The sequence below is a fragment of the Micrasema longulum genome, unplaced genomic scaffold (genome assembly GCF_059751315.1).
Source record: "Micrasema longulum isolate JH-2025_06_02 unplaced genomic scaffold, ASM5975131v1 h1tg001356l, whole genome shotgun sequence".
Taxonomy (NCBI): domain Eukaryota; kingdom Metazoa; phylum Arthropoda; class Insecta; order Trichoptera; family Brachycentridae; genus Micrasema; species Micrasema longulum.
Window position 1 is genome coordinate 1 of NW_028278542.1, and position 72,089 is coordinate 72,089.

Here is a 72,089-nt window from a genome sequence, read left to right on the forward strand (position 1 = left end):
AATTTTTGTTTTTACTGTGTATTTCAATGAGTTTCTAAATATGTTTTTTACTGTTTCTTTTACAACATTTTTTTTTAGGTATTCTACTATGTTTTTGACTATATTGTTACTATGTCTACTACCTTTTTTATATGTATTAATTAGTGTTTTTTTATATATTTTTTTACTGTCTTAGAACGAGGTAAATAACTCTTGTTAGACAGTCAAAGCAACTTTGTATAAATGTGTATTTTTTTATTGCGTTAAAGTGAGATGGATGTATGACATGAATGGTTGTTTTACAGGTTTATCAAATATGAGTTTTTTTTTAAATTCATAGCATTGAAAAAAATTCCCCTGTAAATGATAATATTTTTTTAAACATTATTATTATTAAAAATTCTAAATAAAGCGATGCTTTCTTATTTTTGTTTCGTTCCCCCAAAAGAGTCTATTAAATACATAAATACATTCATCTATATGTTGTGTGTTTTTTTGGAATTGGTGACCGTAATTCTCTTTATACGGTATAACGTCAAATAAATCATATAAATACGATAGCCGAATTCCATTTTAATTATTCATTAAAATAAAAAATGCGTTGTTACTTAAATATCTATCTAAATATCTATGTGCTTAAATAGAAATAGGATTTTATAATACGACAATTGAAAACGAGCCAATTTTTAATTGAATCTATGTAAAAAAAAAATAATGGGAAAACTCGATAAAGAACGAGCATGGAATTTAAATTTAGAAAATATAAGTATTTTAATGATTAGGGTAATTCAATTTCATTCTGAGTTAGAAATGATTAATTTGCCAGGTAAATCTATGCGACCCTCAACAGTTTGTGTTCAAAAATTGCAATTGTATGCGTAAGTAGTCTGGAACTATTTTGACGAAATTTATTCTCCCACGCCTGGGATATGTTCCCCTTAAGTGAAATGGGAAGTCGGTGGATGTTATTGTTTTATGAGTATAGGACTACTGATGCTCTAAAGATAAAAAATCTCCATCTTAAAACAGGCTGAGCCATGTTTGATGGAGACTATCATAAACAGAGAACACTCCTTTTTCATTTAACATTAATTAGTTTTATATAGATTCCCTGTCATTAAGTATGTATACTAATTTTTTGCAATAAATTTATAAAATAAGAATAAAATTACAAACATGACGGAAGATAAAACTTCCATCGAAAACGACTTTAAGAAGCTTTTTCGTCTTCTGAATTTGAAAATCTATTCAGTTGCGTTTGTTTCCAGCTGACTCTTTCCTCGCCAGTTTCGGATGCTATTTAAAAATGCAGTTTTTGTTTTCGCTTAATTGAACGGCTCAAGTTTCTAGTGGTTTTAGTACTTTCTGTCAATGATTCGATTTATTTTTAGACATTTTACCTCGTTTCTGTTCAGGTTTGTACCGTCCTGCCGCCCCACTGGCGCTCGAACAAGACGCTGCCCGTGGCCTTCAAGGTGGTGGCCCTGGGGGACGTGGGGGACGGGACGGTGGTGACGGTGCGCGCTGGGAACGACGAGAACTACTGCGCCGAGCTGCGCAACTCCACCGCCGTCATGAAGAACCAGGTCGCCAAGTTCAATGACCTCCGCTTCGTCGGCAGGAGTGGCAGAGGTAATACTTTTTCATTTTTTTAGTATTGGCAAACTACATTGTGAATGTTCCTGCCCATATATTAGTTAATATCCGACTCGTTATCCGTTCGGGTAGCTTCTGCATCACTCGAAAATATGTCTCTCATTAGGAATGTTTCGGAATCATTAGGGCACTGGTTATTAATTAGCACTGTTTAATTTCGTAACGCCTCAAAATCATCTCTAAGTAGCGCCTGGTAACGTCGCTCAACATAAATAGTCTAGTTTTTTTTTACAGTATCTCGGCTACGCCATAAATACCTTATAAAGGAATTTTGTGTGCTTAAGTTATTACTGAGGTGGATAACGCCGCAGATATCTCTATTCAACACGTCTGCTATTTACGAAGCCACTTTAGGTGGATTCCGAAACATTCGGAACGGATAACGCGTCGGGTATTCACGAATATGCGTCCTACCGCAACATCATACTGGTGCTCTATTAAGACACAATCCGTGAATTTTAAAGTATAAGCCCTGTAAAAATGTATAAGCTGAAAGAATGAGTGCTCTGAACCTACCAACTATAATGACATAATTGTTTTGATTGATGTATAATCTATTTTCCGTAATGGTAAAAAATAAATTGGGTTATATCTCCATGGAATTGCTTCGGGCTCTATCAATTGGTTACCCGTCTTATCTTTTAGGAGGGCGATTTAACATTGTGTACTGTGTTACATACTTTTTATAAATTTATTTTAGAGGGGTTTGTTTGAGAAAGATAGGTGTATATATACACACATAAGATTCGATTTTGTTTTTAACCAACCCTAAAGTAAAAATACTATTTCTCATAGAGGCCAAAAGCACCATCTTTATATATATAATTCCTCTGTACGTGTGATGTCACTGAACTCCTCCTAAACGGCTTAAGCCATTTACATGCGGTTTTCATAGAAATATAGATCTTTGCGCTCTGCGTGTCTGTAGATATTAAAATCTTTAATATAATATGTAAAAAAGAAGTAAGGAGGATAAATGTTTTATTCGTCGATCTACCAGGGTTGCATTTGAGGAGAATGCATTTACAAAAAAAATGTAAAGATGTTATTTTTAGTGTATAAAAAAAGGTTGTTTTTGAATGCTTACACAAACAATTTTTTTTTTTGTGGATTACAATCAGATTTTTTCCGTAAATTCTTTATAATTTCTACCCATTTATTTCTTTTTACTGGATTTTTGGTAATACTAAAATAAGATTAAATTTAAAACGTTCTTAAAATTCGTATTCCTACATAAGTACACCCCTCTGTTGGTGAGAAGGCCGGAGTTTGACGTTTGCAAAAATAATGCCATATTTGAAAAAACATTTATTTTATGTTTTGGAATTTAACTATAAACAAGTACCTAGGTACCTAATAAAATTTAATAACAATATTTTGAGTTCGTCCAAATTTTTGTAGACAAGGACTGGATTCAACTCCCTGGGGAGCTGTTTATATTAACATATTACAACAGAGATGAAGATTTGAAATTGAATAACAAATAAGTACCTAGGTACCTACTTTTTAATGAAAAGTATTTTTCCAAGGTAATAAATAGCAAGCAAACCAACGTTTGGGCAGGACAACGTCGGATCCGCTAGTATATTATAAATTTCATTTTAAAATGTCTAAGGTCTTTCAAGTCTTTCTCCTTCTTTTCCACATCCGAAGTCGCATGTAGACATCACCAGACGCTTCCAGAAGATCTTATCATCAACCAGCGCTCTCGTATCCTTCCACGTCAATTCCACAACCCTTATATCCTCAGAATAAAGTCGAAATATCGTCATCAACTCCATCGACGCCATCGACGGCCTTCCAGGACGGCGCGGTGGGAGCCCGCAAGTGTAAAGAAGACGCAACTTAGGCTTAGGATCTCCCGAGGCATGCGCAGCACGTGTCCAAGCCAGTTTTACCACCGCCGCAATATTTAATAAAATAAAAGAGTTATAACTGGAATTTGACAGCTGAAATTATAAATTAATTCAAAACCTGCGTTTGTTATCCCAGTGACATTAAGACATCTAAAAATCGCTGTTTCAAATAATAAAATTAAAACGAGCCTTAAATTTGTGCAAATTCTTTCAGTCAGTTAAACATGAGTCTATAGTATGTGATACTTTAGGTCACTGGCAGTAATAATCATAAGGAAATAGCTTCAAACGGCATAATATAATATGTGATAATTGGGGCCTGAAGAGGTTATATGATAATTTAAAACAAATCATATTTTTTTTTATTTCTAAAGGAGTTGCCTATTTTTTGCCTTGCTTATTATGTACAAGGCTTATATCAACTGCATGAAGTATGTTCCTTCTAATTTCTCTGACTATAGTGTGAGGATCTGGTGGTGAAAACTCATACAGGAGAAGCTGGACTATTGACAGGCATCAACAGATCTACCGTTCCACTTTGAGAGCGTTCGGCATTTTGTGTCCTATTTTTATTTATTTCAACAATCACCTTTACTATTTTTACCATTTATTATATTACCTCATGCGATAAGTCCTTATGACTTATTACTGTTACGATATCTTCTAGGTCCTCATCCAGACTTCAACATCGCGCCTCTAGCTGCATTCGCTCTAAGCTGAAAATGGGACAATGCATCAACAAATGAGGGACATCTTGGGGTGTCTCGTCATCACATGAACAGCTATTGATTTCTGAGAGCTTAAAACGGTGAAAATAGCTCATAAAACATCCGTCGCCTGTAAGGATTTGAGTCAGTTCGTAGCTAACTTGCTGCGTTTTCTTGAAATCAAAAGCATGAAAGATTGTTGGAAAAAATATTTTAGTTAGCTGTCCAGTAGTTTCACTTAAATACCGGTCGTTCCAGAGCTTAAGAGTTCTGCCTCTTATTTTCATTTGGGCAATACTAGTCAATACTCGGCTTAGAAATAAGAATTAAAATGTGGCTAAACCTAAAGGTAAACAGATATAACACAATAAGCGACAGACGGTCAAAAATATTCTGTATGAAAAGACAAAAAAATCCATTGCGCATTTTAATTATTGGAAAAATGTTCCATCATGGAATTTAATACAAATTATTTTGAAATTTCGAAATACTACGCCTCTCCCCTATATAGGATGTTAAAGGATATTTAATTAGTCTACGATGTCAATTCGTAATGAAATCAACACCGGTGGAAAATTGAGACAAGTCCTGTTACAAGCAGTACCTCATTTTCTATGGCTTCAGGTCAGTTTTCATTTAATTTGTGTTGTCCCCAGGTAGAGGTGAGGGAGACTTTAATACACTTACGCATTCTCCATACTAGGGGTCAATACTAAATCGTTTATCGCCAAAACTTGGGACTGCGTAATTTGATAACGGACAAACACGTTATCTAAGGGTTCAATAAATTATTCTTGAACTCAATAAAACATTTTCGTATAATTTTATTTCATTTATTTCTTAAGATAAAAGAAAAAACATAATTGAGATATCAATTAGTTATTTAAATTAGAATTGATAAAATTTATATTTTATGATATATAAAAATATTGGTGAAGGGTATTCTAAGTTAAAAATAAAAAAAACTCTCTCAATACATTAATCACCCAACGTAATAGATCCATATCTGCATTTTCATTATTAAGAAATATCGTGACTAAAGATTTTGAAATGTATTTTTTAAAAATGTATTATTTTTTCAAGAAAGTTAAAAAACTGCACATTCTATTTACATACAATCTTTGAGCACGATAAATATTGATTTATTTCTAATAAATTTTCCTTTAAAACAAATTTTTGACAAACTTGCACATGTGGTTCTTTTGCATTGGGTGATCGGGATATTACTAAATGGTTAATATGAGACTATTAATATTTACATGTGATTATACAAAATATTTAAGTACCATTTTCCCATTGAAATTGAAAATTTTCTTGTAACATATAAGTAAAATATTTTAATGCAAAAGAAAACTATTTAAAAACAACCAATAAGTAAATTAAAGATACTATATACGTTCAGTATATATTATACATGGTATAGTTGACAAAACAAAACGACGATTTTGGAAATTCCACATTATTCCACAAGGTTAATAATTATTTTCAAACAAAAATTCTAGATTAGGACTCAAATGAATAATTTATTTAATATACATTTTCAAATTAAATTGACATTGTTGCGTTTTAACATTAAAAAGGTACTATAAAATTGATATCATGTGATGTTACTTAGAGAAAAAACAACATTTAAATTTCATTAATTTATTCCTGAATAAATATATTAATGATGTCATATTTCCATTAAATAGTTGCATTGCTTTTAGCACTTTTTATATTGCAATGCAAATGTGTGTGACATCTTCGAAAATCAAAAATTATAATTACAAATTACTTGGAACCGTTTGAATTTAGTACTACCGTACTAAATTTGTATAAAATAGAGCGTTAAACCTGTCACACGTAATTTGAGCGTCTTTTAATCGGAAAAAAGCAAATCATTCTTCCCCTCCGGAGGTGACTTCATCATTAAGCTTTTCAGTTGTTATTAAAAATTCACCACACGCCACTTCCACGTTCCAAAAGAGAACCGTGGCCCCTTACCTCCCCGACTAGTTGGGAGCTTATTTTTTTCAGTATTTAGGATGTTGGTACTTGGGAGAAAAACATCCTTAAAACAAAAGTGCCTAATGGGGTGGGGGGAAAAACCCCGCGCAAAGCGTATCTGGAAAAGAAAAAAAGAACGTTTAAGGTTTGCCAAAAAATTGCTTTTTTAAAACATTAAATCAAGTTCCGTTTTTTGCCAGGCATTTTGTTAAAAATTTTGGAAACTGTTATTTTATTAATAAATGCTGCAATTAGTATACCAATGCAGTGCCCAATGCATAATTGGCCATGGATCAGAGAATAATAATGAAAATGAACATCATTTTTAACTACCATCTTTTTCTTTTTATTCATTATATTGTTTTAATACACAAAGTAATGAAAATAAAACGTATAAAGTTTATATTTGAAGCACTAACTTTGTGGTTATTCATTATTACCACTAATTAGTGGTTAAAAACAAAGTTGTTCTATTTATTTTATTAAAATATACCGTCTTTATTTAACAATAACTTACGAGTATATGTGAAATAATTAGTCTTAAAATAAATAAATAAAATACCTAAAAATCAAATAATGTATTAATAAAACGAACAAAACCTGTATAACAATTAAAAAAAAAAAACAAAATAATAATCACTTCATAAAAAAACATTAAACGGTGTATTGTATTATTATTATTATCAACTATGAGACTCAAGTTTATTAAAACAAAGTAGAAAAAAACGAGTTTTTCTAAAATTTTGACAGCCTGTGTAAATTAAAACTAATTTTGAACGTGAACATTATTGTAGTTAATGTCACTTAATCGTATGCAATTCTGAGAAGAAGAACCATATTTTAGGTATTTTGTCGACTTCTTAAGATGAGTATTATTTATACATAATAATTTATAAAACTAAAAACAAAGCGAAGAATAAATTACTTTGCAAAACCGATAGAGTTGTTTTCTTAAGTTTTTTTGCCTTTTGCAATACAAATAATATTATGATTATAAAAAAGAATTACCTTGCAAATGCGAAAGAGATGTTTTCTGAGGCTTCTAACCCTTGCAACGTCTCAAATGATATTTCAATCATTGGCTTTAGGGTAAATAAATATAAATATTAACGCAATCTTTGTGGGTTGCCTCTGCGGAATTTATGTTTCTAGAAACCTACAAATAAATTGATAAATAAATAAAGTTACTAAAAAAAATAATAACATTTTTGAAAATCAAACCGACATCAATTTTCATTTGTTTCTTTGAAAAATTCGAAACAGATAAAAAAGTTCATTGATAAGGGAAAATGAAAGTTTATAATTAATTGGGCTATTTTTTTGTTTATATTGCATATTTATCATTTTTTGATTTTGCCTATGTCTGAACGTCAATATTTATTAATTCTATTTGTTGATTTTTGTGCGAACCTAATAAATCCAGTACCCACGCATTTATATAATCAAAATATTGTTTTTGAAATCAGTTATCGTAAATCTGTTTTGTATTAAATAAACAAGTATTTGTTGCATTGGTGAACGCTAACAAAAAACAGATTTACTCAAATAATCATCCTTAAAAATGGAGTCAAGTTGTGGTGGATTGGGGTTCGAATGTCGCGTTGGTCTATTTAATAACATAAATTATTTTTGTATTTCTGCAATACCCTGATTGGGTTAATGATACTTCATTTTATAAGAGTTTGTCAGTACTTTACACTTCCTCTGTGTAGGTCGTTATACAGTGCACCCCCCACCCTTTATTCCCGTTCCCCCGAGTACCGACCCCCAGGTTATTGCCAGTTAAAACGACGACTTTTCACTTTGTACGCTTCTCATTATTATTCTTATATTTTGATTTATATTTCTATGACTTGTGCGTCGATAAAATTTGAATGAATAATTTATAAAAGTGCTCTGACGAGAAAAAGTCGTTAAATAAAATATTTTATTAATAATAAATCAACAAAAAAGAATAATACAAAAAAAAACAACTGAAAAAAGTAGAGAAAACTTATGTATGAGCAATAAACATGAAAAAAATAAAGCAAACACAGCCAGGAATAAATATTACAACTGTCACTCTGCCAAAACAAAATATTAGTAAATAGGTACCAAGGAAATCTGATATTACAAAATTAATTGAAATACAGTGAAACTGAACCCGACCACCAATTACAGTGTAACTCACCAGCCAGAAATATACCGTTAATGTGCTGTGCATCAGGAATCCTTTTAGGGGATTTTAAAATTTTACCACTTTGATTTCACTTGCGAGTTTCGCCATAATAAATTAAAAGGCTCTTTGTATTTTTGACTTTTGCGTAACACCAGGGGGTTATTCATTTCTTAAGGAAATTGAAAAAAGGAATCCAATCAACCGTTGTTAATGGGTAATAACTAAACCAGTTCAAGGTAATGCATCAAATCTTTTTCATTCAATTTTATCGCAACAATTCAGAGAAATTAAATAAAAAATATTTTCGTTAAAAAACAAATTTCCTACTTGATTAAAATTAGAATAGGCGTATGTGGTATTATTCGCATAATATCCCTATCCTTATTATAGGATGTAGACTACTCTTACGGGGAAATAAAGCAATGGAAGTGGGAGTAGAACATAATTTATAATTTATTCTAAAATTAAATTGATTTTTGTTTAAAAAATCAATTAAAATGGCACACCTTTCGGAAGCTAAGTAAAGTTATTTGCCTGATCCACGATGATTTTGGGTTCACAATAATTGGAATGAGATTTGTAAATGTTTAATTTCTGTATTGGCGCACAATCCACCGTGTAGGGTCGTTCATCTTAACATTTTTCCACTTTACGCCCCCTTTATACCGCTCCCCTGCTATCCGCGACTTCTAGCCCTCCTTCTCCCTCAGGTAATTTTTCTTTTTGTATCAGGTGCACTCCGCTTAATACACCACATCATTAACTTGTGTTCATTTTAAAAATAAATCGGCGTTTACCGAATATAGACAGTAATTGAATAACTAGCATTTTATTTAATATTTTGAAAATAGTTGAGTGTGAAAGGTACGAGCACCGGATTTTATCTACCTTTCAATGCAGTGACGATATGATTCCTTAGCTATGGGATACTGATTCCGATTTTCGACTAAGATTTAGTGTTTATCTTGCCTGTCCAGAATGACAATTTGAGTTTAAAAAAATAAATTACAACATAGGTGGAGAGCGTTTTGAGAAGGTAGTACGGTTGTCCAGGGCTTACAGTCTGGTTTTTGTTAGTTTATGTACCATTCTGCCTATATTTAAATATCTATATTTCTTTAATTCTTCCCTCTGATTTTTGTGAAGTAAACGATCTGAAAACTTCATTGATGTAGGTGAGATTTTTTTTTAAATGAAATATTTGCGTTTTTATGATTTACCCAAATATTCAACTTTGAGGGCCATTTTCAACGAGTTGTAAATAACTCACTATTAGAAAATGGAATCGAGTTGGGGTAGGGTGGGTTTCAAACCACGGACCTTTGGTCCGTGAGTCCAAGACACTAGCCACAGGACCACAACCCGATTTTAGAGGCTTGTCAGCAGGTGGGATAGAGGAGATATGGAAGGAGGTAATGAAAAATTCACCACGCCACCCAGATCAATTGAGAAAAAAATCTATCCTGGATTTTTTTCTTGCAACTGGCGGGAATCGAACCTGCGACGCCAGTTTCACAGCCGGCCGTCCAACCAACAGCGGCACGACGCCTGTCATCTGAATAAATAAGTTCACCTAGAGTACAACACATTTCATCACACAGAAGTGTTTATTTATTACAGTAGTTTACACCATTAGATGAGGAAAGGGAATGATTATGATAATATATTTTTATTAATCATAATCTATACAATGTGATAAATACAAAATAATGAAACATATCTACACACGGTTAAATGGGGGACTTATTGCCGCTAGCATTTATTTAATAATTTATTATTTTATTATTATTCAAAGCATTTGGTTAAACATTTTATTCAATGTTGGGAAATAATTGCACATGACCACTTACCGACTTTTCTTTGTCTACCGGTTTTGAGATGTACTCGCCTCTTAGTCAGGACACCAATTAAACTAAACTATGTTTACATACTAGTTTAATTGGTATCCTGACGAATCGGTAGATATAGAAAAGTCGGTGAGTGGTTAAATGCAATTATTTAGTAACATTTGAAATTATTTTTTTTATTACAAAAGTACATTTATTACGGTATAAAATGATAACGTATAATAAACTCCATGAGCCCAAAAGATTTGTTTTGAGTCGGGTAACAACATAATGGAAAGTGGAAGGACATAGGTGTATTATTTAAAAATACAAAAAAAAGATTACGACAATTTCACGTCACCAGCACTATATATTTACACTATTATTATGATAAATCCTTATTAATATTATAAATGCGAAGTGTATTTGTTTGTTTGTGTTTCCTTCACGTCTCAGCGGAGCGACCGATTGACATAATTTTTTGTATGAAGATAGCCGGAGAAGTGATAAGTAAAATCAAATACTTTATTTTTATCCCGAATTTTAAAACTACAATTATAAACATATGTAATGTAATACTATAGATTATTTGCTTTGAGACTACGTTTGCTTTGAGACACATCTCCTTTATAGCATCGGGAGTGTTTAATATTTTGGGAGAGCGTATTAAGCTCCCAAAGACAAAATCTATTTTTTAAAAAGAGTTTCAGGACTAGATCATCCTTAGGGGGAGGGATTTGAGTGAGAAACTCCTTGATGGTTTTTCAAATATTTGAGTTGGTCTTATTTCAATTGAATTTTTGATTTTCTCATTTATTTTAAATGTTTTTTTATTGTATGTTAATTTTTATATTTGATATGCCATTTGTCCTAACTTAACACAGGACTTTGGTTCCATGGAGTTAGGACTTGTGTCTTGTGAATAAAATAAATGAATAAATATCAGCAATGAGCCTCATAAAAAAAAACGAGGCGGTAAGGTGGGATGTCAAAAAGAAACAATTTGAAATGAGTTCTTTAAATTTCTAAAACTGACTTGCTTTATCTATGGTTACATTCATTTGCTTTACGTTTTGGCTTTGTGGTAGGATTTTGGATAAGTAAACAGAATAACGATGCTACGCCACGATAGTTAGAAGACCAAGTTTCTTTCAATATCGATTAAATGTATTAATCCACCGGGAAAAATCTTATTGATAAACGAAAACTTATTGATAAACGACGCAACTTATTAATTACTTACCTAAATAATTTGTGAGCGATGCCGCGGGTAAAGGCTAGTAATAAATAAATCAAAGCAATATCTCGCAGCAATCTCCCGGTGGTCCTTATCCTAGACAAAATCCAATTTAAAATATTTTTCATGATTTTTGTTGTCATTTCATTTTGTTGCCATGTTTTTTTCCATATGACAATCCATGTCACATTTGCACCACATGTCATTATAATTTAATCCAATAAATTTTGCTTTGAATTTTTTATTGTTAATTATCATGGCTTGACACGGGCATAGCCTAAAAATCCTTAGTAAGTTAATTAATATTTTAACGAGTGTAATTTTGAGTAAATTAATAAATAAATATCCACCATTTTTAGAGAATCTCACGAAGGAAATGTTGCTGAACGTCCCGGCACTTCTGTTAACCTTCCTTGGAGCAATCCACGCCCCTCGTAGTTTTTTTAATTTCTCCCACAAGGAAAGTTCTCTCTCCGTTTTTAATTATCGAACCACTCATTCCTAATTATTGCTATGAGGGAGCCGAGAGAAAAACGGGCAGGATCGTTGGAACTGGGCGCGAATCGCGGAATTGAAAAGTCAGTGTTTTAGGCATTTTCCTGGCATTTTTCTGGCATTTTCCTCCCTTTACGCTCCCCAATTAAGAAAGCTTAGAAATGATTAAATTATTCTTTTAGGGATGCCTTGAAAATAATTTAAAGTATTTTTCTTCCTGGGTTTCTAAACTAAAATGCAACTAATAGGTACTCGCTGTATTTATTTTTTTCAACGCCGTAACGGCTTTTCTAATATTTTTATAAAATTGTTTGCACATTTAAAAAAATAATTTACTAAGCTTTTATTTTAGACATTTATCAGAAGGTAGAAAAGACAGGATATTGAAGGAAGTCATTAAAAATACACCGCAACAACCAGACCAATTCTTTCAACTGGCAGAAATCGAATTCGCGTCGCCAATTTTACAGTTGGTCGTTTAACCAACTGCGCCACGGTGCCTGATAAACAAAATTCATAATTTGGCACAATTCATCAGTACACAGGGAGAAAAAATACGATAGAAACTGAAGTATTGAAATTAAACAATAAAGCAATCGTGATAGTTTACGCACAAGACATGTCAATGTTTACTTAAATAGAATATTAAAATACGCACGCAGATAATAAATGTTCCCAAAAAAAAAATATTTTTTAAGGTAAAAGAGTAGTTGAGGAAGTAGAAAGGGGTAAGAAGTAGATTGGAGTTGGTTTTGTTTGATGGAAAAGTGAAATGGTTTAAGTCAAATGATATGAAAGATTGCACGAAAGAAGACAATCTAATAAAAAAGTCAATAAAAAAGTTAGACTGAAACTAAGCCAACTGCTTACCCATTTCAAACATATATATTTTTAAAATGAATTATATTTTTTTAATCATTCCGATTTCGGTTTCAATTTTCAACTATTTGTAAATAACTCACAATTAGAAAATGATGATCAAGTTGTGGTAGAGTGCAATTCGAACCTCGGACATCAGATTCGTAAGTGCACTATTCGTTAGTTACGGGACCATAATCCAGTTCTTAAGGATAATTCGAAAATGTTAAAAATATTGTAAATATTTAGAACAAAAAACTTATGTCTAGACTGCTAATCAATGAAGACAGAATAACGAATGTTATACAGTGGGTAAAGTAATCATTTTATTCAGTAGATGACAGGTCGAATAAATATAAAGATAGAAGATAAATTTAGATGTAAATGTTTAGATTTCTGTTTTCTTTTCTTAAACAAATATTTATTTATTTCAATATAAATAAAAAAATCACAAAGTTAGTATGCGTTTAAAATATATACGGTCTCAAAGTGTTAATGTTTCGGTAATTTTTTTCGCACCACAACATGCCAAGAAGCCCAAATACAGCGGTGAATTACAAGACAGAATATCCAGGCTTGAGAAAACTCACTTTAAATGTTTGTGTTCTCACCGGGAATCGAACCCGGAACATTCCGTACGTTAGTCAAGGGTCTTGACCACTACGCCACGGAGGCCGCCAACGTTTTATTTCAAATTTAAAAGTGTGACAGAGGTAATCGAAAATTAATTTTCTCACCCAATTAAGAAATGTTTGTCAAAAGTAAATACGGATTTTAAGTATGACAAATAACATTTTTAACTATACTATAAATATATAAAAAAAACATGCACCAATTACATAAATAAAAATCGATTTACTTCCTAATACGAGTACTTACAGTGTGAATTAGAAAATCAAAATGCTCTTTTGGAAACATTTTTATGACAAAAAATTGAGTAATTTATTTTGATATAAAAATAATTCAAAGAATCTACATAATTATGCATACTAAAAAAAATAATACACATAAACAGATCCTTGTTGTTAACCAACATAATTGAGGAGAAAACATTCAAAAAGTTATTTGTCACACAAACATAGAGCTTGAAAAATGAGGTAAAAATTGTTTTTAAGAAATCTATTTGTTTTAATTTAAGGACATCTTAAAAATAAGAAACGCGTTTAGATGAACTGCATGTTTTTTTCCTTATTGATTAAGATGTGAAATACAAAATTTGACATATTTTTTTTTTTCAAATTTGGACAAATCACTTTTTGAATTTTTGCTCCTCAATTATAAACACTGAAGAAATGTAGATACTTCCCTTTTTATGGCTCACAGCTTTTTTTAAATTCGTACGTAGAATATAAAGTAAATCCGCAATAAAATTTACTGGAAGGTAAAAAAAAGGTATTTTTAATAGTTCTCTGTTTTTTAACCAACCATATGGCAAGTATTGTAGCTAAAAGATGAAAAATGAAAGATTTTCTCGAAAAGCGAGGGTTGCGCAAAAAATGTAAAGGTCGTCGTGAGGATAAATCACACCCATCCGTTGTAAATAGCTGTTTATTTTTTGATAGAGTCAGTCCCCTCCCCGCGAGAAGGCAATATTATGCGAATTTTTCCCTTTTCCACCCCCGGCCGTGCCGCCACTTGGTGCTGACGTTTTTGACAAATGTTTTAACGACATGTCGACACGGAGCCTCCCTCTCGCGCCCCCAACCCTGTCGCGGATAAACTCACCCCTACATAGACATGTTGTGAGAATATGTGTTGACGTAAATACATATTTCAAACGGATATTAATAATATGAATAAAACTCAAAAAATAAAAAATGCCGTGATTACTAGATATACCCCAAATAAAAAAATTAAATCCTTTCGATTACTGTTTAAGTTTTCTATCGCATTCTAATCATGATTTTATACTCTAATAAATAGTTTAAAAGTAAAAAAAAAAAAAAAAAAAAATAAAATATATAAAAATACTTTTAAACTGTTATAAAACAAGTAGCAAGTTGATTTTTTTGTTAAATTTACATTACATACTATTCAATAACAAATGTAGAAAAATATTTGAAAATGCACAAACATGCTGAAAAATTGTCGGATTTTTAGTTTTAAAAAATACAATTGATAAAATGAGTAGACTCAAATCAGTATTTGATTTACATATTAAGATTATGAGATAGAGCTCTACAGAATAAACGCTAACTCAATAAATTAAATAAAACAGATGGTTTTTACTAAGTAACATTATTTTATTTCGTACGTTTTTTACATATTTTAACAATAATATTAGACTCTTTACTACACGTATAAATTTCTTAATGTTTTTGAATGTAAAAACATTCGTGTGTAAATAAACTTACCGATATGTGCATCTATTATGTCAAAAACCCAAAAAAAAACGAATTTATTGAGAACATCTCAATCTCCAAAAATAAAAATTCTAAATAGCACGTGTCACTTCAAAATGTGATATCATTATATTTATACAACACCAATGGAACGTAATGCAAATCTTACGCACTGCACCACTGGAACAATTTTTATTTTGATCATTATATTCCTAAAATCGGAGATTTATTGGGCATTCAAACAACATGCAAATTGTTATCTGACCTTTACAACAGTAAAATAAACTCTGAATTTTAATATCCGCCTTGGATGAAAACAGAGAGAGTATAGTCTGGTCTGGGGTACAGAAAGAGATATATGAATAAATAAGTCGTCTCTCCAGAAACCAAAAGCCAAAAGTGCTTCATAAAATATGGACCATATTCCGCCGCTGTTTGCCTCATTTTCTTATTGCTATTTGTTGGAAGGCTGATGAAAAAAATATCAACAGTACAACCAGTCTAATGGAACTAATATTCTGTAAAGAGAGAAATTTTTTTGAGCCATGAAACATTATTTTGAATAAATATTAAATAAATAATAACAAAGTATTTATGATTAATGTTTAAAAAAAAACATTCTAAATACGTTGCCTTCAAAATATTTAGTAAAAATACTGTTTTAGCGAGTTTTCAAACGTTAAAAAGATGGTTTAAAAAAAACTGTTTTTCAAGTAGGTAGGTACTAAATAAATAATGCGCTGCATGTGTGCGTTGGTACAACAAATGCAGCTAATATTGAACATTTATTGTAATACTAGGTGGATCAACATGTTTGGAATAAGGGAAACAACAAAAATTTTTTTTTGCCAAATTCGGTTTTACGTCATCGATTTTAGTCCATCGATTATCTAACTTTTTTATCCCGTCCAAAAAGTAGTCCTTCGGAAGCTTTCTAAAACAGCCCTCAGTTTCAGCTATGAGTTACTCATTTAAGTCAACTCCTTAGCGGTGAGCCATCTCTTCAGGTTTGGAAACAGGTGAACGTCGCTGGGGGCCAGGTTTGGCGAATATGGTGGCTGAGGAACCTGTTCAAACCCGATTTTGTACAATTTTGCTCGCGCAACTAACGATGAATAAGCAGGCGCATGGTCGTGATGATAGAGAATATTTTTCTTCTTCAAATGCGGCCGTTTTTCTGCTATTTCAATTTTCAAACAATCTAATAATGATGAGTTATATGCGCCAGTTATGGATTTATCCTATTTAAAATGGTGAAGGAATAATTCTTCATGTGTATTGTAAAAAACGGAGGACATGACCTTTCTTGTCCATTGTAGCGTTTTTGGACGCTTCGGAGTACTTTCGTTGGACTGTCGCATAGACTCTGGTGTAAAAATGTATCCATGTTGAATTGAAGTCGTAACACGAATTCGTTTTTGGTCCGCTGTTAGCAAACGCGGCATCCATCGCGCGCAGAACTTTTTCATACCCAAAATATCATATATGATATTGAACACATTGCCATACGACATCTTTGTGGTCTCACCCAGCTCCCTCAATTTCAATTTGGTGTCGTTAAACATAATATCACGGATATTTTCCACGTTTTCCGGTGTACTGGTGTCTTTTGGGCGTAGTAGTACTTAGTATATGAAAGAAAGGAAATTTGCCATTCACTTATAATAAGAATGCAAAGAACCCATAAAAAAATTATAGTCAAATGAGTTTATTTATATTCATAATCACATTCAGATAGTTTTGATGACATGTTATTTATTATTTTGGCATTCATTTTGTGGAATAAAATTTAAGATATACAATATACAATATACAGAGAGCGTTTTACTTATTTTATATTGTTGATGACTTTTTGTATTATCTATCCAGAAAATACTAAGAACTGAATTTGCAATTAAGCTACGTCCGACCTCGGAGAAGTTTTACGGTGACAAATTTAGTTAAAACAAAACATACATGAGATTCGACTCAATGGTCATGTAGATATATTTTCAGATCAGAACGTGGGACGTGAAAGGTCGCTAAAAAGCCATGAGTATTTCTACAAATACATGAAAACGTCTCTAAAGGATTATATTGGAAAGGACAAGTGGCTCTTATATTCGAATTCGAAGATTCTAGATGAATAAAAATATGTAATATTCGGTTAGCAGCAGATGAGATGTTGAATTTTTTTTTTGAAGAACTTATGAAATCGTCGACGATTTTGTGAAAAGTAAGGAAAACATAAGTGTAGATTTGACAAATAAAGAACATATTGACAATAAAATTTCGAAAAAACGTGATAATAAGACGAACATTATTCGAAACTTTTTTTTTGTTAAAAACTAAACAAAAACATTTTTATAGATCGTTTTTATATACAATATCACAAAATAATTACTTTTCTCTTGCATACTTCAAAAATAATTTATTTAAACTAATAGAGGTGGCAGTAATCTTTATTTTGCGTGTACCCGTAGATACGTTCAAAATGCATCATTATTTAATGTATTTCAGGTTGTTCAAACACGAAAAAAAAAATATTTACCAATAACGTGTTCTGAACATCTTCTCGCTAAGATATGTATATTAAGAATGTTTATTACCCGGTACGACGATGTTTCAAGCAGTAAAACCTTTATACCGTTCAACGATAAACCGAACTGCCTACCTAATAAACATATACAATACAATATATAAAATAAACTAAGATACATATAACATCTTGATTCTCTACGGTTTTTAGTGGATACCTCCTAAGACCCTTAGGTCGCTATTTATAATAGCGTAGAACAAGAGATCTCCGTTTCATGGTCCCGAGATAAGCATTTCATCTTATTTAAATAAATATGCTATGACCGTGGAATGGCGATGGGGTAGATGGAAGAATGGAGGTAATATGGATGCTGTGTGTAGCCGCGTCTTAACAGAGTAAATTGACTTGGCCGCTCAAAAATAAAATTGTATTTTTTTACGTTTTAAACGGATCGAATCGAACAAAAATTTAAAACGTGTGAGAATGTGTAAATGTATTTTAGTTAGCTTTTAAGACATTTTTCTAAATCTTATTAAATATTGTATTTAACCACTTGCCGACTTTTCTTTGTCTACCAGTTTCGAGACGTACCCGTCAGGATACCAATTACAAACCAACATCTAAAACCCACTATAAAACATCACCATAGTTGTTGCACAGACATATAAAAAAACAACATGCCATACCTTTAGTAGGCAACCTTTACGTGCTTACTAAAAGCATTGCATGTTGGTTTTTAAAAATATTTGTGTGCACCTTCTATGGTAATGCGTTATGTATAGTATAGTGGGTTTTGCTTGTTGGTTTAATTAGTGTCATGGCGAAGAGACGGGTACGTCTCAAAACCGGTAAACATAGAAAATTCAATAAGTGGTAATTTACAAATATTTAATAACATTTAGTAAAATGTTTGACTACTGAGTTAATGCTTTAAAAATTAATACAAATTTGAAGACATGTTTATTTAACGCAATATATTATGTTCTCGGGAATTTCTTCACTGAATTTTTCTTTAAAACATAATTTATGAGTGTTATCTAAATGTCGTGTGTTGGTTGTTATGTTGAAGAAAAGAGAGCGAAATATGACTTTAATAGCATTAGAGTGAGGTAGATTGAATATGATACGAACGAACTAGCGAACGAATGACATGATAATATGTTAAGTAGTTTTGACCGTATTTTATAAGTCTGAATATAATGATTCCAATATTCATTTTGATGAATAATTTATTGATGTTATAAAGTGAAAATTAAATTGCAAAAAAAAAATATCTTGGAAAATACAATGTTCACAATTTGTTTGCGGTTTGCGGTAGATTTGAAAAATTCAGCAGCATAAAATAAAATACCACTAAGTAAAGAAATCTCTTTGCAATTGAGTTTTTGATTGTTTTTATTTATTTATTTTTATTTATTATTATTTTATTTAATATTTAAAAAAATCGGATTTCTACATAAGTACACCCCTCTGTGAGAAGACCGGAGTTTAATGTTTGCAGAAAGAATGCCATATTTGAAAAGATATTTATTTTTAGTTTTGGAATTCAATCACAAACAAGTACCTAGGTACCTACTTATCAATGTAGAGTATTTTTCTACTAATATCAGGCGAGCCAACGTTTGGGCAGGACAACGTCTGTCGGGTCCGCCAGTATGATATAAAATTGTACAATATTTGCAATAACTTTGTACCCAATCCTATTAATTTTTTTAAATTGTTTTGTTTTTGAATGAATGAACCGTAGGTAGGGCCTAAAAAATCTTGACAATATTATTTATCTTTAACTTGAAAATCGTTTAATATGTAGCATTCAAAATTTTAAATTTAACATTTTTCAAATAAAAAATGCATCTGCTTTTGTATTATTCCATAATTCACTTTACGATGGTAATGTTTCTTAGGAATATCTTCAAAGCGACCAAGTTAACGGTCCCGCCGCTTAATGGGGCAACACTTATTTATGAATACTAGAGGGGGCATTTTGCATTTAAACAGGAATCCCACCCACTCCCGCTCTCTTCCCGAACCAACAGTCACCGGGGATATAAGGAAAGACGGAGTGAGTCGGGAGTCGGGAGGCTCATTGTTCTGCCAAATGTTGTGGGCTTTTTGGGCTAGACCAGTGCCCAAAATCTTGACATATTACACTGAAAACTGCCGCATGCACTGACTATGCGATAAGTTTTTTCGTATTCTTTCTCCATAAAAAGAAATTAAGTCCTTCAATAAAGGTTATATGGTGCGCGTCTAAATCATCTTTTTTCTGCTTAAAGATGTAAAGACTACTAGATTACCGAGAGCTTCTTTAAGCATTTTTACATATTGATTTAAATTTTTGTACAAAACGCAAATTGTACATTGGCATGCTTATTGCTAAATGGAAATTTATTCCTACCAACTAATAAAATAAAAGTTTTATTTATATGATTAAAATTACAAAACGTATTCAATAGAAAATAAAATAAAATGCAAATAAAGAAGTAACTGTATTTGCATATAATTTACCTTAAATCAATATTATAGCTCAGTACTAAAAAGGAATTAAATAGAGGTTCTGTAAAAACATCTTTGATAGTGGACGAGAGATGATTCCACAGCCGAGCCGCATGAAAACTATATGAGTTAGAGAAGAAAGAAAAATAGTGGACCGATATTAAGAGGGTGATTTAAGAGTTAGAATGAAGAGATAAAATTCAAATGAGATGAAATGAAATTATTAACATATAAACAAAGAATATTTTACAATACAATGATATTTGTTCATAAAATTATAAACTCTAATAAAAAAACGGAATTTTGGAAAAAAATTGATCGGAACCAGCATGAACACGATCACAATACTAGAGAAAAGAACAAAATTAGACTTCCATTTAGGAAAAAGGCAAAGTCACAAAATTCAATTTTATTTAAAGCAATTAAAAAGTATTACGAAATAGAAAAAAATATTTATGAAGAAAAAAACATATCAAAATTTAAAATAATGGTCAAGACATATGTGATAAACAATTTATAAATTAAATATATTTGCAATGTTATTATTAGAACACACATAACAATATGTATGATATGTGTGCCCTACTTTAAGTTTTAAATAAATAAATAAATAAACCATAAACAAAAAAATTGAAATTTCGAAAACTTGAAAGTTGAAAATTTTCACGGAGAGGTGCGTTAGGACCATGAAGTACAGTGAACTGAAGTCAGAGGGAGTGACAGTTTCTCCGATGTCTAATTTTAGCCATTTTAGTTGCCTACGATAATTATAAATGTGGTCATATTTTCTAAGACCAAAAATATACATAATGTATGTACTCTAAAATCGTTTAAGTTTATCGAGTTGGCACAGCTTAATCAGTCATGGAAACATAAGCGTAATCTAGAATGGGTAGTAGTAATGCTTTTACGAGTGAGCATTTTTCACGTTCGGAAAATACTATTTTTTATTTGTATCCATTGACAAATATTTTCAAAGGAAGTAAATAACGTTTTTGGGAAGAAAATATTACTGAAGTCTAGGTATTTACGAGGCCGATAACTCGTCATTGGTTGGTGATGTCAAACATTGGTCTCTTTCCTAGGGCAATGAGTTTGGCTTTTATCTATTTACTACTGTAATGTTATTTCTTACCTGGTATAATCCTAAGATTCATGCCTTAATAGTAATAAAACGAAGCAAAACTTCATGCCACTGGAAGCTGGATAACATGCTTCCTGGCATTGTATGTATGTTAAATTAAAAAAATTAGTTTGAATCGTAATTTTGAGTTTGTTAATTTCTGATTCGAAATAAGATTTGTAAAACTGTAATAATTTGTAAAATCAGATTATTCAGTTAATTGTTTAAGAGGAGACATGGTCCGATTTTTCTTCATAAAAACGTATTCCCGTATTTTCTCTTTGAGTTGTGGCACTCGAGGAATGCTTTTTTCACACACTATAAACCGTTGGCGTCCATTTGTTTTTTTTTCTTATGGGAACTAGAACCATCTAAAACCCCTTAAAGCACCCAGTTATATATACCGTCTTTGGACATGCGTAAACAAATGTTTTTGAAAAACGCAAAAAGTACCGACACAGAAAATTTAATTGTGATACTTTTGGTTGAGTTTTGGGTTGCGGAAAATAGGAATACGAGACCTGAAATCCGTTAATGTTAGTTGGGCATAATCAGTTCGATGTGCGCAGTTGTCTCTTTTGCACAGTATTGAGGAAGCAACCGCGAGAGTGAGAAAAAAACTATAATCAAATATCTATTCATCAAACTACTCTTCTACCATATTTCCTCCTAAGGAGTAGCACCACAAAAAGATATGCTTAAAAAGTCAAATAACTATTCAGTTTGCGTCAAAAGATCATGCAGGTTTTTTTGTTATTTTTTTCGGCAATCTATTTGTATATTTTTAAAAGTTGATGTTTTTAAAAAACTTTTTTTAGTGCAACTGGAACTAAATAACTCGGTACCTACCGAAAAAGACGTGTTTTTCTTTAGAAGTTTGAATCGTTCTATATGAATCACTATTATTTTAATAGGAACTCTCTCGGTTTTAAAATAGTATCTAAATAAACTTTATTCGATAACTTTTACCGTAAAACGTTTTAGCGATCCAAGTCGTTCCAAAGGATGGATATTATATTCTTTTGGCGCTGTCTGACAGTCGTACCTCTGACATAACCCTAAAAATAGAATGGTTTTATATGAATTCTGCAGGGTGACGTTTTTATTGTATCCTGCCTCGAAGGCTTTGCCTTGCTTATTCAATTACAGAAACCCTTAAACTCGGTACGTGATGGATCGCGGGACATCATTAGGGGGAACAAAACACGAGGTGGATATTTGCACCAAATATCGCGAGATACGTTTTTACGTGCAGGAATGATACTTTCTATAAAAATTAAAGGGTTGAAATTCTTAGTCAAATTGAAAAATGTACCTACCTATTTCGAATTGCGCCGGGACCCCACCACCCTTGTATAGATACAGCAAAACATTAAAACATGTCAACGAATAGGTACCTTGTGAATAAAACATTCCAAAAGTTTGATTCCTTCTTTGAAAAAAGTTTATGCAGTTGTAAAGATAGTTTATATAATGCATTCATAACAACATAGTCTTGTTTTTATTTAAACTTTACTCTACTTCATAGAGCAATGGTTAGTGGTTTAGTTTCCGACTTGTCTAACTTTCACAATTAGGTTCACCATGTTACTCTGAAATGGTATCATTTTATATACGTCATTATTTATTTTATAATTTTTGCCATCTCATGGTCATCGTTTTGTGTACTGTAAAATGAACAAACTATTTATAAAAATTAAATTCAATATCATGTTTATTTTATTTAGCTAACGACTATGCAATGACGACTGGTGAAATGAACGTCGGCACCTATTAAAAAATAAAATAAATAATTGAGAAAATAAAATATTTAAAAGGAAAAACCACCGATTTGTGCTGATGGCTCGTTTTTCATACATATTGTGCAATTATTAATAGACAAGTAGATTAAGTTAGTAATATGTAGAAAAAGCAGGTTTTTGCAAAGGTTTTAAGATAAAAGACCATATCCAATCAATTTGACCACTCATTGAAAAGTCAACTGAATACAACATAACACTACTTTAAGCTTTTATAGATTATCGAAAAGCGTTTGACTCAGTTGAAAAATGTGCTGTTATTAAAACACTCAAAAATACCAAAGTTGATTCTAAATACATAAGATTGATAAAATTTGTTTATGACATCGCTACATGGATGTGAGGATTGATGAGGACACAAAAACTAATAAAACCGAAATAGAGTAAGGTGTCAGACAAGGATATACAATATCGCCAAAGCTCTTTACACTAGTATTGGAGAATGTATTTAAAACCCTATGTTGGAAGAATAAGGGGTAAAAATTGATGTCATGTACTTGAGTCACCTCAAATTTGCAGATGACGTAAATAAAGACATGGGTGAACGAGGCGAAATGATTATGGAACTACGTGAAGCTTCAAAAACGATTGGTTTGGAAATGAATATTGATAAAACAAAAATTAAGGGTTCAACAAGAAAATATTTGATGAATACACATATCTAGTAGTACAAAGTCAAAATTGGTAAAGATAAACAAACAGGCAGCGAAGTAGCCAAAAAGTAAACGGCTAAGTTGGGCTGCTTTCGGCAAGCTAAAGTATATTTTTGAATATAAACAAGTCCCAGTATGCTCCAAAAGACAAGTCTATGAATCGTGTATATTGCCGTTGACAACATACGGACTAGAATCCATGTCTGTGTCACATAACCAGAAATTAAAATGCACGCAGTGATACATTTGAACAGAGATGCTCGGTGTATGTCTAAGAGACAGAATAAGATATTTAGAAATAAGGCGCCGAATCCGAGTCGTAAATATCATGGATCATGCATCAAATTAAAATGGCAGTGGGCAGAACACTTGGTGAGACAAAATGATGTCCGGTGGACACCCAGAATAATAAAGTGGAGATCGTGGGCAAAAAAGAAGTGCTGGAAGGCCACAAAAAATATTAGTCGATAAAATTGCTTCTATGGCCGGTAAAACATGGATGATAAAACCCGCCGATAGGAAGGAATGGAGACGTTTAGAAGTGGTCTGTATCCAGCAGCGGAGAGAACAAGAAATAATAAGAAGAAAGAGATTAGAAAAAATTGTTTAAAAAGTTATTTAAGTTCGAAAAATAGGTAAACAGGGTATACGTGGGCGTGTCTACTGGCATATTGAAATATATCAAAATATTCTAAAAATATTTACGGCAAGAAAAAGAAGCAAGGTTTACTTTTGGGCAAACGGTTATTTTTTTCATATAATATTTAAATACAGATAACCATACCTAATTATAGGCGAAAACGCTAAAAAATTACACAGCTGTAGAGTGTGGGCACAATTATTATTAAAGTCTTACAAGCCCTTTAAACATCAAAAAATGTCCTTACTGCTAAAGACGAAGAAAGTTATAGATCCAATATAAAATAAGAAAAATGTGTATTTTTTGTTTGGTCATTTTTTAAAAATATTCTTAATTTTCATCGATTTCGTCGTGTTCAATTTTCATATAAATGTTTATACCGTGAACTAAATGAATAATTTTATCTTTTGTCGAATGAAACTTGTACTTAAAAATTTGATCTGCCATAAAAATTGGAGCCGGATGAACATCCCGTCGCGTCGCTTGAGGTATTGCTGATGCATCTACCTATGAACAACGTGTTTTTGTGAATCGTATAATAATACCTAACTTACGCGCGCTCGCTAGTTTAGTGCCTCTCCTTATGATATAATTTTTTAACAAACTTACTGATACTGATGATAAGGGATATTCTACATTATTAGCTTAATACTCGACTAAGCTCTGAATCAACAAGTTAAGCTCTCATTTCAACCCCAGAAAATATTTTTTTACATCGCCCGAGGACTAAAAATCAGCTTAAATATCAATGCCGTAAGTTTACTCGAGTTCGGGTATGACGTCACCTTCCCTCCTTGTACAACAAGTGCAGAATTATTCGAAATCTCCGGAGGCCGCCTCCTTGCGGATATAAGGGTGAGGGGATGAATTTTAATAAAGATATATAAAATACGGTTATCGCTGAAGTGAAAGTGAATGTTTAATGCTCTTTTTAACAATGTTATTTGTATACTCGTACAATTGCAACGCTGCCTGGTCTGGTGCCGACTGCATTTAAAATAAAATATTCAATATGGGGTTTCAATATGCTGAATAAGACAGTTATGTAGTCATTTCTCACTGACAGATATATTGATAAAATAGAAGGCACGATATTTTTAGTTTGTTCAAATTTTTGTAGAGGACTGAACTTGACCTGACCGTCTAGGGAGTTATTAAGACTAATGTATTACAACAGAGATATATGTAGAACATTTTACAGATGGGAACGTGTATGTCAAGGTACCAACAAGGCATATGACCTGTTATTGGGTGGTTTAAGTGGCCACTTTACACACTATGTACCATTCACAATTCTGCTTATGTTTGAAGATTCGTATTTCTTAAATTATTTCAACTGTTGATTTTTGTTAAGTAGCAGAGTTGAAACATTTATTGATGTGGGTGTGATTCATCTGACTGAATTATTTTTCCTACATACTAGGTGACGCGCGACGCCTGGAAATGTTTTTTAGTCTTGGTTTGATTATTTTTAATTGTTTTTCTTTTTCATTTTACAGGAAAATCCTTCACATTGACGATAATCCTGTCGACTACACCGCCTCAAGTTGTTACTTACAGTAAGGCTATCAAAGTAACGGTGGATGGACCAAGAGAACCAAGATCCAAGGCGCGGCATCAATCATTTCACCCTTTCCATTTTGGGGCACGGTTTCATGACCCCCTCATGGCTGGACTTCCTTTCAAACTTTCTGGTAAGTTTTCTAGAAAAAATAACATTTAAACTGCAATACAAAACTTTACTATTCATATCAACCAGTCAGCGTTCCGTTTTCATACTAAATGGTGCAAAGGGCACAGGATTGAATCACCAACCGCAGCTTCTTGTCACGGATGATGCAATAGGATAAATGTCAGCGAAGTGCAACTTTACAGCACAGAGGAAAAACTATTTTTATATTTAGATAAATTAATGACACTCTAGTGTTGGTTGATAACATCCAAGACCTACAAAGGCTGCTGAATGCGATAAATAATTCAGAAAAAGAGTCTGAAATGAAAATTAATATTTCCAAAACCAAATACATGATCTTCAGTTGACCGTCTCAATACAGCATTTTCGTGGAAGGATCAAACAATAGAGCGCAGATCTTCAAATATTTTGGCAGTCTCCCCTAGAAAACCAAGACAAAAAAATGAGATGTCATATTGAAAGAGCTCATGCAATCTTTCTCAACATGAGAACACTCTTTTGCAATGATAACCTCAACCTCAAAATTAGGGAGCGTTTGGTGAAATGTTACAATTGAACCGTACAACAAGCTGGATGTCTTTGAAATGTGGGTATACCGACGCATTCTAAAAGTCTCATAAATAGAAAGGGTAACAAATATAGAGGAACCGATCGCGAGTCGATTGGTGTAGTTATGCAGCGTAAAATTGCATACTTAGGACTCATCCTGCTCGTAGAGAAGTATAAACTGCTCAACTTATTATGAAATGCAATATAGAGGGACACCAAAGAATCGATCGACGCCAGATGTCATGGCTTCGTAATATACGGGAGTGGACCGGCACGAGGAGCGTCGGCGTCGGTTAATTGTTCTGGACTGTGGTAGAGAGAGGCCTCCATGGTGATCGCCAACGTCATACTGCGGGGACCTAATAGACTACTTGAGAAAGAATGTGTTAATTCAATTTTATTTTATTTATATCAAAATCGTGTATCACATAATGCCTAAAAGAAGAGAGATAATTGATATGACAGTAAAAAAAGAAAGAAGAAGAGAAATATTGATGTATTGTACATATCTGAACCAAATTTTTAATTTTATATTCAATTTATTGCACGTACCGCGAAGGAATCTTTATAATTTTTGTAACATGATGGTAAGATGATCATTTTTACGCTTTATATGCCAGTCAAGGGATAATGAAATATTCGAACGAAAAAACACATTTAAAAATAAACATCCAATGTCAACTATTTCGGGAATGGAACTCGAGACCTCTTAGAACTTCGAGAAAGTATAAATTTAAAAATATTCAAGTTAAGAACACATAAATTTTTTATTATATATATTCTTTTACCTCAAATCTTATTGATTCAGATTAAAACGGGTTCTCGATCTCAGTTGCAATATTTTATTTTATTTTATTAGGAACCCGAACAGACCATCATAGTACAATATTTACCTAAACGTTGATAAAAAAAGAGAATACATAATAAGGCCAGCCATCTAATTATTATTCATATAAATTTAATCATATAAAACAACGATTTAAACACTTTATATAAATAAAATAATAAGTAATTATAACAATATTCTTGATTCCAAAAAAAAAAATGAAAAGAAATACTGACAAAATAAAGAGGTAGTGAAAAGGGCAATAAGAAATGTGACTAGAAGTTGTAGAGGATGAATGAAGGAAAGTGGAAGCATAAAATAGCTTAAATGAAAAAAGATCTGTTTGTATAAAATAATTGATTTAGATGAATGAAAATCAATTTAAAGCGTTGAGTTGTTGGTGCAAGTTTGTGTTATTGCCATAACTTCTGCTAGGCGCGATATCTGATGGCTGAGATGTCACCGGGGTGAAACTTATTTCCTTCTTCGGGTAGAACAAGGGTTGACACTTCCATTTGCTATGTCCCGCATAGGTGTCACGTGACTCTGACATCCTTTCATATCCCGTTAACATTAAGAATAAATTCTTGGCCGAATCGTTTTGTGCGCTGGTATTTGCGGTTGAATCCCCAACATGTATAAGTAGATGAATTTCAAACATTACCCTAAAATTTAGTATGATTAATTCAAACAAAAATATTAAGCCCTAATAACGATGGACGAGAGACGGAAGCATAAAGGGGACCAGGACTAAAGAAACCCTGTTTTTTTTAAATTTACAGCAAGCTCTATCTTTCCTCAATTTTCATTACTCTTTTTCCCATTAAAGGCCAAGCTACTATTTTTTTTAATAACTAGCTTTACCTGCGGCTTCGCTTGCGTTCTTTGCGGGAGAAATTAGTTAATAACTTTGTTTTGTTCTTTGACAATAAGAATTCCCCTGATAGATTAAAATGTTTTTTCGGGATAAAAAGCAGCCTGTACCAATTTCCGGCTTTTTAACTATCGATATCCAAAAATAAGACACTCCGTTAGTCTTTGGCTACGCGGCGAAACATCATAATTCTGTTTATGTAAAAATCTTTTATCCACTAAGAATTTTTCGGAGGGAGTGAGATTTTTTTCCGAAATCAAAAACTTATCAGATATCCAGATATAGATCAGATATCAGAGATATATAAACTATGTACAATTGGAGAACAAAATTAACGATGGAAATCAAAAATAAAGACAAGGTGCTAAATACAGTTTTAAATTAAAAGAAAATTAATATAATTAACGTAAATTTAAAGCAAAAAGTGAGGTTCTAGACATTTTTTGATTTGTGAATCACTCGTGATAAAAATATCAAAAACATTCCCAAATTTATTAGAAATAATCACCAACCTATTTATTAATATACACGACACGCAGTGCCTTTTACTTTAAAAAGATACACATTAAAAATAATATTAACACTTTGATATAATGTGAAAAACTTCAAAATTAAATTGAGAAGTACTATGTTACATTAGTGCTATATATAACACAGCAGTATTGTTATTAATAACGTAATTGTAACTGACGTTGGTTCGGCAGTTTTCTTTCAGAAATAACATTATTTGTTGTCTTGTACGTCTTTGTGATGCCTTAAACCTTATTAATTGTACAATTTCTGGGCAATCAAATAGAGAGTTGATTATTTTATACACTAACATTAAACTAAACATTTGTCTTCTGTCATACAATGAAGGTAGTTTTAGTATAACAAATGATTGCTGATACTCTGCAATTAGTGTTTTATAAGACAATGCATTATACAACATCAAGTGCTGAAGAAACGATAATAACATCTTGGAGTATTTTTATTTAAGAGTATTGGAAAAGCGTTTACAGAGAGTCTAAGGGCCAGTTGAAAAGTTAAGTTAACGAAGTTAAATAATCGAAGAAAACGAAATTATTACTATTTAACTTTGATCTTTTTTTGGTGCAACTTAGCCTAAAACGAATCCAAAAGTAAGCGTTGTCACGTGACTCAAACGTTTTGTTTTCCCACCAATCAATATATTCAGCAAACAACTCCAGAATCCTGTTAAAACATCTCCGGATCAATCACTCAGGGTGACGTTAACAGGAGATGGTTGTAAACCACACAGGTAACTAACGAACAAGTGCCTACCTCCTCCCTACCTTCCTGTTCTCCGGGTAGCTGGAGGAACCCACCGACACTACTAGGGATGTGCATAATCTACTAAAACATCGATGTCACGTAGTCGATAGTTGTGAGAAGATCCACGGAAACAAGTAGGAAGGATAAATTCAACAAATAACATTTTTACTACCGATACAGCTCTACTGACTATAACGGCAGGTCATAAGCCCTATAATTGCCTATATTTATATATTACCTTCATAAAAAAGAACTTTCATAAAAAAAGTCGAAATTATATAGCTTATATCCACTTTTTATAAACCAGAATTAGGTACAGTCAATTTTAATGCAATGGAATCACACATTATATAAACACTTAAAACAATTAAATAACTTTTATGAAAATGCCTGTATTGTGGTTCCGTGGCCAGTGTTGCAGACTCACGGATCAGAGATCAGAGGTTCGATCCTCACCCTGCCCCAATATAATTTCCATTTTTTAATATCGATTTATTTACTGCTCGTTGAAAATGGCCCAAAAATTGATGTATTTGGGTAAATCATAAAAAACACATTTATTTAAAAATTATTTTTAATTGTGTTCAGAAGCCTTTGTCCTGAATGCAGTTGATATTTTAAAAAATAAATAAGTTGATAAAAGTAAAAAAAATATCTTTTTAAATAATATAAATATTACACATTTAATTTTAGCGGTGTATCGCCTACATCCCCATCTAGTAAGACTGGCATTACAAAGAGCAAACACTGATTTTCCTAACGCGGATTTATTAGAGAACTTGGCTTCTAGTTGCTTCTCGCTGAAGCACATAACTTTACGTATAAATAATTTAATCGAGTGTCTTACTTACTACTCGTGAACAAACTTTTGTAAGCATAATGAATAGGGAAAACCTACTTACGCCTCCTTACATAATATTATATTCGAAAATAAAATAAAAGTTATTCCTGTTAATTTTTTTTTATTATGTTAAATTGTTCTTTGAAAATACTCGTAGGTCCGGTTGTTTAATAATAAAGTTAATATTTTTTGCGGCAAAGGGAAAACGTTTTCAAATATTTTAATCGATTATGTTCTCTCTTGTTAAACAAATAATGACAGCATTTTAAACATTATTTTTGCACTGTAGACTGGCTTTCAAATAATAATGTGGTCTTTTAAAGGAAAACCATGATGTAAAAATATTTTTCATGCTACTTTACTTTGGTTTAAACTATAATTTGCTCACACCAGGACCATTGAGCGACAAAAATACAGTAAAAATTGATTTGGAATTTAAAAAAAATATTTTGGGTCAGATATTAGAAATATCAGTCAAAATACACAAAAAAAACATATCCCATATTCCATTCAACTTAAGTCCCGGAACTTAATTTGTAGTAAGTATATTTGAAGCATGGTTGATATGAAATATTTATTTAAGGGATGTTTTATGCATAATTCCCTGGACTGGTGCCTGAAGCGTAAAACTGATCGTCTTACCTACACGGAACAAAAAAAATTATCAATACACGCTTCGATTGGTATACCGATGCAGTGCTCTATGCACCATTAGGTGCGGAATGGAAATGATGATGATGAAATTTGAAGCTGCGTTTAAAAGCGCAACATACAGATTTGAATGAATAAAAATAGGTAGTTGAATTTAAAGTATAGACGGGTAGTCTTTTTTACTCTACTACGCGTTTTGCACGGAAATGTTGACGCGACAACGATCGTTTTTCAGAACATAATTTCAAACTATTGTTTCTATGAAAAATTATCTCGATTTATGTATTTATTTATTTAAAACTTCAAAAACAATGAATAAGTACTTTAGCGGACTTATTGCTAAACGCAATATCTTTCAGGCAACCAAAAAACAGACTGGTCAAAAGAAGAGTTGGTTAAAATTTAGTACTAAAAAAACATATATATATATTTTAAAAGATACATACATAAAATAAAAATAACATAATTAATCCAAACTAACAGCTTTTTTTAATTTGGAGATAAGGCTTGCACATATCTTATTTTTTAAAAAGTAGATAATGAGTTTCGAAAGAGAGAGAAAGATAAATTTAATTATACATCAGTGATAAAAAAACGAATTCATTTTTATGGAGACAGGTGAATCCCGCGTTTAGAAATATTCCCAAAGTTTGATTGAATGAGAGTTATAATTGAGATATTTTGTTGTTGTTTAAATGCATTTAGAGTATTTAAAAACTTATTTTAAATTGGATTAAGGAAAAGTTTTTTTGATAAAATGTCTCTAACAGGTACACGGAGCATGGCAAGAAAGGCGTTTTCGAAAGTATTTCTGTATGTTTTTGCATTTGTATCTCATGTTTCTGCATTGTATCTCATTAAATAAAAAATAAAAAATTTCAATCAGTTTTTACTATTTACTAACTAGCCGTATATAATTTACCGTTCAGAAAAATTGCTTCTTTTAAAATCAAGCGAAGTGGTGTTTCTAAAATGTAACCCTCAATAATTAATAAGTAAACCTTATGTAGTTTAAAATGCATTTGCACTTTTCTGCTTATTTTTATTTATTTTATTTTTTTTTTATTTTTGCACCACAACAGGCCAGGAGGCCCAATTACAGTGGTGAATTACATCACAGAACACCCAGGCTTGAGAGAAATCACATTTAATTTTTGTGTTCTCACCGGGAATCGAACCCGGAACCTTCCGTCTGTGAGTCAAGCGTCTTGACCACTACACCACGGAGGCCGCTTATAAAAGAATCTCAGAAAAACTCATTTATTACATCAAAACAACCGCGAAATTTAGAATATTAAATAACATAACCCGAAAATCACCTTCAAAATCGCCTGAAACATTACTTTATATCCTCGGATTACGAATTCCCTGTATTTTACTGGTTTTTTAAAAATATATTTTTTTAATCCTTTTCTTTCCTTGGTTCCTCTTTCTGTCTCCTTCCAAACTCATTATCTGATTCCACATTCCTCATCCTTTAACATGGGTAACATAATGTACCCTTTAAGTTAATATGTGCAAGCCTTAACTCCCTATTAAAAAACGACTGTTATTTTTAATTAATTAGGTTTTTTTTATGTACATATTTTCATCTTTTGAAACAAATTTTTACCATATCTTCTTTTGACCAGTCTGGTTTTTGGTTGGCTGGAAGATATAACCTTTCGTAATACGTCCACCAAAATATATTTAATTTTAATTATTAGTGAGGTGTCTAAAATAGAATATCACGAGAATAAATTTCGTATTTATTTATTAATATATAGTAAAAAGGTATATAATGTTACGCGTTTCTTCTTCCTCGGTATTTTTAAACTCTTGTTAGAAAATGAGTTTAGTGTAAAAAAGTAACTGACTGCTAATTTTGTTAAAGATGTTTCTTTCATACACATAAAAAATATTTTTCTTTTAGTCCTTACAGATGAATAAGATGGAATATTTCTTGTTTCATATCTCCGTTTATCAAAATCGTGCGCAACCGTAATTTTACGACTTATATCAAAACATCCCTCGATATTCGGGATAATTCTGTTAGGCTCAGGGTGCTGTGATGGAAGGGGTAGCGGATCCTTTGTCACCCCCTAAACGTATCAACACGCCGATACAGCCTCCCTTAAGTTAGGAACTTTAGTCCCAAGTTAACCCACCTTTCCTATGTACCCTTGTACTGTACACCCTCCCATTGCAACTCTAGAGCTGCCGACTTAACTATGTTCTAATATTATTTTCGAGTCAAGTCACTTTCAATGAGTGAGGAGGTATGTAGCAGGTGTCAAATTGCGCGAAATTTTTAAATCTGTCATAACCAAATGTATTATTTATTAAATAAAGATTTACAAAGAAATACATCATTGTCAAAAATGGTACCCTTTAATTTGATTGGAATCGCTACTCTCGGGTAAAAATTCCTGAAAAAGGATATCAAGTAGTTATAAATCTGTCTTGTGGTGTAGTGATTGGCGTTTGCACTTACCATGCTTAAGGGCCTTTAATTTTTTTTTTATTTAGTATATATTCTTTAAGTCCTACACTTCAACATTTCATTATTTTTGGACTGGCATCTGAAATATCACCTAACCTTCCATGTAACAAAAATTATAAAGATTCACTACAATATGAGTACAAATGCAGTGTCCCATACACCACTGGGTGCGGATAGAGAAAAAGTGATGATGATAATGATGAATTTATTGATGAAACATTCATGTAATCATGAAATGATGATCACAAAATAATGTACCTATCTCTCTTTTAATATGTTGATATAATTTCATTTATTCATTAATTTATTCATTCAAACTTACGCTCGTTTACAGATTCACAAATTTGGCTCTAGGCTCTAGGCTGTGCCCGTATCAAGGCCATAATAATTGACAAGAATAAAAAATACATAGAAAAATAAATGAAATTCGAATAAAATGTGATGCAATAGAATAACAAACCAGAAAAATAAAGTACAAATAATAAAAAATAAAACAATAAAATAGAATAATTAAAATATAATCACATTGAAATGTTAAAATATATTTAAATTTGTAGCAACAGAGAGGGGAAACATTTTTGAGAAGGGAATATGGGAATCTACGCATTTACAGGGCTTATGACCCCTAGGGAGAAAATCTATCCAGTCTGCAAGCATTTAGACATACTCAAAACATTGTAAAATTAATTACCTGGTAAAAGAAGAAGTATACAAAATTGTAAAATTGTTTTCAGATGTTGCCTTGTAGGTGAATTGGTTCAGCCGGATGAATCTCATCCACATGATGAAGGTTTCAGCTCTTTTACTTCACAAAAGTCAATAGATGGAAGAGTTCAGGAAATGTTTTCCCTCTCTGCAACAAATTTAAATATGAGAAAATTCAACCAGTCTGCAAGCATTTGGGTATACTCAAAATATTGTTGTTAAACTATAAATCATTCAAATTTAGTTATATACATAATTAAGTATACAAAATAATAGAATCATTGAAATAAAGAGAAAATATTACAAAAACATAATTGAGAAATAAAGTAATAAATAATAATAAAATAATTAAGTTTATGAATTAAGAAAATATTTGCATTAGCTGCATTTATAATATTATAGACTGGCACCGTGACGCAGTGGGTTAGACGGCTAACTTTGAAACTGGCGTAGCGGGTTCGACGGTAGTTGCAAGAAAAAAACCAAGAAAGATTTTTTTCTCAATTGCTCTGGGTGTTGCGGTGTATTTTCACTACCCCCTTCAAAATACCCTCTATCTTACCTGCTGACAAGCCTCAAAATAGAGCCTTAGCAAGTTATTAAATATTTTATAAGTGAAATTGTATTAAATAAAAATGTGCATAACTGTAGAACAAGAAATAGGAATAGGATAATAAAAATCAAAATTACAAAATAGCTTAATGTAGAAAGGGTTAAAATAATTGTATGATGAGATTCGAAAAAGTATGAATCATGGAAGAAAACTAATTAATTTAAAAAAAAGAGGTTATAATCATGGTAAAAATGTATATAGATCTGTTGATCATTATTAATAAAATATTTTTTTATATAGATATTGCATTCTCATGAAGTAGGTACTAAAATATTTCAACTTTTAGTGCCAAAAAAAGGCATAAGAAAGCATATAATATTGTTTGTCTTGATAACCATACGATGTTTAAAAAATGAACCTGTTCAACAAATTCTATTATTTTTGAATATTTAGTTATTTTAAATCAACGTTCCCTTAAATATAATTTATTGATGGCACGTTATTTATAGACAAAACCTTGGTTGAAAAATTCCATAAAGACTGTGAATTTGGTTACAGATATTATAAAAAATGCACTCACCTAGAGTTCATCACGACGTTTAGTGCTATCGGAAATGGGATATAATAAATGTTTTCTTACGCGCGGTAAAAACGAGAAAATTTAATAGTACGGCGAAGTTTCTCGAAAATGTATGAAAAATTTATAAAAATGAACTACTTGGCAACGTCACAGGTTCATGTGACCACGTGTTTTGAGGTAGTCATGTTTTTCAACGTTAATCATGTTTTGACGTTTAGTGCGTACCAATATTTTTTTTTTACAGCGTTTAACTTGTCAGAAGCACTCACTGAATTTCCTCATCAATTCGTTTCGACGATTTTTAAGGTAGACTGAAAATATTCAAACACTTTTTTTGCGTTTGGTAACCAGTAAACATAGGTATATGCCTCGTGTGTGAAATTTCAGAAGGTTACTGACTAAAAGGGGCGCAAAGGTCCTTAACTCAATTATGGTTCCTATATCTCGACGTTGCGTTGGTAGCTTCGCGAGGGTCTTTTTCAGATTAAGAAATACTTACTAGGGTCAAAAAACACTGAAGTAAATATAACATACAAAACTACACCCAGAAACATTCATTATCACGATCTTTCCATGTCTGTCGGTGTGGAAAAGAAAACGATCTCTCTTGCGTTCTTCATTACCAATGTTTTTGACAGCGCCACTGTTGTTAGTCTTGCGTATTGTGCGATGTTCAGGTATGGCACACCTCTCCTTCGCATGCCAGCTCGTGGGCGCCCTACCAAGTAAGATTAGAATACTGTTGTTCCGATACAAACAGCTGACGAATAGTCAGAAGTAGACCTCGAGAGCCTCGATTACAAAGGGAAGTTAACATTTATCTTCAATTTTATCTACAGAGTAAGATTAAGTTTTTTTGTATGAAAAGCAGAATACGCATACATTTTTTTCTTTTAAACATGTTCAATTATAGGTTGCCGATGAATATACTTTAAATGCATGTACAGAAAATTTCTTCATGGAGTTGATTATTTGGAATAGTTGCTGAAAGTACATCTTGAGTGGTTTGTGCTATGTATATTTTCCGCATGTAATGTATATGTTTGTGTATGTTTTATATGTGCATTCATGTGTGTGTGTGCGTGAATGGCTCGGGGTATGCATTCGATATTTTTATTTATTACCAATGATAACTTCCATGGAAAATGCAACTGTTAACAATTATTATTTTCTCACTTAAATTTCTTATTTATTTTTTTTTTTTGTCACATTTAGTGTTTAAATCTTTTGCATAATTTATGAAAACTTAATTGGTCTTTTTATGTTGGAAAATCGTTTTTTTGAATACTTTTTGTGCATGACTATGTTTTCTGAATAAAATGAAATAAAATAAAATAAAAAAAATGTCATGCAAATATACTCATTTACGTACACTGTTATATAATTCTGTTAACTTCCCATTGTAATCGGGGCCCAGAACGTCGAGAACCTAATTTATTGTAAAGTAGTAAGCGTAGTTTAGATGTTTAGGGGGCATCTGCAGTAAATGGCCCTATTGATCGTAACGTTTCCGCTAGATGATAGTTAGCACCGGAAATTGCTGTGTACGTTCTTTCATATCCTTATTCCTTACAAGTTGAACTACCGCACACCAAAAATTCTAAGCATTCTAAAATTGTTGCCTGCTTGTCATAATAATAAGTAAACACCCATTATTTTTATGATACTCGGAGTTCTTAGAGCGATCAGATTTCCTGACTAATGCTTAAAACTTCTTTAGCCCAGAGACATTACTCCTACGTTAGATAAAAACTATATAATGCGATGGAAATTCGTAAGAGTCACGAGCTAAACAAGTTACTAACTGCTTTCCTTAGTGAAGTTGTGAAGTGAAGAGTTTGAGAAGTTGCAAAAATGGTCAAGCACGTCATGTTCTCGTTTGAATTTGTATTTTTTTTATTAATTGAATTTCGCAGATCTTTATTATTTTTACTTTTTTAATTATCTTTTTCTAAAAAAAATATTTTCAATTTTGTTTTTCTTTGTTTGTTTAGATACTGTTTTTATATTTTTAATGTCTTAGAACGGGGTCATCAATAACTTAAATTAATGTATAGTTTTATTTCTACGATATGATAAATAAACTGTAATTGAAATTAAATTAATTTTGCTTAATTCTCCTGTACGCGTCACGTTTGCTTTCCGGCCAATTAAACACTAACGCAATCAAATAAGATTGACTATTGCCATCTTCAGTTCCGATTTAATCAGGATGGAATCATAAAATGTTACTTAAAACTAATGATGTTTTAATCTCGCCGTGTGGCAGTTAGATGGAACTGGGTTATCTCGTGGAATGATCAAATTAATGGGGCATCAAATTTAACAACTCTTAAGAACACGTATGATAGAGATTCTGTCCACGTTTATTACACTTATACAACTACCCTATGTTAAGGGTTGGTGGAGCAGTTGTGGTACAGGAGATTTGAAAATCATGAAGCACCATTTTTACCTCGATGGCGCAAAATAGGTAAATAAGGTACTGTAGGCGTAACAACGGGCATGTAGTGCAGTATTAAAATATTTTTAAAATATGTCCGCTTAAGAAAAAAGTAAAGTTTACTATAAACAAATTAATATTTAAATGTAACACGTAAACACAGATCAAACCTCGAAATCGCAAAAAAATGCTTTAGCTGTAGGCACACAAAGTTTTACAAACATGTTTACTTCGAAATATGTCCTAAATACTATAAAGTAAATGTATTGTTTTATTTGGATTTGTTTTGTAATTTCCTTAAACGATCTTAATTTTCATCGATTTTTCCATACGGGATTTTTGGATTTGGAGTGAACCGTGTGCACAATTATTTACCGTTGAACGCAAACACAGCATTTTAAATTTAGTCTAAGATATACGTCGGAGCTGAACGGACGACACTTTTTATGAATCGTGTAAAATATCTTACTCACGCTTGCTCGCTAGCCTACTGCCTCTCCTCAATTCTACATAAGGCACTTAATTGATACCCCGAATCAAATTGTAATTCCTTAATAGTGTCGCGGACTCATGGATCAGCATTTCACGGTTCGAATCCAGTCACATCACAACTTGACTCCCATTCCCATGTTAAGACTGGTCGTGAACCAGTCAGCCATTTAATACACAAATAAATACGTCTCTTATATACGTATGCAGAGACTAAACTTAAGGTAAGGAAAGTACATTCTAATTTCAAATGCAGAGAATAACCCGAAGGTGAAGACAATAGAATGTACTTTCCTCACCTTAAGGTTTGTCTCTGCATACGTCTCTTATATCCGTATGCAGAGACAAAACTTAAGGTAAGGAAAGTACATTCTAATTTCAAATGCAGAGAATAATCCGAAGGTGAAGACAATAGAATGTACTTTCCTCACCTTAAGGTTTGTCTCTGCATACGAGTATTAGTCCTTTAATATATGAAATGCGAAATAAAAAATATTTGTGTTTTCCTGAAACGGTTTTAAAATAAGTACAATGTGAAAATAAACGCAAAATGATGGGAAAACGGATCAAAGCGTTAAGACGCTATTCTCATAACCCGCTTGTACGCACACTTTGTGGAACAAAGAACCTCTTTCCCTATAGGATTAGTTAACCCTTTCACGGCCCGAAACTTTCGACATGACAAAGTGAAACTGTTAAATGCCAAAGCCTTCTTATTAAGCCTATGATATATCTTAAAGCGTTTGTCTTTTACGTTCCGAGCAGCAAATTTACTTTGTGCCCGACTCCAGGGAAGAAAATAGGGTAACCGACTTTTTCAGATAGGTTGGAATTGGCCAAAAATTGAAGTCGCTCAACCCAGTTGAATATCAATGCGTTAAAGAATTTACGGAATCGCACCAACGTGCGCCATTGATCAATTTTCACATATTATACGAGTATAGTACCTACCATATTTCCAATATAAACTGATTTTAAGACTTTAAAACTTAAAAATAACTATTATAAGAGGCAAATAATAATAAATAATATCCATCATATTCATGGATATTTTTTAACAGACTTAGAAATTTATTTGACCAGAACATTTTAAAGAGTGAGCATTTACAGAGCTTATGACATGCCGTTTATCGGTTTTAATGTTAAGGCATAGAAGAAACATTCACATTCTATCACTTCTTCACAATATTTTTAATAATCCACTTCGCTTGTTTATCTGAGAGAGCTCAACCAACCTCTTTCACAACACGGACTATCTCTTCGTTCTAGTAACGAAAGAACCCTTTCAATACCCTGTCATCGCTCTAATTTTCTTGCTTCCTCTTTCACAGTAGTGGCCGCTCGATTGTGGAATAATCTACCCACTAATGTTAGAGACGTCCCCTTCTTTATTAACATTTGAGTCAATATTGAAATGTCACTATCTAAATATTTAAATTGTTCCTTTATCTTTCTTCTTTCTCTCCCATCCCCTCTCCTTTCTTCGTAGTAAAGTGTTATTTTTTTTAATATATTTTTATTTTTTTAATCTTTGTTTTTAATTTTTTTTGTATAAATTGTTAGATTCAATATGTCCATGTATTTATAATTTTCTCAAACTGAACGGTTTGGGTAGGTAGGAAGAAATTGCTTTAAGGCAATATGCCCGTCCTAAAATGTATATATATATTGTATATGTATATAAAGTGTCAAATAAATAAATTTTTTATCGGTTTAAATGAATTGTGTAAAATGTACCAGTCTATTGTTTTGTATAACGCAAGACTTTTATATTTCTTTCTCAACGATTTTTTAATCTACAGCGATTATAACTATTATTCTCGATAAAAAATTGAATTCAGCATTTGTCCATAAACATTAAGACAAACTTAAAATGTTTTAAATGGGTTATGCTATGTAGAAAAAGTTTTAAAAAGAAACCTTTTCTAGGAGGATTTATGAGGGTGTTTTTTTTGTTGATTTTACCTGGCAGTTTATTACAGAGACACGGAAATATTTTTTCTGACATTATGGTTGTTTGTATTGGTTCATATATTATTATGTCCAAGAAAGTATTAAAATGTCAATTTTCAAAAGCACCAAATCTCCTCATGAAGGAACGTAAATGATTTTTTGGGCCACGTGTCCCGGAGTTTTCGTCGAAATAGTTGGCAACCCTATATTTGTGAGTAGAATCAGGAAAATGGAAAGTAGACACTTTCTTGTGAACATTTCATGTGATGGCTCGTAACATAACTAAAAACTCCTAATTAACCACATTAATATTTCTCAAATATTAACACTTATTTAAATACGTGCAGGTTGAAGTGTTAAGATTTCAGTCAAAACACTAGTAAATTCAATTTCCATGTGAATGCTTTGATTTTGAAAAAATCGGCAATAAACGCAGATAAATTAAAAGTTGACTAATTAAATGAACTAGTGTAGACATGATTTTATTATTGAAAAAAAAAGTCAAAGCTATTTTGTCAACATATATGGGTAAATAATCTAGGTGGGAGTGATTGAAACATTGCGAAAGATGTTCTGTAATTTAACAGATACTTTGAAAACCGGCGGCTGATAACCCTTTATTAATTACAGTCCTTCCTAGAACACGGTCGAAATTGAATCGATCGTTTGAGAAACCCCATGCGTCATGTTTTTGGCGGGTGTGATTATGTCAGCAAACACCGTATAAAAATAAATCGATAAAATAAGACGATACACTCAGGATTTAAATATTTTTTTGTTGATAACTGCAGTACTGCCGCACTCTGCATTTAAATTATTTCAACGTTCCAAGAGCATTTATTGATTTCCCCTAAAAGTCTGGTTTGAAATCATTTTCGTGTTCCGGTTATAATATTCAGGTTCTCGAAACTCCTTTAATACTTGATTCCTTGGAATCTACTGACGCACCTGGGCTGGTATTCCAAACGAAATTATAGCGCGGTATAGCGCGTTTTTACGTACTAAATACGGATTATAGCGCGCTGTAAACGCGTTCGGAATACCAGCCCTGGATTGAAATTATTCCAATGTTCCGACTGCATTTATTAATTTCCTCTATAATCGCGCGAATAAAAAACGCTCACAATTACTCTCCCTTAGTTAAACACTGTATCTTGTTACTATTCAACATGCCATGGTACCTTTTGCTGACAATAACAAAGAATAATTCATTAAGAACCAATGTCTAACATATGTTTTATTGCGCTCACATTTATTTCCCAAAAACTTTGGTAGATCTAGTCGAAGATTGAATAGTTTATTTGAAATCTATTATTGTAAATCCAGGCTCTGGCAAAGACACTCATTTTTAATAGCTGCAAAACTGTTCAATGCATTGTTTCATAAGGACTATAATATGATACGGATTAATTATTTAAATTTGGATCGATTAAAATTTTTCTTGAAACTATAAATAAAAAGTAGATTTTAATAGCTTCTTTTTTTAATGAATAGCATTTACCTAGTTAAACTATATTTTTTTCCTTTTTATTGACAAAAAAAAATGTGTTCATTAGAACACATTTTAAAATACTTGGGACTAATATATGGGACTTGTATTTTTTTGCAACAAACTAAAAGGCTCGATTACCCAAGCTAAAAAAAATCCAATTTAATTTCTGCGGTCTCACCGAGACTCTAATCTGGACCGCCCGATGCGCGAGGCAAGCGTATTAGCCATTACACCATAGGGCCGCAGATAAACTAATTACTTTTCTAAAACAAAATGTTGGTTTTTAAGTAAGAACCGTTGTATTTCACTTTCAACAAGGGCCAGTTGATGATCACTATTTATTACCAGAAATCACTAGTTATTTAGTAATGAAATTTATTGCAACAGAGAGATAAAACGTTTTTGAGAAGGTAATATGGAAGTAGACATTTAGAAGATGATCAAGTTTTTGTTAAATATTTGAAGTTATATTCTCATAAGAAAGAAAAAAAAAATGTTTCTAAAATATGTAAGTGAATATTTGTATTTTATTTATTTATTTAACTTTTTGTACATAATGTTATTTGTACATTGGCGGATGGCCATATTCGCCAAATGGTAATTTCTTCCAACCAACCAATAAAATAAAAGTTGTATTTTTATAATTCAAGTTACAGAACATATTCAATAGAAGAAAAAAAATAAAAAGCAAAGATATATAAAAATAGGAATAAACGTATTTGTTTATAAATTACCTTAAGTCAAAACTATTACTCAATGGGAAAAAGGAAAAAAGAGGAAAAAAGAAAGGAGGAAAGATTAAGGAAGAGAAAGGAGATATTTCTTCAGACGTGATTTAAACAGAGATAATGTAGTAACATCTTTGATGGTGGATGGGAGATGATTCCACAGTCGAGCCGCATGGACACTATATGAGTTAGAGAAGAAAGAGGAATTGTGGATGGGTATTAAGATAGTACCTTGAGAATTAGAACGAAGAGATAAACCATGAACTGATAAGGGTGAGAATTTTTCACGCAGGTATATAGGAGCGTTAGGACTATGAAGTACATTGAACAGAAGTGAGAGGGAGTGATATTCTCTCCGCTGTCTAATTTTGAGCCATTTCAGTTGCCTACGATACTCAGAAATGTGGTCATATTTCCTAAGACCAAAAATGTACCTTATGTATGTATTCTGAAGTCGTTCAAGTTTATCGAGTTGCTCACAGCTTAAATCAGTAATGGAAACATCAGCGTAATCTAGAATGGGTAGTAGTAATGCTTGTACAAGGGTGCATTTAGTATTAATGGGTAAGAATTTTTGCAACCTTCTAAGTGAGTGTAGACTGAAAAATATTTTGCGGCTTAATTCATTTGTATGAGCTCGCCAGCAGAGATGTTCATCCATTTGTACTCCTAGATTTTTTACGGATTTTCTGTGTTGAATATTGGTACCATTGACAATAAAATGATTAAGTGAAGGTACGTCTAGCTTACTAAGCAATCTTTGATTACCCGCAAACATAATTTCTGTTTTAGATGGGTTTATTATTTTACCGACTTTTGTACGTCTACCGGTTTCGAAATGTACCAGTCTCTTCATCAGGACATTAATTAAACTAATATGTAAATCCCACTATACACCTTCACTAAAAGAATCGCATGACAATAAATAAAATAAAATAAAACCAACGTGCTGATAGAATATATGCTATTAGAAGCAGACACCAGCGTACTCTGATTATAATTAAACAAATGTTTAATCTTGTGGGGTATTTGAAAAAAGTGGACGGGAGGATTGAAGGAGTATAAATTTACTAGGTTCCCTATAGGGAATCATTACAATGGAACATTTTATAATGTGTATTAAAACTGGTAGTCAGAAAAGTCGGTTAGCGGTTGACTGCAAATATTAACTAGCATTTTTTTATCAATTAAAAAAACATGATTTAGAATTGAGTAATACGTATTTAAAAACTGAGATAAGTCACACTTCTTAAAATAGTAAAAGTAGTTCGTTCTTCAGCGAGGAGAAGCCACCCCCCGTGTGTGAGGGTGTGTGTACAGCAGAGTTAGCGCCGCGCGTGTGTGGGTTCGAGGTCGCCCCTATTCCTTACTGAGATACCTCCGGCCTTTGGAGCGTAACAATTTGTAGCAGGAAAGGTGTCATTAGTTAGGTGTCTTTCACACTGGTGGCGCCGTCGGTCGTCAAGGGAAAGTGGGTTGGGAATAAGGGGGAGGGGAGTGTTGATGGGGAAACATCGTACTCTGGAGGGGGTGGTGTATCGTCTTGTGATGTTTATGGGTCAGAAGACCCAGCATTGTATTTTCGCCCACCTTTACTAAAAAACGTAACCTTGTGAAAATAATCACCCCTTTTCTAAGATATTTTGGTATCTCAAGAGATACGAAGTGTTGGTTGATTGATTTAGAAATTTATATTTGGCAATATGCCCGCTGTTGTACAAATACCTAAACACTATGTTCAAAGCACTATGTAAGAAGTAAAATAAAAGATATTTAAGAAAACGAGTAAAACTTTTTTTTATTTTTGTGTTTATAAATCATAAGGAGAGGTCTCAGCAAAATGTCCGTACTAGGTTTTCCCAGAGCATGAATTATATTATACCCAAAACACGTACGATTTTTGCTCAGAGACATCTCTCATGTATCGCACCGAGAGTGTTCAATATTTTGGAAGAACGTATTAAAATCTCAAGGGCAAAAATTATTTTCAAGAAAGAAGTTAAGTACTGCGTTTCCTTAGTAATAATTTTCCGAATGTTTGAGTTTCCTGTTTACCATATTGATGTGCCATATGTATGTTTTTTTAAAAATTCTTATTATTTTTTATTTTTTTAATTTTTTATTTAGGAAATCAACAGTTCTACATGTATATTTATAGTAAACAAACATATATAGTGTATAAACTCAGAACTAATAACAATTTTCTACAAAGTATACAAAGTTAGTAAAGAAAATATATTACATATTAAATAAATACATAAAAATTGCACATATAAAAATGTAATTTTCATGTACTCGTAAATACTCGTATATTTCAATAATCAAAGAATTTTTTAATATTTTTTAAGAACAGTAAGTTATTGTAAATTGGGCGGGATTAGGACAAAAATGCTTGAAGAGAGGATAAGGAGGGGAAGAGAGATTTACATATTTATTATTATAACGTCTACTAATTTATGTTTCTAATCCTTTATTTGTGGTGATATACTCATATGTCTGTGTCATATGATTGCTCGTCCCATCTCAACACAGGACTTTTAGTCCCATGGAGTTGGGACTTATTGTCTTAAATAATGTACAATAAACTTATGTATGTAAATAAATAAATAAATATAATACGTAACGATTACATTTTCAGGAGTAACTACAGCTTGATTCAGGAATTAAATTATTTATTTATTTTAAAAAGCACATATTGAGAACATCAAAGAAACAAAACAAGTTTTTACCTTTTTAACTAAATATCTCACAACAATATGTAAGCCAAAAAACATTTCTTACTCAAACAAAATAAGTAAAAAATAAAAACGTTTGCAAGAACGTAGGAACTGGTAAATCTAGAACTAAAGGTGACGATGCAACCGTAGTCGAATTGGCAATTCGCAATTCACATTGACAAAAGCATAAAATTGAATGAAGTATAAAACCATTTCACAAAAAATACCGAATTATAAGCATTCATAGAAGTTATAACCTGTGATTGGTTGGTATGGGCGCGTTTAAAAAAAACAGTGAATACTATTTCCCTTCATATAATCTAACGAAATATTTTAAACATTGGGCCATATAATTAGGCCAATTGGAAGTGAAGTGAATTAGGTAAGTGATATTGTAAGGTAAAGGAATCTCGTTGCTTTTATCAGTAATCAGTACAATTCAAAAAGCCTTTTTATCTTATTCATAAAATATTGAGTTTTTTTAATGACATTTCATGGTGGAACTGCATTTTAATTATAATAATAAAAATACGCATTCCAGCCTGACAATTTTGGTCACAATGAAATTCGGTCACTGGTAAAAATTTATTAATAAAAGTGGAATAAAACTTCTTCTTTATTTTATTTTATTTTATTTTATTGAAATAAACGGCACTTAGTGCCTTTTATATATTAGTTACAAATACAATTAAATATACATACATGTAAGCATAATTATAAGTAATACAGAGCATTATTTTTTTTTTATTAATTAACAAATTGAGAAAGTCTAAAAAAGATAAACCATATAAAATAATAAAATATTACCAGTTATAGAATTATCGATAAAAAAAGATAATTTGGTATTAGAAATACTTTGAACCAGTTTAAAAAAAACTAAGAAAACATTTTTGAACAACATTAAAAAAATAATAAAAAATGTATGTATTAATATTTAAAACTAATACTTATGTAAATAGTATATATTTATATATAAAAAATATAATGATGTAAAAATAATGATGAAGAGAAATATTTTGTACTTATAAATTACTAATAAATTAATTAATTAATCAAGAAAAGAAATGAAAAAAAAAAGAAAAAAAATCACTAAGAAAGAAGTTTAAAACAATTCTTAACAATAGTAACAAATAGTTACCTAGAACTATTACCAATAAAATAAAGAAGAAGAGCCGTTCTTTATGTACTTAATTTCATGTGTATATAATGCTCGAAACAGTCACGTAAAAAAAATGGAAAAAAGCTCACAGAGTTAAAACTTTTAAAACAAAAGTTTGACTATTTTGTCAGTTGGTTCATTTCACCTGTCATAGGCTCAATTTTCTACGATGGACAATGGGAATCGAATTTCCGGTTCGAACCTCGGACCTCTAATCCGTGAGTTTGTGCCTCTACCACGGAACCACAATCTAGTTCCAAGGCTACCTTACACACTGTAACATCTATCTACCCGCAGAATATATTGAAATCTAGATTCTACATTTTTGGTCATAAAAAAGTTAATGGGAGAGTATTTCTAAACGTCTTTGTGCTATGCAGCTGCAAGACGTGTTGAGATATTTATTAAACAGAGCCTTTGAGGTGATTATGATAAAAATAGTGTTAAAAAGTAATCCAGAATAATAAAAGCGAGTGATAACTTTCAATACATAAAGTTGAGTAAAAACTACATTGAAGTTATGAAATGAAGAAAGAAATTAAACTTTTTTTTAGTAGTATGCAAGAAACATTTATTCATACACATATGTATAGAAAATGTTTAGCCTTAAAATAAAAAAATAAAATAATAATTTGATTGGCTTCAATTAAAAAAAGATTATACCCCTTTAATTAATATCCTTGTCGATCCTGTAATCTCTTCGCTGTTTTCACTCAATTGATTTCCCCGAAAACATTTTCGTTCAAGTTGCCTTTAAAATCCTTACATTTTTTTCCGAAAGGATTATCACGAAACTTAACGGAGATTCGAAGACAATCTCTTAGAGCGCATTACGATGTTTCTTTAACCCTCAGATTTTTTAAGTCACCCCTTCCGCTATTAAAAAAGAAGATAGCAGACGTTCGCGTACGCGGGAAAGAGGCTTGGAAAATTACCAATCCTTCTGTCGGAGACAAAGCCCACTAAGGCGAGCGACTTAATCCCCGTCTGTTATTTTTTTAACGGAATCTTCGTTCAAATATCTGGCGTAACTCGGAGGAAATCCGTCGCAATCCGCATGACTTGACACTTGGGACGGAAATTCCCGCCGGATAAAAAATCCCTCTTTTTCTTGGCGGGAAATGGGACGCGCTCAAAATCTGGGCATTTAAAAATAGTGCCCGCCTGTCGCAGGGCGGGGAGGAAATCACCAAAGGGTAGCGGAAGTGGGGGCGGCTGCCAACATCATCTATTTAGATACACCTTTACTGATCTTCTAGTACCTACTTTCCTATCAAATCAAACAGTTCCCTCTTAAGATTTTTGTTAAGATATATTTTGAATGTATCAAAATTTTTGCATACAGCTCTGTGCTACTAATATACGGGTGTTTTTAAAATAAATGAAAAAATGTATTAGAAAAATGATAAATCAGAATTACTTAGAAAAATTTAGACTACCTTTTATTATATTAAATTGATTGACATTTGCGAATCCTTATATTATGGAACTCTGTCCAATTGTTAAATTAAGACCTGAATATTTTGGTACACAAGAAAAAGGCACTTTCATTACACCAGGAATAAAAAGAAATTAAAAATTCCACTTGCGAAACAATCAATTATACAAAGAGTGCCCATATGCATGACAGTAAAAATTTATACTACACTTCCCAATCAAATTAAGGAAATAAATGCTATTACAAAATTTTCAAAAGTATTAAAAGGGTTTCTAATAAATAAATATTTCAATAGAATATTTGGATGATGCGATTGAATAAATAGAAACATAAATAATCTAAGCAATCTACACCATAACTAATATAATATGTTTACTGTTAAGGTTTTCTTAAGTATTTATGTATTTTTATTGTTAATAGAATTTAGTTTCTATTATCATTGTTTTTTATTTGTTTTTGGTCAGGCTGTACGAAATCGTAAGTAGTAATAAGTCCCCTACTTAGCCGTGTATACCATTGTTTTTGTTTTGTTGTATTTATAGCAATGTTTATATTTTGATTAATAAAGATTTATTATTATTGTGTACTGGCAGTTTAGTTTATAAGACATTACACCTATAAAAATAAAACATACGGTTTTAAATATTGGAATGGGCAGTTACCATGGATTTTTTTTATTTTCTTAAAATAATATGCATAGAAAACTCTCCTTATATTTCTATCTGTGCCTTGTGGCATTACCAAAATTAAAACGAATGCATTGCTCGTGAACTTTTATGACAAAATTTATTACCAACTTACGAAACGATTGTTTTCGAACGGTCTTATTTTCGAAACGAAAATAATGAATGAAAATATTCTTTATAAGAGTTTATATAAACACTAGGAGAATCTTTAAAAAATCTTTTTTTAGTAGAGTAGGTTAAATACGATATTCCTCCCGAATAATAATACCCTATTATAAGCCGTACTAACGCCTAGATTTTTATAAACAATTCCCTTTTCAAAAAATCACAGTTTGAAATCATTGAAAAAACTCGTACTTTATTTAAGCTTTTACAGCAAAAAACGTAGGTAGTTGTAGTTTGGTTTCTTAAAATATTTATTACATTTTGCTGGATGAAACATTAACTGCGTTTTTAATCCTAGTTTCCGAACTTGTATATAAAAGATGAAATAATATTATACGTGTAACGTTTTTTTAATACCCCCAATGAAGGAATGTTACTCCAAATAGACTAATACCCGTATGCAGAGACAAACCTTAAGGTGAGAAAAGTACATTCTATTGTCTTCACCTTCGGGTTTATTCTCTGCATTTGAAATTAGAATTTACTTTCCTCACCTTACGTTTTGTCTCTGCATACGGGCATAAGAAACGTATTAAAAAAAATATATTATACATATTTGCGTTTTTATGATTTACTCAAATATTTTCATCTTTCTAATAGTGAGTTGTAAATAATAGAAAAAAACAGAAGTCTGTTGACTTTCATACGTTTTAAGTACTAATTTTATACAATATTCCCAGATTTACACGTGTTTGATAACGTTTATGATGTGCCACGATTTCTGACATCGGCCGAAAATGAAACTTGTAATTAATTTAGTCAAAATTTTTGTTACTTTGGCGACAAATGATCATTTCTTCCGACCGAGTCGACGCGCGGCGCGGGGAACATAAGCGGGCATAAGCCCGGGGGCTGTAGGTTAAAAGGGTTATTCGGGGTAAAGTTTCGAGGGAGTTGCCTCCCATCGCCCATCGCCCATCTCCCGCCCACCCCGGGGATCTTGCTTAATTCTAGTTGTTAAAAGGGTGAGAGGTGATTATGCTCAGTCTTAAAGCAGACTATGATTAATGCCGCGGGCGCGGGCACTGAAATAATTTCTAGGATTAAGTTAACCAGGGGTTAACTAGGCCTTCCACTACGTTCCTTCTGCTTCTCCTTCTCCATACGCAAGCTCCTCTCGTGGCTTTATTTGTACAAATAAATCTTACGCTTAATATCGCCGTTAAATTAATGGCTCGGTGCGCCAATAATAGTTACTCATGGAAAACTTCAAATTAGTATTAACCAGCAACACGCAGGTAACTAATTGGCTGCGTACATCATTCCTATTGTATTGTATAAACATAACCGGGTACTCGAATAAAAACAACAACATATAAGTATTTTTCATGGCGAAATGACTTAATTTCAAAATCGAAAGATTGATATTAAAACATGGTGAATGTGATGAGGAACTTCAGCCCTACGGGAAATTGGATACAAAACTTGTTTTCTTACGCGCAGTAAAGAGCATTAAATTTTTGCTTGCAAACGTCGAAAAAACTGTTTTAATAAAAACTAACTACTTTGAACGATGACACTAGTTCATATGAATCAATCAAGGATAATGCGTCCGCAGTATCCAGAATCGATTTATGTAATGGTATCTACGCAGGTCTGACAATCAACAAAATGATTCGCCTACAGTCTGTATTGAATGCCGCAGCGACAATTATTTTTGAAATCTCTAAGTTCTGTCATATCACTCCACTACTTCGGGAATTACACTGGCTACGTTTTCCACATAGGGTGGAATACAAACTCTGTTGGCTTATGTATAAGTCACAGCACAACTCTGCTCCAGAATATATAAGGGAACTCTGCATTCCAGATGAACTATCTGACAGACGTCTTACGCTTAGATCAGTTACATCTACGTCGAAAGGAAAAGGTATTTTGCCTCTACGCAGACAGCGCACTAAATTTTGCGAACGCGCATTTGTGGTCGCAGGCCCTACGGCATGGAATGCTCTCCCAGCAGAGGTCTAAAACTGTGTGAGTGAAGTGATGTTTCGGAAAAAACTTAAAAACCAATTGTTCTCTAAATCATTTAGATAAATCCTTAGCATGTGGTGACAAAGTACATTGTTTTTCTTAAATTAAAAAAGTAAAAATTAAATGTATATCTTTATATAATCACTTTGTAAAGCGCCCTTGAGGTATTATATTACAAAAATGGCGCTATATAAGTTATCCATAATAATAATAATAATGATATCAGAGTTGTGGAAAATTTCAGTTTACTTACCGTTGGCGGACCAATCGGCAAAAGAGAACTTAAAACATCACACACAGATTAACTTCAGAAATACAAAACTTGAAAAATCATAGCGATGATAACACGATGCATAAAATATAAAAAAAACAGTTTTCGACCTAGTTTAATAGTATTTTAACAAAGAAAAAAAGCACTGAATTTACTCATTGAGTTGGAGAGGGGATATGTAAGGCTTGTGTACTGTTTGGTTTAATTTATCGCTCTGTGTGCTATGTACTTACATTCACCATTGCTTTTATGTTCGATCATCCACTTCCACCTGTTGATTTATTCTTTCAAAATTATTTTTCTTCGATGTTTTGGACGTATTTATATTAAAAAACTCGTTGATTTTAAAATTCTGTGTCGTATTTACATAGTGTGCTATATTATTATTATGTTGCAATATTCGCTTTAAAACGGATTTTAAATAATTATCATTGGTAATATTTGTATGCATTGTGTTTTCCTAGGAATTATTTAAATAATTTAACGTAGGTTTAACAAATAAAAAATAAATCCAAAATCTTTTTTAAATAGGAAATTACCATGGTGGTACGACCAGCTAGAAAATTAGTATTTCTCCACGAGAAAATAATTAATCATCAAATCATCGATTGTCAGTGGTTCCTATGATAAATTAGAATTTATGTTTAAATTTTCCACAGACTAGCGTGTTTTAAATAAAAAAAATTTTCATCAAATTTAATATGTATCCTGAAGTAAACGAACAATTTTAACCCAAGTCTAACACCACATGTCATCCTCGTGTTTAGGTCAAAGGCATTTGACCACAATTTTGGAAAAAAAGCTTTCTCATTATTTAAAATGTATTTGAACCAATTATGAAGGTCTTGTACAAATTTAAGAGATATGATTTGAAATGCAAATGTCTATTGATTAAAATAGATTTACCACAATATGTATGAGACTTACGCAATTGGTTTAAAACACATTTAAAACCGCTTTTTTCAGAATGGTGGTTTTGACCTTTGACCTGAACCCGGTTCATATTATTATGTTCTCGATTTAATTAATTGCACACCTATTTATATTTCTTACCATCGTCCTAATTTGCTAAAAATTGTTTTGGTTACTTTTAAAAAACCCAAAGAATTAGGTTTTTTAGAAAAAAACAACGTATTTATATTTAAATACTTACCTTGGTAAGTACATAAATATTGTTCTGCTTTTGCTCAGAACTTTGTTTCTACAGATTTTACGTTTAATCGTCAAATTTAACGTCAAATCAAAACCTCTGAATCCTATTTCAAGTATTTCGTTCAAAAGGACAAAATAATGTCAAAACGAAAAGTTTGAAGCGTATTTAGGAAAGAAACAAAGCGACGAATTCACGGAATTATTAAGGGGGTTGGTAATGTATTTCATTATTTGAGATTTTGTCGATTGTTACCAGGGACCCTTAAAGAATGGTAAGTGTTGGGGGCACTAAAACTGGTAAAAGGGTAAGAACGGCTTCCTGCCCGTTATCAGCTACTAACGGGGGTGGCGGTGGGGGAGTAATAGATTAAGAGAGAAGGGTTGATAAAAGGCTTAATGATACATAAAAGGTGGTACAATATGCTTCATTAAGGAAATGAGCATTATTTTGATGAAGAAATCTATCAATTGCGTTCGGCAAATTTTTATTTAATTACTTGAAAAAATTAAACACATCGATGTTAAGTTTTTCAATTGATTTCAACATTGTTGTAAGCGGAAATTTATACTTTTTTTACAATATAGTAATATATCCTTTTATTGTAATTAATAAAATAAGTGTTTTGAAATAAATTCAAAATTGGATAAATAATCTGTGTATATAAATAAACTGCGAATTATAATTTCGTGTATTATATTTATTATAATATGTAGGGACTTCAAAAGAGTTATTTTTCCCCGTTGTTTTACTATTCCCCGCTAGATGGTAATGCATGCCATGCTTGTATTTTATGGCAATCGCGTGATGTAGGTGGTTGATCATGGACGCAAACCATTTTATCTGAAAGTTCAGCGCTATTCCTGAAAACAGATCGTTACTGGATAAATGAATATTACCGTGTTTTAATATAATATTTGTTTGATTTTAGGTATAGCGCAGCAATTAGCTGGAATTCCTGTCGGTGACTGGGGGTCCCTACCGCGCCCTGCGGGTCCATTCTTGCCACCTCCTCCTCACTTCAGCCCTTACGTGTTCGCTGCCTTGGAGCCGGGAGTTCCAAGATCTGGCCAGCACCACAGTGGTAAATTTTCATTGCTTGAACTTAATTAGTTTACAGGAATAAAAACTTTTCGATAACCTTGTTCTTATGAATATCTTTTTGTCATAGATATCAACCATCCGGAGAGTTTAAGTTCTGTAGGTTTGACGTGCAACCCTCACAGTACCACCAGTCCCCGAGCTTCTCCGCAGTTAGACCTTCTCAACTCCTCATCGCATCTCTCATCACCTCAGGACGACGAGATATCGGTAACCGCCTCATCAAAAGGGTCTCCGCCACCGGATGACAGACCCGGAGCGTTCACTACCGTCCTTTCTAAATCTAAAAGCGACGACTTGAGTTTATTCCTCAATAAAAAACACGACTTCATGCAGAAAAATCATGAGTTGTCGAGTTTCTTTCACAACAAAGGTGACATTAATAACTTCTTTCATAATTCGGGGCAACATGCTGGACACGCGCAAGGAAATCTTTTCAACAACGCTCTCGCTGCTCAGCTGTTTCTCAATACTCCTCTGCTTCAACCTCCGAATCAATGGCTATATTCCCAGCTTTACCAAGGAGGTTACGATTGGCCGTGGCTACAGATGAGACATCCTTCTTTAATGCCGTCTAATACGAGAATCAGCACGGCGTCACCGGACACTATACGAGTGGAAGATTCCAGCCAGGAGAGTACAAAGAGGGAAGAGACTCCTAAGGCGTTACTAGACGCGGCTAACGCTACCAAGTCGAGCGGCAGTCGCAGTGAGGCTCCACTATCTCACAAGGGACTAGCCAACGGGATCAACCTCAGCAAAAAGAAGACTTCTGATAAGAAAGAATCCGAAATGTCAGGTGTCAGTTCGAGTAAACGGTCATCCAGTCCTCTGACGGCCAGCGGACGAACGAAAGCGGGGAGCGATAGAAATACGACAACACGGCATTCGGATGTCTGGAGACCGTACTGAAATATTTCAAAGCGGTACATAACACGATGAATAAAAACTATGTTGGTATTAATTCAAAGATGTCTTAAGGCATTATTGTGTTTCAGTGGATGTTCGAGTTGAAAACGTAAAATCCAAGTGATAATGGACCCTTAATGAATCGTTATGTAGTAGACGTAAAATATTTTTAAAAGTAAATACTTTATCGAATATTACTTTATGTTAGCGAAAATACAAATAATAAACACAAAAAAAAAACATATGTTGACCTTTGTCTTCTTCTAAATGGAAGTATGTATGTATGTACACTAATGTATTATTTCATAATTATTATGTATTTTTAAGAAAAAAACGTATATTGCACTTACTTAAAGTAAAGTGTTTGTACAATTTTAATATTAGAATATGATATTCATGAAATATTTTATATTTTGTTTTTATAAATACTTTGAGAAATCTGTTTCATTTAAAGATCAAAAAGGTAATTATGTAAAATTGACCACGCCCACTCCAAAAATGGATCATCGCTAAAATACCAATGACATAATTGTCATGCATTTTTGTACCTTATCTAAGTACTATGTGACACATTGCACAAGAGAGTAATGTAATTGCAGGGCTGATTTTTAATACTATACAATTATAATTGCACAATTGTAAATTTGTTTGAATAATTAGACGTATCAACATTGAAATAATCATAAAGCACTGCCATCCAAAGTAATAGTAACCATTTACTAATCTAGTTAACGTAAACTTTGAGCATAATACATGTGTTAGTGTCATTTTTATGCCTGTATATAATTAGATAAAACCTAACAAGTAAAATTGTTTTATATACATAATTCACTGTGAATAGAGACATAATATCGCGCTGTTGTGTTCATGTATAATTTAAAAGAATGTTTAAAAACATTTTATGGAAAAATAAATTATATCGAACAAAATATATATCATTGCTTTATTATTTCATGTACAGTGTTTTTTTAGGAGATTGAGAATTTTAAATTGGAATAAAACACACATAAGTTTGGATATAAACATAATATTTTTCATTTAATAGATCATCCGTTGCCATTAATGATGAAATGATTTCAGGCATATGACCATCACGTGAATGTTTTTTTTTTTTTTTTGAAAAATAAATATTTGCGTTTTTATGATTTACCCAAATATTTCATTTTGAGGGCCATTTTTAACGAGTTGTAAATAACTCACTATTCAAAAATGGAAATCAAGCTGGTATAGAGTAGGATTCGAACCACGGACCTTTGGTCCGTGAGTCTGAGACACTAGCCACAGGACCACAACCCGATTTATGAATAGCATCCTGGAGTTGGATTTTTCTACGACTTTGTCCAACTTTGGTCGTATGTCGTGTGTAGTGAGCTCGATGTTGGCTTCTAAAGCTGAAATATTTTTCGTCTTGTGCGCGACTTCAAAAACCACAAAAAAATCTCTAGAAAAGTCAAACCTTCTATCGAAAAAAGCAAAAATCTTGGAAGCCAGCTGACAAGCCGATTTCTCGAGATAATTGTTACCAAACTCTTCCTTTGATAAGTTGATGGTTTTGCGTGCGGTATGGCACGTGTCACCATCCCGTTGAAAACAAATATCTTTTGGCAACGAAAATTGGTTGAGCATCGCTCTGTACCAAATTTCATTGACGGCGATATTCCGACCATTTTAATTTTTGAACAAGTACGGCCTGATATTGCCTCCGGCCCCCAATCCGCACCAAATAGTGAATTTTTCGGAGGCATCCGTAGTTGATTGACCGTTTCTGGGTTAGAGTTGCTTCAGATGCGACAGTCATGTTTATTGACAAAGCCACCGAGGCAGAGAAGAGCTTCATCGCTGAAAAAAAATTGCGAAAAAAACAGTAGATCAACTGAACAATAATTTAAGAAATAAATTTTGTTAAAAATTTATTAACCTTTTCATGATTAATCGCAAACAATACTGAACACAAAATACCTGTCGGCTGTACAATTGACCGTTAGCTTTCACATTGTGACCAAAATCGGGTTGTGGTCCCGTGGCTAGTGTTGCGGACTCACGGATCGGAGGTCCGAGGTTCGAACCCCACTCTACCCCAACTTTATTCCCATTTTCGAATGCCCTTCACGGCCCCGTTTGGCCCTAAAAAAACATGTATTGAGAATTGCCGATGACTGGATACAGAAAGCGGAAGACTGGGACATATTATGGAGGAGTATGGGGAGGCTTATGTTCATCAATTAAAAGTGAAAGGCTGTATAATGATGTTAATGATGATGATGATTAGTGGAGATGAAGTGGTTAAATAGATTTATATTTTGAGTGTGAATAAAAGCGTATAACCAAGACAACCAAGGCTTGGGTCAGATGAATCGAACCCATTAGTATTATGGCACTTTTTTTTTTTCTATATCCCGACTTGTTAAAAAATTCCGTGTTAAGTCGGGACTCTTCCATACTAAAATCAATACATTTATAAATATTATGACACATCATTATAAAAAATACATTATAAAAAATTAAACATGTCAAGAAATACAATACAGATAAGTTATTTAATTATGCATTGTGTAGAAAAGTTAAATCATAGATCTAAAATTTTAATTTATTTCCTTAATAATTTTATAAATTAATTTAGTAGTTGATGGTAAAAGTAAAAATAAAATAATAATAGTAACACATTTATATGATAAAAGTATAGGTTAGTATTTAATGAGGAACATTCGATAAAACAATTCTACCTGTTTACATTTTTTTGTTAACTTAAAAAAACTTATAATTTTTATTTTTATTTAAAGCATTTATTTTGTGGTCAAACATTTTACTAAATGTTATTAAATATTAGTATATAACCACGTACCGACTTTCCTATGTTTACGTACTCATAGAACAGTCGGCAAGTGGTTATTTACTAATATTTAAAAACATTTAGTGTTATAATTTTATTATTAAACTGACATGTTATCAAAGTGACAGGCTACTAAAATATTACGCAAGTTGGATTATTTATTACTGAAGTGGATAATGAATACTTATCCAATATAAAGCCGCCAATCAGAAAAACATCATGTCATTTTCCATTCCCAGTGCCTCCCGCCGGTTGTGCGAGTGGAGGGGTGGCAGCGGGGAGGTTGGACGGGGTTGTTGGGAAGGATCACTAGTTTTTGGACAGCGTCCATTATTTTATCAAACCACAGCGATGCGTCATCCCTATTAACCGTATGGTGCGGGGATACAAAAAAGTGGTTCGTGAAAGAAAAACAAATTGAGAATTAAATAATAATATGAATGTTTTAAAACAATATGTATCAAGGACTAGGATACTTATGATAGTTTCAATTTTTATGTTCATGATTGATATCTCCGATAGCGTCAGCACATACTGTTTTACCTCCCGGCTTCCAGAACCAACCGGCCTCTTTTGTCAATTGGAAGAGCAGCCAGGCAGCAAAACATGGTCACTTTGGAGATAGACATTTATCAAATCGGTAAAACTTTATTTAAGAGGAAAATACTCTTGCTATTGGAGATTATTATGGCTTCATAATATCGACCCATTGCTCAAGGGTTCCTGGCCTGATAAGTTGTCCCAATTAATCGCATTAAATATTTGGTTTTATTTGTTATTCTTATTTTGTTTTAATAAAAATGAATTTTCAAAGTCACTAGACTTGCACCCGAGGCGTATGTCTGATTATTATGCCTCCATGTAAAATTCTCAAGATGCGCTGTCATTGATATAACTTTGCAATGCCCCATGAATTATTTAATTATTATATTTGTAGATGTCTCCTGTATCATTTCACATTTCAAATGTAACCTCTTAATGCTAGATTAAAATCTGTCATTGAAAGGTTATAATAGCGGTGAGGGCTTAAGAATATTGCGCAAGACAAAGAGAGAAAGGATATGCTGCAAGAATCTCATACTTTCTGGAAAATAGTTTATTTTTATTTTTTCTCATAACATAGACGGGCAGAAAAAAATATTTATTGATTTGCGCAAAAACAAATTTACATTTATTGAGACACAAATCCAAACCCCGTGGGGCTAAAGTCCGGTGCTGAGTTGAGACGAATAATGCTCTAAAATAATATAGTTGAATAATTATAGTATACAAAACCAGAACACCATTAAAAAATAACACAAAATATATCAATATTTTTAAAAAAAGAACAAAAAAAGACGATCATTCTTTCTACCTTTATTAATTAAAAAATCATCAAGAAGTTTCCAACAGAAACCCCTCCCCTCGAGGAAAATCCAGCCTTGAATCCCCCAAAATATTAAAAACTCTTAATTGTGTCTCTGAGTAAACGTCTGGAAAAACCTCGTACAAACATTTTGCTGGAATTTTCCTAATTGTTCCACCGTGGCAATGCTACGTAATAACGTAAATTTTGATCACTGTTTAGCTACCAAGGTGCCCATATTATTATTTATTAACGTAGTTCTGTGACAAAGTTAGATGAATTGTTCTTCAACAATATAGTTTTATTAACAGCAAATCAACAACTTGTAACTAAATTATGTTACTCTGAACTATATTTTGCGGAAAAGCTTGAATGAGTAGTTGGCGGTTAAATATTATTTTGATCGAGTGAGTAGATTACATCTATAGACTGGAATTCTTGGTCTTTTACGGAAAAGGTGTCAATAAACTGTGGTATTTAAGTAACAGTAGTCAATTTGTCGGGTTTGAACTATTAAATATAAACTTTTTGATATTTTAGGAGGAATACCCAAGGGATCACATTTGGGTCCTTAATTATAAGCAATGCCTTTGTTTTTGACACTTATACAGCTAACACAATATTCAAAAGTACGCAGGTACAAAGTACGAAGGTATTCTATGGTTTTTAAATATACCCGTGACTGCCAACTTCCAGACGATTTAAATAATAACATGGGTTTTTGCGTTCGATTAAAATGTTATCAAGCAAGCAAAACACAGAATGTGTGCACAGAGCACTGTGCAATTTATCAGTATAAATGGCAATTTTGGATTGTTTTACCAGTTGCTACATCATTGATGTCTCTTTTAATAGTATTGATGAATTTAGGCATCTTTGTCATATTGAGTAGTACAAGTATGCTGGCCATTTGAATATGGCAACTTTTAACACAATGCGTGGTGTCTGGAACTTTAGTCTATACTCGGTCAAAACAACACTACGATTATTCAACTCTTGAATAATGCCTGTACTCCCATAACTGTGCAAACCCTGGCACCTTACTATAATCCAAAACAATGAACTTCTGAGTTTTGAGAGTAAGTGCTTGCGGAATATATTAGGTAGAATGAGGTATGATTTCGTTACTAATATTGAAGCCCGCAAACGGACGCAGCAGCCTCCTATAGAACTGGAATGGACACGTGCTGCGAATGTCTCATGAGAGCCTTTACCCATGTTATCTCTTCTTCATACCCGCGAGCTTTCGCCAGCCGATGACGGCCTTTTGACTTTATTCGGTTGAACTAACGGGAGCGGGATCGACGTGGGAGGAGGCGCGAATACTAGTGGGCGATAGGGTCTTCTGGAGGTGTCTGGTGATGTCCACATGTTCCACTAAGGAGCAGACGTGGAAAGAGGAGAATAATGAATAAAGCGTCGGTGCATGATTTAAAACGGTCGACGATCCCCGCTTGTTTTATCTGTATCGAACATTTGTGAATTCAGATGCTGTCTTTTACACAGGCTAGGCGCACTGAAATTTTAATTTATCTGCCTCTACGAACACAACATATTATTCGAAATTTAGTTTTATTTATTTATCGGACGTTGTGGTCAGAATAGCAACCGGGTGTGCATATTCATTCCCAGTAAAATAAATAACCGGTTTTAGGCGATGGTTTACAAAAAGAGCAGTACTCACGTAGACAGAAATATTATTGTCTTTCTCGAAATGTTAAGCTCTTTTCAGTATGACGCTTATAGTAAACAAGCCAGATTTTTTTTTTCTGTACGTTAGGTAATTAACTGTGTTCATTAATTTTTTTGAGTTGACTGAATTTTTAGTATTTGTGAATTAATATCGATTATGATTTTTAAAACTCTGGTAGACAATCATTTAGATTGATTTATGAATGTGGTTTTAATATTATATGGAATTGATGATCAAAAAACGATAAAGAGATAAAATTTGTGGTTTCGATTAAAAATACTGTTTTTTAAAATACATTATTAAATAAGCGTTGATAAATTAGTCAAACGGTTAAAGTACAGATTATCCCGTGTAATTATCGTTGATCAAATTTATCGTATTTTATAAATACTTATTTTGACTATTATTTTTTTTTTTGTTCACAATGTAAATTTTACATTGGCGGGCTTATTGCCGAATGTCAATTTCTTTGTACCAAGCAATAAAATAAATGTTTAATATTTATAATTTATTAATTTATTTACTTTATTTACATTTTTAATTTTAAAAAAAATATATAATTAACTGTATTTGCATTTAAATTACCTTAAATCAATACTATTACGCAATGAGATGTAATGTTACAGTTCTCATAGTAAAAAAAGAACCACAGTATATAGTTAGCTATCAAAAATGTCGATAAAAACAAAATTCAATAAAGCTTCGGTAAAAATGTGAAACGTACCTATATTGAAAAAAATACATATTAGTAAAATAAGCAAAATATCAAGATCATCACTGTTAACAATGAAACCTCGAAATAGGAGATAAATATATATATCTTGGACATAAGATAAAACAGGGCAAAAAAAACAAACGGCGGAACTGCCAAGACAAAAAAGAATGAGCTGGGCAGCTTTTGAAAAACTTACTTGAAAAAAAAATCCGATTTGTCTGAAAAGGAAAACTTACGAATAATGTATACTGCCAGTGACTACATATGCATTAGAGACCATAGCTCTCACACAAAGAAATGTAGAAAAGCTCAAATGCACACAGCGACCCATGGAAAGATTCATGCTTGGTATAAACCTAAAAAATAAATTAAGAAAATAAGAACAGAACCAGAATAACGGATATTATGGATCGCGTCGCAGGATTAAAGTGGCAATGGGTAGGACATGTTACGAGACATGACCCCACAAGATGGACCACTAAAATGTTTAGATGGAGACCTTGGGAGAACAAACGAGGCGTCGGAAGACCTAATAAAAGATGGTCCAACGACATAGCTGCTGTAGGGGGTAAAAATTGGCCGCAAGTAGCAACCGACCGAGAAAAATGGAAGGATATGGAAAACGCCTATATTCAGCAGTGGAGGACAGAAGGCTGAAGAAGAAGAAAAAGAAGACGAAAAAGAAGATGAAGAAGAAGCATAATAAATTAATAATTGTTTCATACATCATAAAGTTATACAGTGCTCAGTGTAAAATTATAGTTGGTATATTTTAGAAAATAAATGTCAGAATATAATCACTCATTAGAATAAATTTATTGACTTAATTAATAAATTTACAGACCGGAAATCTTCCATACCTCTCATAGGTTGATTCACATGAACCAGTGACGAAAATATTTTTTATTATTTTTTTCATACATTTTCAAGAAACTTAGCTTTACAATTGAATGCTCTTATTTTTACCCCGCGCAAGGAAGCATGTTTTGTATCCCATTTCTCGTACGGCTGAAGTTCCTCGTTACCTGTCTTACGAAGTAGCTCTGTATCGAGGCAGGAATTGCTTTATTTTTCAGTTGAGTCAGCAAGTTTTTAACACACTATAAAATATAAATGATGTTTTCCACTAATTTCTCCGATAGGTTCGGTCCATAATCCCTCTTTACAAATCATTTCATTTTATTTTTTGATTCCTAAAATTTTGGCAGCAATCCGTTGAAGACTCTTGGCCCAATAAACAGGCTTTGCTGTCAATGTGATAGGGCAAAAAACATTAATGAAGAAATAAAAATATAGGGGGTTCAAACTGATGGTTAGGAAGTTTGTGTTAAGCAACATTTAAATGAAATATATTATTTACTTTGTTATCATTAGAGCACACATAAAAATATGTTTATGTGTGACCTAACCCAAAATAAAAATAAGTAATTAACAAAGACGCTTGGCGTTAGTCAAACTTAATATTTAAAGGTTGTTAGCATAATATATCATACTTTTGTAGACATTGCGAGTATGTATGTATATAATTATTGTTAAAAGTTATTTTTACTAGTTTTTTTTTCAAATTGTACAGAGGTATACATTTTTGGTACAGGCGGAAGGAAGAGGCGGGAGAATCATCTCCCATCCACCATCAAAGATGTTACTACAGGATCTCTGTTAAAATCACGTTTAAAGAAACATCTCCTTATTCTTCCTTAATCTCTCCTCTTTTCCTGTTTACTCTTTTTTCCTTTTTCCTATTGAGTAAAACTATTGATTTTAGGTTTTTCATAAGCGAATACGTTTTTTTTTTATTTTTATAAATCTTTACATTTTTAATGTTCATTTTCTGTTGAATATCTTTTGTAAATTGAATTATAAAAAAAATAATATATATTTTATTGGTTGGTTACAAGAAATTGCCATTTGGAAATAAGCCCGCCAATGTACAAATAACATTGGGTACAAAAAGGTAAATAAATAAATAAGATTACAGTTTCGGTGTGAAATAGATCCAGAATTCTGGACGAGTCTTTTTTTATGCAATGGGTGGTTTCAGGTAAAAATCCTAAATAAGGACATCGATTTGGTGCATTCACCTACCATTCTTAAGATCCTGGATTAAAATTCTTGCAGGATAGACGTAAAATATAGTTTTTTTTTCAGTTTGTTTACACTCAATATTTCATTGTTCCTAGACCAGCACCTAAAGTGTGGGACTGTTCACCGTACTTTTATGTAACAGATGATCAAAATGCGCTGTATTTAGTTAACCAATGTAATGCCCTATGTACCATTAGGTGCGAACAAGTGGCTTATGAGAAGAACTTTTTTAAATCGTAACTAAAAATCGAAGGAAATTAAAAGTAATTTTAATTTTAGCGCCGGAAAGTTCAGTGGTTTTCAAAATTGTAAATAGACCATTAAACTAAGCCAAATTAAAAAAAATAAATTGTAAATCGATTACCAGCGCTATAATTTTCAAAGGTTTTTATTTCTGAAACAACTCTGCGAATGACGGCATAGGTCCTTTTTCGTTTATTCTCGAGGGTAAGGCCCGTAGGGCTGAATATCCTCATTGATGCGCTACGAAATCAATGCACGTCTGTCTATCCATATTAGGTATGCGGAATCCCTTTACTCGCGAAATGGCATTTCTATCAGGCTCGAGCACTATCGAAATGCGGACGGGCGCGACCAAAAGGCATACTCCGCTAGGCTCTTTATAGAGTATAAACCGGTTACAAAGTGTATCCGTTTATGTTTCCGGAGAGCGGGGGTTGTGTTTCATCACTCCGGTTGTGGAGGCTGTAACTAGTGATGCGAATAATCCACTAAGATAATCTGAAATCCGATTGTTTCATAACTGAAATATTCCACATTTTTATAACAGAATTCAAATTTTACAGAATAATGCATATGGATCGTACTCAAAGTCAGCATAAATGAAAAATGTAAAAATGATGCATATATATATTAGCTTTTTCATAGTAAAGCAACAAATTATATAAAATATTTCACTTGAACTACTGGGATTCCTTAAAAAAGTAACCGAACCCATTAAAAACCGGAAACTGTTATTTCTATATATATGAGTTCGATTCGCAGTGATCTTGAGTATGACTCATGCGTATGGAGTCCACAATATCAAAATCATATAAACTCGACCGAATCTATTCAAAGTTAGTTCTTAAAGCCTCTTATATATATGTTCCGAATTTCTAACCCCCGTTCAAACTCAAATTTATATTACAAGCAACTCCTACTTGTAACTCTTTTCCATTTTGATTCTCTGACAAAACATTGCGTTGTTTTCGATATATTTTTTTCTATAAAATATTAAAGTATAAAGTGGATACTAACCTCCTTAATAAAATACAAATAAATGCGGGATTGACAAAACTCAGACATCGGGATGTATTAAAACTACCTTTGTTTTCAAGTAATGCTACACACCACACACCGATGGCCGGTATGTGTCGGGAATATACGAGTAGTATATACTGCCGAAATAACAAAATGGTCATTTTTCATGATACTCTCCCAACTTTTACAAATAATCTCTTATATAATAAATCTTAATTAATAAGTGCACTCATACAACTGATTTTTCTTTTTTCATTGTATTGTACAAGAAATCAAATGTCTATTTTGTGTAATTGAAGATATATATGCATGTGAAATTGTATCGAGGAATGCCTTCAAATTGTATGTTTTCCAGTATACATCTTTATTGAATTACCTTATAAAATAAATTATAATAAAATAAAACAAAATGAATAAATAAAATAAAATCGTACAAATAACGCGAAAACTTTTTTAAAAATATGAAGAAAAACACTTTAAAAACACGTAGGATTTTAAATTGAACAATATATCCGAAGAAATAAAAGGACCAGAATATTTAAAAAAGGAAAAAAATATTTTTTATATAAATGTACATAAGTATATACAAATACTCAAAGTTACAATAAGAAAAATATAAAAAAATATCTGCACATGTAGATACAAGAATAGGTACTTGCAACACTTGACACTTGCAACTTCAGGTGCCAGAGTTGTCAACGCAGTAACGCGACACGTCACCAACAACTGAAACTAAATTCAGACTGTCTTCGCCCGGCACTGATATCGGTTGTCATCAACACGACATTGTTTAAAAATTTAAACATTTGACGTTAGTTATATTCATGAGTCACGGCTAGGTTCAGACAGTATTGTCGGCATTTATTTAATTGTATTTTTCCTTTGTGTAGTCAATAAGGTTAATAATAACACTCCAGATAAACATGTGGGTTAAATAATTTATTTAATACACGCAACCTCCTAACTTTCATCAAATCGAAATTCCATATAAGTATTTTTTACACGAAAACAGGAACCTAAATTTAAAAAGGTAGTAAAATAAAAAGTTTTAAAAAAAATTGCTGTGTACAGTGTTCAAATTATTAGAATTAAAGACAAATTTTCTGCTTTAAAGAATTTATTGATAGAAAAAACACGAATCCGTGTGTCGTAAACAAAAAAATACTTTCAAATGACATTTTTGACAAAAATATTACACCAGGATATTGTCACTGCGTAAAATGTGTTTAAAACATTTTTAAAGGTTTAAAACTACATTTTATGACATTAAAATACAAAATCAATATGAAACAGAAGTTAAGATAGCTTAAAGAGTCATACTTTTTCTCTTTAGTCTAATAATTTGAACACGTCTTATTAATTATCGGATCCATTCGCCAGGAATCGAACCTAAGACCTAAAGCATGATAGAGGAATGAATCAACCATTTCACTACTCAATTTTCTTATTTGGAATTTTTACATGAGAAAGAACCTGTCAAAAACACTCGTCCAGGGTTCTATTTCATATACAAATCTGTCTCTTTCATCCGTCTGGGCATATAATTTATCTTCAACTGATGCCTCACACAAAATAAAATTCAACCACAATTATGACCGATATTGATTATCGAAATATATCAGTTATTCCGAAGATCGGCCATGAATTTTTTAAATAATTTTAATCAATCGGTAAAGAGCGTCACTAGCTGTTACCCACACCCTGCCGTCACCGCTCACCACCCCCAGCCACGGCCAGTTAGTGGCTCCGGCCTCCTGTGGCCACGCGCGCGGATTTATTTTTGTAGTCTTTTTTCAGGTTTTCCCCATTTTCGCGGGATTGTTCACACATTAAGTGACTGTGTGTATAAGTGTTCAGGTGGTGTCTATGGCCAAATCAACACGTTTATATTTGGATGAGTTTTTCAATATAGTGCCATTTATGTTTTTTACTGTATTAAAGCGATTTCATTCAGTTTTGTTTTTATTTTGTAATACCTACTATGTGAATGTTCGAATATAAACATAATGGTGAATGTTATATTTTATATAAAGTGATCACAGACACTAGCCAATGCTAGGTGATTAACCATGATAATGGCTGTATTCCCAATTTATTTATTAATGAATTTATTAACGTCTACATAGCTCGTACCTAAATGATTATGTACATGTATAATATAGACACCTTAACTTGTAAAAAATACAAACTAACAACTAAAACGAAAAACACTAAACATCTTTTATGAATCTGTTAAAAGATGTCCATGATAAGAAACCTCAACTAGTTACTAACTAAAATACACTCCAAAATAACTAAAACCATGACTAAAGGTAGTCTGGTGGTTCCTCAAATGAAGACAATTTTTGCCTAAAGACACTCAAGTTTTAAAGGACATCGATGCTATAATAAGTTACCTCAAGAAATTACTCATTTTTTCAAAAATAAATTCCCAGGTGAAGTTAAAGAGTTGTTCCTCAAAATTGGAAGAAGTCAGCTGGATGAGGTTCTAAAAATAATAATTTAACGCTGCCTTCAATCTTTGACATTCAATGTCTATTATTCTTTTATTTGATTCATAAAAATAAAAAAAAACTGTAATTTTCTTTACTTAGGTTTTAAGTTTGTTTTTTTTTTGGTTTTTGGAATTTGAACTGTTAGTTGCCAATTTCAAAAAAAGTTATTTATTAATATTAGTTATTTTTTTTTTTTTATAATTTGTTCTTCTATATATTATAATTTATTTTTTTCTTATTTTTCATTGTTTAAAATTTTTTGAGTTTTTCATAAATTTTATTATTTGTTTATTTTTATAACAATGTAGAACTACACATTTTATTATAATGTAGTTATGGTGATATATTTATTAGAATTGTAGCTTTAGAATCTAGTGAAGCTGCTATGATTATTTCCTGCGATTCAATTCGATGTCAAATTCGATAATATTAGGAGTTCGATTTTATTACCAACATTGAGGTCCGAGAACAGACGCAGCAGTTGTGGACCTGGCTGGGACACGTGCAACGGATGCCTCGGTCTTCTGAGAATCTTGCCTCAATCTAAGTTGCTTGTTACACCTGCGGGCTCCCGCCGTCCTCTTTCTGATATTTTGGCTTTATTCGGCGGGGAACGCTAGAGTAATGAGGGAGGAAGCTAGCCGTTAATAAATGAATTACAAAATGTTAACAAAAGAGCTCAACTTGTTCACAAATAACAAAACAATGAGATAATAAAAAAAAGAAAGTCAAGCATACAATGATACAATCAGAAATTATTCATGCCTGTGAACTTGCCACATGTCGCTAAAAAATCTGTGTTAAGTCCGGGCACTTGGAATACAATCCTTAATATGGAAATTAAAATTTGCAAAACGAAACAAAATATACGTGCACAAATACGTAAATTGAGATTTCCAACTATTTATATTGGAAATCTCAGTGAATATATTAATCAATCATCTCAAAAAGGCAGGCACCGTGGTGTTAGGGTTAAGACTCATACATGGAATGTTCTCGATGAGAACATAAAAATCCAAACGTGATTTTTCGCAAGCCTGGGTGTACTGTGTTATATCTCACTACGGTAATTGAGCCTAAAGGCCGGTTGAAGTGCAAAAAAAATTCAAAAAAACAAAACTCGAAATAAAAAAGTTAAATTAAATAAGAATCCGTAATTGATAATTTAAATTTTCTATTACTTACCACCAGACGAACGTTCAATAATAATAAAGATAAGAGGTCTTATCTAAATTACTTATTACTATTCAAATAATTCATATATAAGTGATTTCCGTGAACTTTAAAGTTTTACAAATTTTCACAATATTTTTAGTCTCACATAAACCAACCAGTTTTTTGTTGATAGTCAAAATAATACTCATAAAAAAATAATTAAATTAACCAACTGTCTTCTTGCCAATCAATACAGTAATGATTTAGATTTTAAACGTTTTTGTATCTGAACTCCTAAATTTTAAAAAATATCACTTAGAGACTAAATCCAATATTTATTCTTTATATTGTTTTTCTTATTTTTGTTACCTGGACATTTTATATGATTTGTGTTTCTGATAATATATCCATGTAAAACTCCATGGGTATCAATAACTAGATAAACTACGTTCATAATATAAGTATCAATTAAGGCGTTTGACTCGTTTCTAAAACAAACGTCAAATAAACAAACAAAGCCACGTAATGTAAATGAGCAGCCATCTATTTCGTAAACTTTTAATGTGGGTCCCTCCCTCGCGCTATATCTCCCCAAGCGATCAGGGAAAATGTATGCTAAAACAATAATGTCTAATGTTTGAAATGTATGCAAAAACAATATAGTGACACCCTTCCCGAGGCGCAGCATCGGTTTACCTTAGAGACGGAGTTAACCCCTCCCTCCCTCTTTATCTGCTTTACAAGCGTTTAGCTACTTGCTTTATAATGGATTTCCTAAGTCGTGATAGGGAGGGTAAACAAGATCCGCTAAAACTCTAACCTGGAAATTGTTTCGGTGTCAATCAACAGACTTCTATTGAATGTAAATAAACGTGATTGTTTATATAATTTAGAGTTCATGTGTATCCCTTAATTAAATATATTTGTAGTAAGAAAAAATGTTTTAATAGGGTCATTTAACATTTTTAAATATTTTTGTTTTTTAATAAGCAAATAGTTACTATGATAACGGTCTTAATATTTTTTTCGTGTGACCTCGGATAAATTTTCTAGAATGGTTTAAACAAACATATTTTAAATTACCCAAAAACCGGTAAAAAAAAATCCGGCAGGACAAACAGCCCATATGACGTTTTGGCGCCAAACTTGTAGGTACGCAATGTCTATTAGAAGCGCAGTCGGCAGTCATAACGTGTGACGTCAAAATGACGTGATGCCAACTGCGGGGAGTTTTGTATGTGCTAATTTTTAACCCGAAAATTATCTATGAAAACTAGTATTAAATACATTAATTGTTTTATCATAAAAACTGTAAAAATCCGCTCTAAATATATATGCTATTTTTAGCGTTATTCTCAACTTGTGAAAATACCCTATTATGTTAAATTCAGGCCATTGCATCGTACGTATACAAAAGCCTCCGAGGTGATATAGAAAAATACTTTTTTATTGGAATTTGAAGATTTTTTGTCTTTGAGAGCATGTAGAATTTGTATTTTTTTATTTGCGTAATTGAGGTAGCTAATGAGTTAGAGGTTAGCTAGTTAGTTATTGGTTAGTTTTTACAGTGGTGAATACTGCGCTAAATACCAGATTTGATAAAAATCACATTTAATTAATGTGATCTCAGAGTTTATCGAACCCAATACCCTTCGTGTATGAGGCAAGCGTTTTAACTATTTAACTAGAGACTAGAGAAACCATCTTAATACATGTGATTTGATAAGCAATAATCATCATCTCTTATCCGCATCAAGTGGTGCATAAGGCAGGACATTGGTATTTCAATTGCATTGTATCTCAGTAAAAAAATGTTTCCTAAGAGTAAGGGAATCACAGGCAGTCTTTTGCTTCAGGTTCAGGTTCTAATATTGATGTGAAAAACCGTTGTTAAAAAAAATGTATAGTTACAGTCAATTACGTGCGGTTTTCAGTAAAATGTAAATCTTTGCGATGCGCGTGTTCGTAGATATTGAAATTTTAAATCGAATCTATAAAAAAAGTTAGGAGCATGAATATTTTTTTCATCGACATCATTCGACGATAATGCATATACAAAAAAAGGACGATGTTGTTTTTGTCGTGTACAAAAAAGTTTGATTTTGAATGTTTACAAACAACATTCGCCTTTTATGGATCCCTATCAGATTCTTTCCTTACATTCATTATACTTTCTTCCCATTTAATTATTTTTAATAGATTTAATACATTTATTGACTGACATTCAATACATATTTGAAAATTGCATTCCGTGAATAAAGTGCAACCCTGTTGGTGAGAGAAGAGCCGAGTTTGACATTTGCAAAAGAATTCTATATTTGTAATTATATTTTGTACCTAGGTACCTATTTAAATTCGATATCAAAATATTAATGATTTTCAGTTTTGGAATTCAATCATGAACAAGTACCTAGGTATCTACTTTTCAATGAAAAGTTTTTTCACAAATTACAACAGGGATGGAAAATACCTTAAATAAGGGATATGGAAGTCTAGGCATTTACAAGGCTTATGACCTGTCATTGGCTGGTTTAAGTGGCCACTTTACACACTGTGTAACATTCACCATTTTGCCTATGTTTGAACATCCATATTTCTTCAATTCTTCCATTTGTTGATTTTAGTGAAGTTAAAGAGCTAAATGACAAGAATTTTTTGATATTTTGTGTTTGCTGAACCAGCAGGCAAGCCAACCTTTGGACAGGACAACGTTTGTCGGGTTCGCTAGTTTGCTATATAATACTTATTACGTAACTTGACACTGACAAACACATCCGGCTTAGTTGTATGACTGTCATTTAAACCACAAAAAAACAATTTAAAACATTTGTTTTAGTCATAGAATTAAGAATAGTCCAGAAGGAGCGTAAAATCATATTTGAATACATCGGACTGTGTCCAATAATTCCCCCCCATCCACCTTACTTTCGCCGGGTGCATTCGTGAAGTCGCCGGGTAATGTTGCTTGATGGGACAAAAAATAAATCATAACACATATGTAAGGTTAAAAAAAAGCAATCTGTTAATTTCTCTAAACTTTTATTGTGCACGCGGAAACATTGATTAACACAACAGAGAAGATAAGTAAAGGGTCATTTAATAAGAGTAATTAAATTAATGAACTTTGAACTTAAAATATTAAAGAAATTTTATTTGACATAAAACGGATATTTTTATATCATGTTAAATAATATTTGTTGTTTTAAAGATAATGCCGTTCAAATGTCTCTCAAGGCGTTGTTTAATCTGAGGTCTAATTTTCATTGATTTTTTCATTAGATGAGCAAAGTAGGGTAAAAAAAATTACTACCCTGGAAACACTAACAAAATTTCCATCCATTTTGTTTCTTCGACAATCTGACAGATGGAAAAATAATTCAATTTTCAAGTAATGCATTTGTTATATACACATTCATTTGCAAATTACAGATGAAATGTGATTGCATCCACAACACAGCATAGTTGAATTCAAATCAGGAGTTGCGTACTGAGCGACGTCTACAAAGAAACTAATGAGTCAAAACGTAAAGCTACTCATTTATGAGTAGTTGAATCGTAGTAGTTTGATGTGCGTATGCGGTTTCTGGACTATTCTTTATTCTATGGTTTTAGTATTGTCAAATAAAAATTTGTTCTAAAGCTAATTAAAAAAAACATTTAATTGAGAAATTTGACAATTTCATGTTTTTGAATAAAATCACCGTGATGGTTGCATTAATTTACATGTAAAAAATCCATCCATTTTTAGCCTGAATTGATCTAGCATCCATATCTGTTCCCAGTAGAGAGGATAATGCTACTAGGGACTAATACATGCATACATGCACACATTGCATATGCATATGTATATATCGGTGGAAGCATCCATCCCCGCGTTAAAATATTCAGTTGATGATGCACGGCAATTAGGTTTTATTTTATGCCTCATTTGTGTGCTTTTGAATAGTTAAAATAAACGTTCGCACGAGTTTGTGGAAATACGGACAAAAATATTGCGTTTCTTTTGTAATGAAACATAAATAACCATCAATTTGGTTCTGGGGAATTTTTTATAGCACCACAGTGCAATAAATTATTCATTTACTTTATTGTGGCATTACTGGTATTTACCGATGTTTGTTTGGTCAGATACTTGTTCGTTTATTTACACCCAGATAGGTTTACCATTTTAAAATGAAAGGATGCCTGTTCAGGGTGCCTAAATGCCTGTTGTTGGTAAAAACGAAAAACTATTTTAATTGAAATTTGATTAAAGAAATTAATTCGTTTCACATGAACAAAATGATGTGATCACTTCATAAGCTTTTTTCAGATGGCGATAGTTTTTTATTGAATTTGAAAACCACTATTTGAAAAATACGTGTTTTATAATCATAAGTTATAATCAAACGTTGATTATATACAAAAAAATAATGATCCGTAAAAAAATAATGATTTGAACATACGAGGTGTGTTCAGAAAATAACGGGAATTTT

General features: G+C 32.2%; 1 protein-coding gene across 1 annotated transcript; it reads left to right on the forward strand.

Moving 5' to 3' along the window:
* Positions 1-1,394: 1,394 nt before the first annotated feature.
* On the forward strand, positions 1,395-54,245 carry RunxB (RUNX family transcription factor Runt related B; the record flags this gene model as incomplete). Its single annotated transcript, XM_088235304.1, has 5 exons — positions 1,395-1,611; positions 25,829-26,023; positions 52,955-53,107; positions 53,195-53,425; positions 53,552-54,245. Coding segments are annotated over 5 exons (1,281 nt in total), but the record flags the coding sequence as incomplete, so codon positions are not given.
* Positions 54,246-72,089: the final 17,844 nt, after the last annotated feature.